This window comes from Vidua macroura, unplaced genomic scaffold (genome assembly GCF_024509145.1).
Source record: "Vidua macroura isolate BioBank_ID:100142 unplaced genomic scaffold, ASM2450914v1 whyUn_scaffold_202, whole genome shotgun sequence".
NCBI classification, from domain to species: domain Eukaryota; kingdom Metazoa; phylum Chordata; class Aves; order Passeriformes; family Viduidae; genus Vidua; species Vidua macroura.
In genome coordinates, this window is record NW_026530580.1 from 944 (window position 1) to 62,456 (window position 61,513).

Below are 61,513 nucleotides of genomic sequence, written 5' to 3' on the forward strand. Positions count from 1 at the left end.
GTGGCACCAGGGGACACTTGGGGACATTGGGGGATTGGGGACATTGGGGACATTTGGGGGACACTTAAGGACATTGGGACGTTTGGGGACATCGGGGGCCGTCAGGGGCCAGGAGAGACTCAAGGTGGCACCAGGGGACATTTGGGGACATTTGGGGACATTTGGGGACACTTGGGGAATTTTGGGAGGATTGGGGACATTGGGAGGATTGGGAACATTTGGGGACATTGAGGACCTTGGGGACATTGAGGCCGTCAGGGGCCAGGAGAGACTCAAGGTGACACCGGGGACATTTGGGGACATTTGGGGACATTTGGGGACACTTGGAGACACTTGGGGACATTGGGGGGACTGGGGACATTTGGGACATTGGGGACATTTGGGGACATTTGGGGACATCGGTGGGATTGGGGACATTGAGGACATCAGGGACATTTGGGGACATCAGTGGGATTGGGGACATTTGGGGACACGTGGGGACATTTGGGGCCGTCAGGGGCCAGGAGAGACTCAAGGTGACACTGGGGGACATTTGGGGACATTGGGGACATTTGGGGGGTTGGGGACATCGGGGGCATTGGGGACATCAGGGGCATCAGGGGGATTGGGGACATTGGGGACATTTGGGGACACTTAGGGACATTGGGACGTTTGGGGACATCGAGGCCGTCAGGGGCCAGGAGAGACTCAAGGTGACACCAGGGGACATTTGGGACATTGGGGACTTTGGGGACATCGGGGATATTTGGGGGGTTGGGGACATTTGGGGACATTGGGGACATTTGAGGATATTGGGGACATTGGGGATATCGGGGACATTGAGGACATTGGGGACACTTGAGGACATTTGGGACATTGGGGACATTGGGGGGATTGGGGGGATTGGGGACATTGGGAGGATTGGGGACATTGAGGACATTTGGGACACTGGGGACATTTGGGGACATTTGGGGACATTGAGGACATTGGGGACACTTGAAGATATTTGGGACATTGGGGACATTTGGGGCCGTCAGGGGCCAGGAGAGACTCAAGGTGGCACTTGGGGACATTGGGGACATTTGGGGCCATTGGGGACATTGGGGGATTGGGGACATTTGGGGGATTGGGGACATTTGGGGGATTGGGGACATTTGGGGACATTTGGGGCCATTGGGGACATTGGGGGATTGGGGACATTTGGGGGATTGGGGACATTTGGGGACACTTGGGGACATCGGGGACATTGTGGGAATTGGGGACATTGAGGCCGTCAGGGGCCAGGAGAGACTCAAGGTGACACCGGGAACATTTGGGGACACTTGGGGACATTGGGGACATTTGGGGATTTTGGGGACATTTGGGGGACACTTGGAGACATTGTGGGGTTGAGGACATTTGGGGACATTTGGGGGATTGGGGACATCGGGGCCATCAGGGGCCAGGAGAGACTCAAGGGGACACTCAGGTATCACTCAGGTGTCACTCAGATCACTCAGGTGTCACTCAGGTGTCACTCAGGTGTCTCAGGTGTCACTCAGGTGTCGCTCAGGTGTCACTCAGGTGACTCAGGTGTCACTCAGGTGTCACTCAGATCACTCAGGTGACTCAGGTGTCGCTCAGGTGTCAGGTGTCACTCAGGTGTCACTCAGGTGACTCAGGTGACTCAGGTGTCTCTCAGGTGTCACTCAGGTGACTCAGGTGTCACTCAGATCACTCAGGTGACTCAGGTGTCTCTCAGGTGTCACTCAGGTGTCCCCCAGGTGTCACTCAGGTGTCACTCAGGTCACTCAGGTGTCACTCAGGTGTCACTCAGGTGTCACTCAGGTGTCACTCAGGTGTCACTCAGGTGTCACTCAGGTGTCACTCAGGTCCCTCAGGTGTCACTCAGGTGTCACTCAGATCACTCAGGTGTCACTCAGGTGTCACTCAGGTGTCACTCAGGTCACTCAGGTGACTCTCAGATGTCGCTCAGATCTCTCAGGTGTCACTCAGGTGTCACTCAGATCACTCAGGTGTCACTCAGGTGTCACTCAGGTGATTCAGGTGTCACTCAGGTGTCACTCAGGTGTCACTCAGATCACTCAGGTGTCGCTCAGGTGTCACTCAGGTGATTCAGCCATCACTCAGGTGTCACTCAGGTGTCACTCAGGTGACACTCAGATCACTCAGGTGTCACTCAGGTGATTCAGCCATCACTCAGGTGTCACTCAGGTGTCACTCAGGTGACACTCAGATCACTCAGGTGTCACTCAGGTGCTGCAGGTGTCACTCAGGTGACTCAGGTGTCACACAGCTGACTCAGGTGTCACTCAGGTGTCACTCAGGTCCCTCAGGTGTCACTCAGGTGTCACTCAGGTCACTCAGGTGACTCTCAGATGTCGCTCAGATCTCTCAGGTGTCACTCAGGTGTCACTCAGATCACTCAGGTGTCACTCAGGTGTCACTCAGGTGTCACTCAGGTGATTCAGGTGTCACTCAGGTGTCACTCAGGTGTCACTCAGATCACTCAGGTGTCGCTCAGGTGTCACTCAGGTGATTCAGCCATCACTCAGGTGTCACTCAGGTGTCACTCAGGTGTCCCCCAGGTGTCACTCAGGTGACACTCAGATCACTCAGGTGTCACTCAGGTGATTCAGCCATCACTCAGGTGTCACTCAGGTGTCACTCAGGTGACACTCAGATCACTCAGGTGTCACTCAGGTGCTGCAGGTGTCACTCAGGTCACTCAGGTGTCACTCAGCTCACTCAGGTGACTCTCAGATGTCGCTCAGATCTCAGGTGTCACTCAGGTGTCACTCAGGTGCCACTCAGGTGTCACTCAGGTGTCACTCAGATCACTCAGGTGTCACTCAGGTGACTCAGGTGTCACTCAGGTGTCACTCAGGTGTCGCTCAGATCTCTCAGGTGTCACTCAGGTGTCACTCATTGGTCAGGTGACTCAGGTGTCAGGTGTCACACAGGTGTCACTCAGGTGACTCAGGTGTCACACAGCTGACTCAGGTGTCACTCAGGTGTCACTCAGGTGTCACACAGGTGACTCTCAGGTGACTCAGGTGTCACTCAGATCACGCAGGTGTCACTCAGATCACTCAGGTGCCACTCAGGTGTCACTCAGGTGTCACTCAGGTGTCACTCAGGTGTTACTCAGATCACTCAGGTGTCAGGTGTCACTCAGGTGTCACTCAGGTGTCACTCAGATCACTCAGGTGTCACTCAGGTGTCACTCAGGTGACTCTCAGGTGTCCCCCAGGTGGCGCTGCGCTCCCTCCCCGAGGAGGCCGTGAAGGAGGCGCTGGAGTACAAGGTGCTGCAGTCGCAGTTCTCGCTGCTCTACCACGAGAGCCTGCAGGTGAAGACGCAGCTGGACGAGGCGCGGGCGCTGCTGCTGGCCACCAAGAACAGCCACCTGCGCCACATCGAGCACATGGAGGTGGGGCCCGCCCGCCCACGTGTGCCCAGGTGTCCCCCCCGGGGGTCACCAAGGGGTCACGCTCGGCTTTGGGGCGATTTGGGGTCGTTTGGGGTCGGTAAAAGCACAAGAATTTCAATCCAAGATGGCCGCCGGCGGCACACTGAGCAGGTGGAGGTGCAGCCTCACCTGCTCAGGTGTTCCGCCGGGGGTCACCGAGGGGTCATGCTCGGGTTTGGGGCGATTCGGGGTCGTTTGGGGTCGGTAAAATCCTGAGATTTTCAATCCAAGATGGCCACCGGCAGCACCCTGAGCAGGTGGAGGTGCAGCCTCACCTGCCCAGGTGTCCCCCCCGGGGGTCACCGAGGGGTCACGCTCGGTTTCGGGGCGATTTGGGGTTGTTAAAATCCCGAGAATTTCAATCCAAGATGGCCGCCGGCACCATAAATCCCATAATGCCTCATCCAAGATGGCCACCGGCAGCACACTGAGCAGGTGGAGGTGCAGCCTCACCTGCCCAGGTGTCCCCCCCGGGGGTCACCGAGGGGTCACGCTCGGGTTTGGGGCGATTCGGGGTCGTTTGGGGTCGTTAAAAGCCCGAGAATTTCAATCCAAGATGGCCGCCGGCGCCATTTTGAACACTTGGAGGTGGCTCCAGATGTCCCCAAAGTGTCCCCGAGGTGTCCCCGGGAGGTCCTGTTGGGTTTCGGGGTCACTTTGGGGGCATTTGGGAACATTTTGGGGTCACTAAAGTCTCAATAATTCCAATTCAAGATGGCCGCCAGCGCCATCCCGTAATTCATCACCCAAGATGGCCGCCGGCGCCATTTTGAACACTTGGAGGTGGCTCCAGATGTCCCCAAGGTGTCCCCAGGAGGTCCTGTGGGGTTTTGGGGTCACTTTGGGGACGTTTGGGGACGGGAAAATCCCAAAAATTTCAATCCAAGATGGCCGCCGGCGCCATCAATCCCATAATGCTTCATCCAAGATGGCCACCGCTGCCATCAATCCCATAATGCAACATTGAAGATGGCCGCCGGCGCCATCAATCCCATAATGCCTTATCCAAGATGGCTGCCAGCACCATCAATCCCATAATGCCTCATCCAAGATGGCCGCCGGCGCCATCAATCCCATAGTGCCTCATCCAAGATGGCCGCCGGCGCCATTTTGGGGACATGGAGGCGGCTCCTGATTAAGATTTAATTTTAATTAAAATTTTAAAAGTTTTTAAATTAAATTTTTTTTAATTAATTTTCTTTTAAAAATTTAAAAAATCGTTTAAAAAATTTAATGAAATTCCTTTAAAAAATTGGTAAAATTAAAAAATGGCAAAAAAAAAAAATCCCCAAAAATCACAAAAAAAAAACCCAAAAAAATTCCCCCAAAAAATCCCCAGAAATTCCTTGAAAAATTCCCAAAAATTTCGGGAAGTTTCTTTAAAATTTTAGGGAGGAAAAAAATCAATTAATGCAGAAAAAAAAAACCCCAAAAAATTATTTAAAAATTGAAGAAAAAAGGGGAAAAAAAATCAGAAAAAAATGGCAAAATATCACCAAAAATCCCAAAAAGTTCCTAAAAAAATCCCAAAAAATTCCTTTAAAAATTCCCAAAAATTTTTGGGGAAGAAAACCAATTAATGGAGAAAAAACTCCCCAAGAAATCGAAGAAAAATGGGAAAAAAATCAGAAAAAAATGGCGGAAAATCGCCAAAAAGTCCCCAGAAATCGCCAAAAAAATTCCCAAAAAATTCCCAAAAAATTCCCAAAAATTTTAAGGAATTTCTTCTAAATTTTTAGCGGAAAAAAAATGAATTAATGGAGAAAAATGGGCAAAAAATGGAAGAAAAATGGGAAAAAATCAGAAAAAAAATCCCCAAAAATCACCAAAAAATCACCAAAAATTCCCCCAAAAATTCCCAAAAATTCCCAAAAATTCCCGGAATTCCCCAAATTCCCGAATTGGGCGTTGCAGAGCGACGAGCTGGGCGTGCAGAAGCGCCTGCGCACCGAGGTGATCCAGCTCGAGGACACGCTGGCCCAGGTGCGCAAGGAGTACGAGATGCTGCGCATCGAGTTCGAGCAGAACCTGGCGGCCAACGAGCAGGCAGGTGAGCACACCTGGGACAGGTGAGAGCACACCTGGGCACACCTGGGACAGGTGAGAGCACACCTGGGCACACCTGGGACAGGTGAGGGCACACCTGGGCACACCTGAGCACACCTGGGATACACCTGGGCACACCTGGGATACACCTGGGACAGGTGAGAGCACCTGGGCACACTTGGGCACACCTGGGCACACCTGGGATACACCTGGGCACACCTGGGATATACCTGGGACAGGTGAGAGCACCTGGGCACACCTGGGCACACCTGGGATACACCTGGGCAGGTGAGGGCACACCTGGGCACACCTGGGATACACCTGGGCAGGTGAGGGCACACCTGGGCACACCTGGGCATACCTGGGATAGGTGAGAGAACACCTGGGACAGGTGAGGCACACCTGGGCACACCTGGGATACACCTGGGACAGGTGAGAGAACACCTGGGTACACCTGGGCACACCTGGGACAGGTGAGGGCACGGCTGGGCAGGTGAGGGCACACCTGGGACAGGTGAGGGCACAGCTGGGATAGGTGAGAGCACACCTGGGCACTCCTGGGCACACCACGGCAGGTGAGGGTACATCTGGCACACCTGGGCACACCTGGGCCGGTGAGGGCACACTTGGGCAGGTGAGGGCACACCTGGCACAGGTGAGGGCACAGCTGTGCACATGCGGGCAGGTGAGAGAACACTTGGGCACAGGTGAGGGTATCTGGGCTCACCTGGGGCACTTGGATTGGGCAGGTGAAGAGCACATCTGGGCACACCTGGGCAGGTGAGAGCACACCTGGGCACAGCTGAGGGCACCTGGGCACACCTGGGCAGGTGAGAACACACCTGGGCACAGCTGAGGGCACCTGGGCACACCTGGGCAGATGAGAGCACACCTGGGGATGTCTGGGGGGCGCTGTCTCACCTGGGCGGTGTTACCTGCGTCAGTCGTGCCACCTGTGCGGTGTCACCTGTTTGTGCTGTCTGATCTCACCTGAGCCTCACCTGTCTGATCTCACCTGAGCCTCACCTGTCTGGTCTCACCTGTCTGATCTCACCTGAGCCTCACCTGTGCCTCAACTCTCTGGTCTCACCTGATTTTCATCTCTCACCTCTGCCTCAGTTGTCTCTCACCCGCGTCTCACCTATCTGATGTCACCTGTGTTTCACTTCTCACCTGTGTGGTCTCACCTGTGTGGTCTCACCTGTCCCTCACCTCTCACCTGTGTCTCACCTGTGCCTCACCTGTGCCTCGCCTGTGTTTCCCCAGTCTCTCACCTGTGTGTCACCTGTGTCCCACCTGTCTCTCATCCGTCTCTCACCTCTCACCTGTGTCTTTCCTGTTTCCCCTCTCACCTGTCTCTCTCACCTGTCTCTCACCTGTGGTGTCTCACCTGTCTCTCACCTGTGGTGTCTCACCTGTCTCTCACCTGTGGTGTCTCACCTGTCTCTCACCTGTCTCTCACCTGTGGTGTCTCACCTGTGGTGTCTCACCTGTCTCTCCCCTGTGTCTCACCTGTGGTGTCTCACCTGTCTCTCACCTGTGGTGTCTCACCTGTGTCTCACCTGTGGTGTCTCACCTGCGGTGTCTCACCTGCAGGCCCCGTTAACCGCGAGATGCGGCACCTGATCAGCTCCCTGCAGAACCACAACCACCAGCCCAGACACCTGTCCTGTCCCACCTGTGCCTCACCTGTGCCCCACCTGTGTCTCACCTGTGTCTCACCTGTGTCTCACCTGTGTCTCGCTTGTGTCTCACTTGTCTGATCTCACCTGTTTCCTCTGTCTCTCCCCTGTTTTTCCCCAGTCTCTCACCTCTCACCTGTGGTGTCTCACCTGTGTCTCACCTGTCACCTGTGTCTCACCTGTGCCTCACCTCTCACCTGTGTTTCCCCAGTCTCTCACCTGTGTCTCGCTTGTGTCTCACTTGTCTGATCTCACCTGTTTCCCCTTTCTCTCCCGTTTTTCCCCAGCCTCTCACCTGTCTCTCACCTGTGTTTCCCCGCTGTCTCACCTGTTTCTCACCTGTCTCTCACCTGTGTTTCCCCGCTGTCTCACCTGTCTCTCACCTGTCTGGTCTCACCTGTGCCTCACCTGTCTCTCACCTCTCATCTGTGTGGTCTCACCTGTGGTGTCTCACCTGTGCCTCACCTCTCACCTGTGGTGTCTCACCTGTGGTGTCTCACCTGTCTCTCACCTGTCTCTCACCTGTGTTTCCCCCCGTCTCACCTGTCTCTCACCTGTCTCTCACCTGTGGTGTCTCACCTGTGGTCTCTCACCTGTCTGGTCTCACCTGTGTCTCACCTGTGGTGTCTCACCTGTCTCTCACCTGTGGTCTCTCACCTGTGGTGTCTCACCTGTCTCTCACCTGTGTCTCACTTGTCTGATCTCACCTGTTTCTCACCTGTGGTGTCTCACGTGTGGTGTCTCACCTGCAGGCCCCATTAACCGCGAGATGCGGCACCTGATCAGCTCCCTGCAGAACCACAACCACCAGCCCAGACACCTGTCCTGTCCCACCTGTGCCTCACCTGTGCCTCACCTGTGTCTCACCTGTGTCTCACTTGTCTGATCTCACCTGTTTCCCCTGTCTCTCCCCTGTTTTTCCCCAGTCTCTCACCTCTCACCTGTGTGGTCTCACCTGTGGTGTCTCACCTGTGCCTCACCTGTGTCTTACCTGTGTCTCACCTATGCCTCACCTCTCACCTGTGTTTCCCCAGTCTCTCACCTGTGTCTCACTTGTCTGATCTCACCTGTTTTCCCAGTCTCTCCCTTGTTTTTCCCCTGTCTCTCACCTGTGTCTCACCTGTCTGATCTCACCAGTCTCTCACCTGTCTCTCACCTGTGTTTCCCCCCTGTCTCACCTGTGATCTCTCACCTGTGATCTCTCACCTGTGGTGTCTCACCAGTCTCTCACCTGTCTCTCACCTGTGTTTCCCCCCGTCTCACCTGTCTCTCACCTGTGGTGTCTCACCTGTCTCTCACCTGTGGTGTCTCACCTGTGGTGTCTCACCTGCGGTGTCTCACCTGCAGGCCCCATTAACCGCGAGATGCGGCACCTGATCAGCTCCCTGCAGAACCACAACCACCAGCTCAAGGGCGACGTGCAGCGCTACAAGCGCAAACTGCGCGAGGTGCAGGCCGAGATCAACAAGGTGGGCGGGGCCACCAAAACCTCGGGGGTGTGGCTTAAAGGGCGGGGTGCGGTCGCTTTGAGTGGGCGTGGTCTCTTTAAGCGCGTTGCTTTTTTAAGAGGGTGTGGTCCCTTTAAGAGGGGGTGTGGTCTCTTTAATGGTGGGTATGGTGCCTTTAAGAAGGGGTGTGGTTCCTTTAAGAAAGGGGCGTGGCCACTTTCAGTGGGTGTGGTCTCTTTAAGAGGGTGTGGTTCCTTTAAAAGTCTTTAAGAGGGGGTGTGGTCCCTTTAAGAAAGGGGGGGTGATAGCGTTAAGAGTGGGTGTGGCCTTTTAAAAGTGGGTGTCGTCTCTTTTAGAGGGTGTGGCCCCTTTAAGGAGCTGTGGCCACTTTAAGAGTGGGTGTGGTTTTTAAAAGAGTGGGTGTGGTCTGTTTAAGAGGGCGTGGTTCCTTTAAAAGTCTTTAAGAGGGGGCGTGGTCTCTTTAAGAAAAGGACATGGACACTTTGAGTGGGTGTGGTCTCTTTAAGAGGGTGTGGTCCCTTTGATTTAAGAGAGGGTGTGGTCCCTTGAAGAAAGGGGTGTGGCCACTTTGGGTGTGGCCTTTTAAAAGTGGGTGTGGTCTCTTTAAGTGGGTGTGGCCCCTTTAAGGAGCTGTGGTCACTTTAAGAGTGGGCGTGGTCACTTTAAGAGTGGGGGCTGTCACTTTAAGACAGTGGTGTGGTCACTTTAAGAGTGGGTGTGGCCTTTTAAAACAGGGTGTGGTCACTTTAACAGTGGGCATGGTCCCTTTAAGAAAGGGGTGTGGTCCCTTTGGTAGTGGGTGTGGTCTCTTTAAGAGGGGGTGGAGTCACTTAGGGGTTTCTGTGAGGGAGGCGTGGCTCCTTTAAGAGGAGGCGTGGTTCTTTTGAGAGGGGCGTGGTCAATCTAAAAGTGCGCGTGGTCGATCTAAAAGTGCGCGTGGTCCCTTTAAAACTGGGTGTGGTCTCCCTAAAAGGGGTGTGGTCCTTGTAAGAGTGGGAGTGGTCCCTTTAAGAGTGGGTGTGGTCCTTTTAAGAGTGGGCGTGGTCCCTCTACGATGGGTGTGGTCTCTTTAAGAGGAGGTGTGGTCTCTTCAAGAGAGGGTGTGGCCCCTTTAAGAAAGGGTGGGGCATTAATGGGGTGTGGCTGAGTGGGCGTGTCCCCCTGACTCCTCCCCCTTTTCTCTTCCAGCTCCGCCTCCAGGCCAGCGGGGCCCCGCCCCCGCCCACCCCGGCCCCGCCCCCACCCCCTCCCCCTTCCTCCTCCAGCTCCTCCTCCTCCTCCTCAGGCCCCGCCCCCTCCTCGAGCTCCGCCCCTCCCCCGGAGGAAACCCCGCCCCCCACCCCTGCCGCTCCCCCCTCTGATGACAAAGAGGGCGTGGCCTCCTCCGGCCCCGCCCCCTCCCAGGACCCTCCCCCCAAACCCGCCCCTCCCCCGCCCAAGGAGGAAGAGGAGGAGCCCCCGGGCCCCTCCCCCACCCCTAACCCCGCCCCCCAGGCTCCCCAAGCCCCGCCCCCTCCCAGGCCGCCGGCCCCGCCCCCTCCCAGGCCCCGCCCCGAGCGGGGGGGTGGGGGGAGGGGCGCGGGGGGAGGGGCGGGAGCGGCCCAAGGGCGGGGCCGAGGAGGGCAAGAAGAAGGACTCGGAGGTGCTGAAGCAGCTGAGGGCGGAGCTCAAGTGAGTGGGGGGGCGGGGCTATGCTAATGGGATGCTAATGAGGGGGCTGGGAGGGGTTCTGGGCGGAGCTGAGGGGGTTTGGGGGGGGTTTGGAGGGGAATTGGGGGCGGAGTCGGGGGATTTTGGGGGAGTTGGGAGGGGTTTGGGGGGGTTAAAATGGGCGGTTATGCAAACTAGATGCAAATGAGATGCTAATGAGTGGGGTGCGAGGGGCTCTGGGCGGAGCTGAGGGGATTTGGGAGGATTTGGAGGGGAATTGTGGGAGGAGTCAGGGGATTTTGGGGGGAGTTGGGAGGACTTTAAAGGGGTGTTTATGCTAATGAGATGTTAATGAGGGGCCTGGAGGGGTTCTGTGCAGAGCTGAGAGGATTTGGGGGGGGGGAATTATGGGAGGAGTCAGGGGATTGTGCGGGAGTTGGGAGGGGTTTTAAGGGGAGCTTATGCAAATGAGATGCTAATGAGGGGTGTGGGAGGGGTTCTGGGCAGAGCTGAGGGGATTTGGGGGGGAATTGGGGGAGGAGTCGGGGGATTTTGGGGGAGTTGGGAGGGGTTTGGGGGGGGTTAAAGGGGTGTCTATGCAAATTAAATGCAAATGAGATCGTAATGAGGGGCCTGGGAGGGGTTCTGGGGGATGTGGAGGCATTTCGGGGGGAAATTGGGGGCGGAGTCAGGGGATTTTGGGGGAGTTGGGAGGGGTTTGGGGGGGGTTTAAGGGGGCATTTATGCAAATTACATGCAAATGAGATGCTAATGAGGGGCCTGGGAGGGGTTCTGGGTGGAGCTGAGGGGGATTTGGGGGGGTTTGGAGGGGAATTGGGGGAGGAGTCGGGGGATTTTGAGGGAATTGGGAGGGGCTTTAAGGGGTGTTTATGCAAATGAGATGCTAATCAGGGGGCTGGGAGGGGTTCTGGGCGGAGCTGAGGGGATTTGGGGGGGTTTGGAGGGGAATTGTGGGAGGAGTCAGGGGATTTTGGGGGGAGGTGGGAGGGGTTTGGGGGATTTTAACGGGGGCATTTATGTAAATTAAATGCAAATGAGATGCTAATGAGGGGCCTGGGAGGGGTTCTGGGTGGAGCTGAGAGGATTTGGAGGGGAATTGGGGGCGGAGTCAGGGGATTTTGGGGGAGGTGGGAGGGGTTTGGGGTTGTTTGATCGGGTGTTTATGTAAATGAGATGCTAATGAGGGGGGAGGGCTTAGGGAGATTGGCCTTCAGGGCCAATTTTGGGGGGTTTTGGGGTGAAATAAAAAGGGGTGGAGCCAAATAAATGGGGTGGCAAATTTTGAATATGCAAATGAGATGCAAATGAGATGTAGATTCTAAGAAGGCGTGGCAGGAAATTCAGTTTGGGGTCGATTTTTGGGGCCTTTTGGGACCAATTTTTTGGGATTTTGGGGTGAAATAAAAAGGGGTGGAGCCAAATAACTGGGTGGGTGTGATCAACATAAATAATGCAAATGACATGCAAATGAGCTGCAGATTCTAAGAGGGAGTCGCAGGAAATGCAATTCAGGGTGGATTTTTGGGGCCCTTCAGGGCCAATTTTTGGGGGTTTTTGTGGTGAAATAAAAAGGGGTGGAGCCGAGTGGATGGGCACGGCAAATTTTGAATATGCAAATGAGATGCAAATGAGATGCAGGTTCTAAGAAGGCATGGCAGGAAATTCAGTTTGGGGTCGATTTTTGGGGCCTTTTGGGACCAATTTTTTGGGATTTTGGGGTGTAATAAAGAGGGGTGGAGCCAAATAAATGGGTGGGTGTGATCAATATGAATATGTAAGTGAGATGCAAATGAGCTGCAGATTCTAAGATGAAATACTCAGGAAATTCAGTTTGGGGTCGATTTTTGGGGCCCTTTTAGGCCAATTTTTGGGGTGAAATAAAAGGGGTGGAGCCAAATAAATGGGTGTGGCAAATTTTGTATATGCAAATGAGATGCAAATGAGCTGCAGATTCTAAGAAGGCGTGGCAGGAAATTCAGTTTGGGGTCGATTTTTGGGGCCTTTCGGTGCCAACTTTTGGGGGTTTTGGGGGTTAAATAAAAAGGGAAGGAGCCGAACGTATGGGTGTGACAATTTCGGATATGCAAATGATGTGCAAATGAGATGCAGATTCTAAGATTAAATACTCAGGAAATTCAGTTTCAGGTCAATTTTTGGGGCTCTTCAGTGCCAATTTTTGGGGGTTTTGGGGTGAAATAAAAAGGGAGGAGCCAAACAGATGGGCACAGCAATTTTGGACATGCAAATGAGATGCAAATGAGATGTAAATGAGATGTAAATGAGGTGCAGATTCTAAGAGGGAGTCACAGGAAATTCAGTTTGGGGTCAATTTTTGGGGCCCTTCAGGACCAGTTTTTGGGGTGAAGTAAAAGGGGAGGAGCCAAATGGATGGGCGTGACAATTTTTGGATATGCAAATGAGATGCAAGTGAGATGCAGATTCTAAGAGGGAGTCGCAGGAAATTCAGTTTGGGGTCGATTTTTGGGGCTTTTCAGTGCCAATTTTTGGGGTTTTTGGGGGTGAAATAAAAAGGGGTGGAGCCGAATGGATGGGCGCAGGAAATTTTAGAATATGCAAATGAGATGTAAATGAGACATTCTACGAGGAAGGCTCAGGAAATTCAGTTTGGGGTCAATTTTTGGGGCCCTTCAGGACCAGTTTTTGGGGTGAAATAAAAGGGGAGGAGCCAAATGGATGGCATGGCAATTTCTTGACTATGCAAATGAGATGCAAATGAGATGCAGATTCTAAGAGGAAGTCCCAGGAAATTCAGTTTGGGGTCGATTTTTGGGACCCTTCAGTGCCAATTTTTGGGGGTTTTGGGGTGAAATAAAAAGGGGTGGAGCCAAATAAATGGGTGGGTGTGATCAATATGAATATGTAAGTGAGATGCAAATGAGCTGCAGATTCTAAGATGAAATACTCAGGAAATTCAGTTTGGGGTCGATTTTTGGGGCCCTTTTAGGCCAATTTTTCGGGTGAAATAAAAGGGGTGGAGCCAAATAAATGGGTGTGGCAAATTTTATATATGTAAATGAGATGCAAATGAACTGCAGATTCTAAGAAGGCGTGGCAGGAAATTCAGTTTTGGGTCGATTTTTGGGGCCTTTCGGTGCCAACTTTTGGGGGTTTTGGGGGTGAAATAAAAAGGGAAGGAGCCGAACGTATGGGTGTAACAATTTCAGATATGCAAATGAGATGCAAATGAGCTGCAGATTCTAAGAGGGAGTCGTAGGAAATTCAATTTAGGGTGGATTTTTGGGGCCCTTCAGTGCCAATTTTTGGGGGTTTTTGGGGTGAAATAAAAAGGGGTGGAGCCGAACGGATGGGCGCAGCAAATTTTAGAATATGCAAATGAGATGTAAATGAGACATTCTACGAGGAAGGCTCAGGAAATTCAGTTTGGGGTCAATTTTTGGGGCCCTTCAGGACCAGTTTTTGGGGTGAAATAAAAGGGGAGGAGCCAAATGGATGGCATGGCAATTTCTTGACTATGCAAATGAGATGCAAATGAGATGCAGGTTCTGCGAGGAAGTCCCAGGAAATTCAGTTTGGGGTCGATTTTTGGGACCCTTCAGTGCCAATTTTTGGGCGTTTTGGGGCGAAATAAAAAGGGGTGGAGCCAAACGGATGGCATGGCAATTTCTTGACTATGCAAGTGAGATGCAAATGAGATGTAAATGAGATGCAAATTAGATGCAGATTCTAAGAGGGAGTCGCAGGAAATTCAGTTTGGGGTCAATTTTTGAGGCCTTTCAGGACCAGTTTTTGGGGTGAAGTAAAAGGGGAGGAGCCAAATGGATGGCATGGCAATTTCTTGACTATGCAAATGAGATGCAAATGAGATGTAGGTTCTGCGAGGAAGTCCCAGGAAATTCAGTTTGGGGTCGATTTTTGGGGCCTTTTCGGTGCCAATTTTTGGGCGTTTTGGTGCAATAAAAAGGGGTGGAGCCGAACGGATGGCACGACAATTTCTTGACTATGCAAATGAGATGCAAATGAGATGCAGGTTCTGCGAGGAAGTCCCAGGAAATTCAGTTTGGGGTCGATTTTTGGGGCCTTTTCGGTGCCAATTTTTGGGCGTTTTGGTGCAATAAAAAGGGGTGGAGCCAAATGGATGGCATGGCAATTTCTTGACTATGCAAGTGAGATGCAAATGAGATGTAAATGAGATGTAAATGAGGTGCAGATTCTAAGAGGGAGTCACAGGAAATTCAGTTTGGGGTCAATTTTTGGGGCCCTTCAGGACCAGTTTTTGGGGTGAAATAAAAGGGGAGGACCCAAATGGATGGGCGTGACAATTTTTGGATATGCAAATGAGATGCAAATGAGCTGCAGATTCTAAGATGAAATACTCAGGAAGTTCCGCTTCAGGTCAATTTTTGGGACCCTTCAGTGCCAATTTTTGGGCGTTTTGGGGCGAAATAAAAAGGGGTGGAGCCGAACGGATGGGCGCGGCAAATTTTAGAGCATGCAAATGAGATGCAAATGAGGCGGGAACGCCCCCCCCCAGGAAGGCGCAGGAGAACCAGAAGGAGATGAAGCTGCTGCTGGACATGTACAAATCGGCGCCCAAAGAGCAGCGCGACAAGGTGACGCTCATGGCCGCCGAGAGGAAGAGCAAGGCCGAGGTAATTAGCGGGGCTCGTTAATCGGCGACTAATTAACGGCTAATAACCCATTGGTCAGTGGTTAATTAACGAGCTGGAGGAGCTGCGGGGGCAGAGACAAAAATTACCGTGGTCGTTAATTGTTCCCGTTAATTGCTGTGGGTTAATTACCTAGATATTGATCAGTTAGTGATTAATTAGCGGTTAATTAACGAGCTGGAGGAGCTGCGGGGGCAGAGACAAAAATTACCTGGGTCGTTAGTTGTTCCCGTTAATTGCTATGGGTTAATTACCTAGATATTGATCAGTTAGTGATTAATTAGCGGTTAATTAACGAGCTGGAGGAGCTGCGGGGGCAGAGACAAAAATTACCGTGGTCGTTAATTGTTCGCATTAATTGCTGAGGGTTAATTAGCTACATATTGATCAGTTAGTGATTAATTAGTGACTAATTAGCGGTTAATTAACGAGCTGGAGGAGCTGTGGGGTCACTGGCAGCGCCAGAGACGAAAATTACCATGGTCGTTAATTGTTCCTGTTAATTGCTGTGGGTTAATTAGCTAGATATCGATCAGTTAGTGATTAATTAGTGACTAATTAACGATTAATTAAAGTTAATTACCGAGCTGGAGGAGCTACGGGGGCGCTGGCGGGAGCTGGAGGAGGGCGAGCGCCGCGAGAGCAAGAAGCTCCCGTTCGTTCCCACTGGTTAAATAACTAAACAATTAGCAATTAAGGGCTAATTAGTGACTAATTAATGGTTAATTAACGTTAATTACGGAGCTGGAGGAGCTGCGGGGGCGCTGGCGGGAGCTGGAGGAGCGCGAGCGCCGCGAGAGCAAGAAGCTCCCGTTTGTTCCCACTGGTTAAATAACTAAACAATTAGCAATTAAGGGCTAATTAGTCACTAATTAATGGTTAACTAACGTTAATTAACGAGCTGGAGGAGTTGCGGGGGCGCTGGCGGGAGCTGGAGGAGCGCGAGCGGCGCCAGAGCACGAAGCTGCCATTGGTTCCTATTGGTCAAATAACCAAACAGTTAGCAATTAATGGCTAATTAATGACTAATTAGTGACTAATTAACGTTAATTAACGAGCTGGAGGAGCTGCGGGGGCGCTGGCGGGAGCTGGAGGAGCGCGAGCGCCGCGAGAGCAAGAAGCTCCCGTTCATTCCTACCAGTTAAACAACCAAACAATTAGCAAGTAATGGCTCATTAGTGACTGATTAGAGACTAATTAATGACTAATTAACGTTAATTAACAAGCTGGAGGAGCTGCGGGGGCGCTGGCGGGAGCTGGAGGAGCGCGAGCGCCGCCAGAGCACGAAGCTGCCGTTGGTTCCTATTGATTAAATAACAAAACAACTAGTAACTAATGGCTAATTAATGACTAATTAGTGACTAATTAATGAGTAATTAATGTTAATTACCGAGCTGGAGGAGCTGCGGGGGCGCTGGCGGGAGCTGGAGGAGCGCGAGCGCCGCGAGAGCAAGAAGCTCCTGTTCATTCCTACCAGTTAAACAACCAAACAATTAGCAATTAATGGCTAATTAGTGACTAATTAGAGACTAATTAATGACTAATTAACGTTAATTACCGAGCTGGAGGAGCTGCGGGGGCGCTGGCGGGAGCTGGAGGAGCGCGAGCGCCGCCAGAGCACGAAGCTGCCGTTGGTTCCTATTGATTAAATAACAAAACAACTAGTAACTGATGGCTAATTAATGACTAATTAGTGACTAATTAATGAGTAATTAACGTTAATTACGGAGCTGGAGGAGCTGCGGGGGCGCTGGCGGGAGCTGGAGGAGCGCGAGCGCCACCAGAGCAAGAAGCTGCCATTGGTTCCTATTGGTCAAATAACCAAACAATTAGCAATTAACGGCTAATTAGGGGCTAATTAAAGATTAATTAACATTAATTAACGAGCTGGAGGAGCTGCGGGGGCGCTGGCGGGAGCTGGAGGAGCGCGAGCGGCGCCAGAGGAAGAAGCTGCTGTTGGTTCCTATTGGTTAAACAACTAAGCAGTTAGTAACTAATGGCTAATTAATGACTAATTAGTGACTAGTGACTAATTAATGGTTAATTACGGAGCTGGAGGAGCTGTGTGGGCACTGGAGGAGCGCGAGCGCCACCATAGCAAGAAGCTCCCGTTCATTCCTACCATTTAAATAACTAAGCAATTAGTAATTAATGCCTAATTAGTGGCTAATTAGCGACTAATTAGTGACTAATTAACATTAATTAACGAGCTGGAGGAGCTGCGGGGGCGCTGGCGGGAGCTGGAGGAGCGCGAGCGCCGCGAGAGCAAGAAGCTCCCGTTCATTCCTACCGGTTAAATAACCAAACAATTAGCAATTAATGGCTAATTAGTGACTAATTAGAGACTAATTAATGACTAATTAACGTTAATTACGGAGCTGGAGGAGCTGCGGGGGCGCTGGCGGGAGCTGGAGGAGCGCGAGCGGCGCGAGAGCAAGAAGCTCCCGTTCATTCCTACCAGTTAAACAACCAAACAATTAGCAATTAATGGCTAATTAGTGACTAATTAGAGACTAATTAATGACTAATTAACGTTAATTAACGAGCTGGAGGAGCTGCGGGGGCGCTGGCGGGAGCTGGAGGAGCGCGAGCGCCGCCAGAGCACGAAGCTGCCGTTGGTTCCTATTGGTTAAACAACCAAACAATTAGCAATTGACGGCTAATTAGGGGCTAATTAAAGATTAATTAACATTAATTAACGAGCTGGAGGAGCTGTGGGGGCGCTGGCGGGAGCTGGAGGAGCGCGAGCGCCGCGAGAGCACGAAGCTGCCATTGGTTCCTATTGATTAAGTAACAAAACAACTAGTAACTAATGGCTAATTAATGACTAATTAGTGACTAATTAGTGACTAATTAACGTTAATTACGGAGCTGGAGGAGCTGCGGGGGCGCTGGCGGGAGCTGGAGGAGCGCGAGCGCCGCGAGAGCAAGAAGCTGGCGGACGAGGAGGCGCTGCGGCGGCTGCGGCTCAGCGAGGAGCAGATCGAGCACCTGCAGAGGCGGCTGGCGGCCACCAAACAGGTGAGGCACACCTGGGGCAGGTGAGGCACACCTGGGGCAGGTGAGGCACAGCTGGGACAGGTGAGGCACACCTGGGGCAGGTGAGGCACACCTGGGGCAGGTGAGGCACAGCTGGGGCAGGTGAGGCACACCTGGGATAGGTGAGGCACAGCTGGGTACACCTGGGACAGGTGAGGCACAGCTGGGGCAGGTGAGGCACACCTGGGGCAGGTGAGGCACACCTGGGGCAGGTGAGGCACAGCCGGGGCAGGTGAGGCACAGCCGGGACGGGTGAGGCACACCTGGGGCAGGTGAGGCACAGCTGGGATGGGTGAGGCACACCTGGGGCAGGTGAGGCACAGCTGGGACAGGTGAGGCACACCTGGGACAGGTGAGGCACAGCTGGGGCAGGTGAGGCACAGCCGGGGCAGGTGAGGCACAGCCGGGACGGGTGAGGCACACCTGGGGCAGGTGAGGCACAGCTGGGATGGGTGAGGCACACCTGGGGCAGGTGAGGCACAGCTGGGGCAGGTGAGGCACACCTGGGACAGGTGAGGCACAGCTGGGACAGGTGAGGCACACCTGGGACAGGTGAGGCACAGCTGGGACAGGTGAGGCACACCTGAGTACACCTGGGTACACCTGGGGCAGGTGAGGCACAGCTGGGGCAGGTGAGGCACAGCTGGGACAGGTGAGGCACAGCTGGGGCAGGTGAGGCACACCTGGGGCAGGTGAGGCACAGCTGGGGCAGATCGAGTACCTGCAGAGGCGGCTGGCGGCCACCAAACAGGTGAGGCACACCTGGGGCAGGTGAGGCACAGCTGGGACAGGTGAGGCACAGCTGGGACAGGTGAGGCACACCTGGGGCAGGTGAGGCACAGCTGGGACAGGTGAGGCACAGCTGGGGCAGGTGAGGCACAGCTGGGGCAGGTGAGGCACAGCTGGGACAGGTGAGGAACAGCTGGGGCAGGTGAGGAACAGCTGGGACAGGTGAGGCACAGCTGGGGCAGGTGAGGCACAGCTGGGACAGGTGAGGCACAGCTGGGGCAGGTGAGGCACACCTGGGATACACCTGGGTACACCTGGGACAAGTGAGGCACACTTGGGTACACCTGGGTACACCTGGGGCAGGTGAGGCACACCTGGGGCAGGTGAGGCACAGCTGGGACAGGTGAGGCACACCTGGGGCAGGTGAGGCACAGCTGGGACAGGTGAGGCACACCTGGGATAGGTGAGGCACACCTCGGTACACCTGGGACACACCTGGGACAGGTGAGGCACACCTGGGGCAGGTGAGGCACAGCTGGGGCAGGTGAGGCACACCTCGGTACACCTGGGACACACCTGGGACAGGTGAGGCACAGCTGGGACAGGTGAGGCACACCTGGGACAGGTGAGGCACAGCTGGGGCAGGTGAGGCACACCTGGGGCAGGTGAGGCACAGCTGGGACAGGTGAGGCACAGCTGGGGCAGGTGAGGCACAGCTGGGGCAGGTGAGGCACACCTGGGGCAGGTGAGGCACAGCTGGGACAGGTGAGGCACACCTGGGGCAGGTGAGGCACAGCTGGGGCAGGTGAGGCACAGCTGGGGCAGGTGAGGCACACCTGGGATAGGTGAGGCACAGCTGGGGCAGGTGAGGCACAGCTGGGGCAGGTGAGGCACAGCTGGGGCAGGTGAGGCACACCTGGGATAGGTGAGGCACAGCTGGGGCAGGTGAGGCACACCTGGAGCAGATCGAGCACCTGCAGAGGCGGCTGGCAGCCACCAAACAGGTGAGGCACACCTGGGGCAGGTGAGGCACACCTGGGACAGGTGAGGCATACGTGGGGCAGGTGAGGCACAGCTGGACACACCTGGGTACACCTGGGACAGGTGAGGGCACACCTGGGCACAGCTGGGGCAGGTGAGGCACAGCTGGGATAGGTGAGGCACACCTGGGTACACCTGGGGCAGGTGAGGCACAGCTGGGATAGGTGAGGCACAGCTGGGTACACCTGGGGCAGGTGAGGCACAGCTGGGGCAGGTGAGGCACAGCTGGGGCAGGTGAGGCACACCTGGGTACACCTGGGTACACCTGGGGCAGGTGAGGCACACCTGGGGCAGGTGAGGCACAGCTGGGACAGGTGAGGCACAGCTGGGGCAGGTGAGGCACAGCTGGGACAGGTTAGGCACAGCTGGGGCAGGTGAGGCACAGCTGGGACAGGTGAGGCACAGCTGGGACAGGTGAGGGCACACCTGGGTACACCTGGGGCAGGTGAGGCACACCTGGGACAGATGAGGCACACCTGGGGCAGGTGAGGCACACCTGGGACAGATGAGGCACACCTGGGACAGATGAGGCACACCTGGGGCAGGTGAGGCACACCTGGGGCAGGTGAGGCACACCTGGGACAGGTGAGGCACACCTGGCACACCTGTTCCGTTGTGTCGGCCATCTTGTCCCATTCCTTGATGTTCGTCACCTGGCCCCGCCCACTGATGGCCGCCATCTTGCCCACCACACTACCGGCGGCCATCTTGCCCTCCGCGCTGACAGCAGCCATCTTGCCCACCCCACTGCCACCATGTTGCCCACCCCACTGCCGGCAGCCATCTTGCCCACCATGCTGCTGGCGGCCATCTTGCCCACGCCACTGCCAACAGCCATGTTGCCCACCCCACTGACAGCGGCCATATTGCTTGCCCCACTGCCGCCATCTTGCCCACCCCACTGCCGGCAGCCATGCTCCCACACCACTGCCGGCAGCCACGTTGCCTGCCCCATTGCCACCATCTTGCCCACCCCGCTGCTGCCGCCATGTTGCCCACCCCACTGCCAGCGGCCATCTTGCCCACCCCACTGCCAGCGGCCATCTTGCCCACCCCACTGCCAGCGGCCATCTTGCCCACCCCACTGCCACCATCTTGCCCACCCCGCTGCCGCTGCCATGTTTCCCGCCACACTGATGGCAGCCATCTTGCCCACCCCACTGCCAGCAGCCATGTTGCCCACCCCACTGACAGCGGCCATCTTGCCCACCCCACTGCTGGCAGCCATGTTGTCTGCCCCACTGCCACCATCTTGCCCACCCCGCTGCTGGCAGCCATGTTGCCCACCATGTTGATGGCGGCCATCTTGCCTGCCCCGCTGCCAGCGGCCATCTTGCCCACCCCACTGCCGGCGGTCATGCTCCCACACCACTGCCACCATCTTGCCCACCCCACTGCCGGCAGCCATGTTGCCCGCCCCGCTGCCACCATCTTGCCCAGCCCGCTGACAGCAGCCATGTTGCTTGCCCCACTGCCACCATGTTGCCCACCTCACTGCTGGCAGCCATCTTGCCCACCCCACTGCCAGCAGCCACCTTGCCCACCCCACTGCCAGCAGCCATCTTGCCCACCCCACTGCTGGCAGCCATCTTGCCCACCCCGCTGCCGCCGCCATGTTCCCCTCCCCGCCGCGCCGCCGCCACGTTTGTTCCCCGCCGCGCTGACGCCGCCGCGTCGGCGCCGCGCAGGAGGAGGAGGCGCTGCTGTCGGAGATGGACGTGACGGGCCAGGCCTTCGAGGACATGCAGGAGCAGAACCTGCGGCTGCTGCAGCAGCTGCGCGAGAAGGACGACGCCAACTTCAAGCTGATGTCGGAGCGCATCAAGGCCAACCAGATCCACAAGCTGCTGCGCGAGGAGAAGGACGAGCTGGCCGAGCAGGTGCTGGCCCTCAAGGCCCAGGTCAGACCCCAAAAAGTCATTAATTAGTCGTTAATTAGTAATTAATTAATTATTAATAGTTGTTAATAATGATTTATTAGTATTAATAGGGTGTATTAGGTGTTTAATAGCCATTAATGATATTAATGAGCTGGCCGAGCAGGTGCTAGTCCTCAAGGCCCAGGTCAGACCACAAAAAAAATCATTAATTAGTCGTTAATTAGTAATTAATTAATTATTAATAGTTGTTAGTAATTATTTATTAGTTATTAATAGGGTTTATTAGGTGTCTAATAGTCATTAATGAGCCGGCCGAGCAGGTGCTGGCCCTCAAGGCCCAGGTCAGGCCCCGGAAAGTCATTAATTAGTCGTTAATTAGTAATTAATTACATATTAATAGGCATTAATAGCTATTTAATAGCTATTATTAGCTACCTAATGGCCATTAATTATATTAATGAGCTGGCCCAGCAGGTGCTGGCCCTCAAGGCCCAGGTCAGGCCCCGAAAAGTCATTAATTAGTCGTTAATTAGTAATTAATTAATTATTAGTAGGCATTAATAGCTATTTATTAGTAATTAATAGGGTGTATTAGGTGTCTAATAGGGATTAATGAGCTGGCCGAGCAGGTGCTGGCCCTCAAGGCCCAGGTCAGACCCCGAAAAAAATCATTAATTAGTCGTTAATTAGTAATTAATTACATATTAATAGGCATTAATAGCTATTTATTAGTTACTAATAGCTATTATTAGCTACCTAATGGCCATTAATTATATTAATGAGCTGGCCGAGCAGGTGCTGGCCCTCAAGGCCCAGGTCAGGCCCCGAAAAGTCATTAATTAGTCGTTAATTAGTAATTAATTACATATTAATAGGCATTAATAGCTATTTATTAGTTACTAATAGCTATTATTAGTTACCTAATGGCCATTAATTATATTAATGAGCTGGCCGAGCAGGTGCTGGCCCTCAAGGCCCAGGTCAGACCCCAAAAAAATCATTAATTAGTCGTTAATTAGTAATTAATTAATTATTAATAGGCATTAATAGCTATTTATTAGTTACTAATTGGGTTTATTAGCTACTAATTGTTATAAATTTATTAATTATTAGCTTATCTTTCTTAGTTGTTATTAATAATTATTAACTGGTAGCTATTAATGAATTATTAATGAATGCTAATTGCTGTTATCTGCGTTCTAATAATCGCAATTAATTATTAATTATCCCTAATTATTAATAACAGCAATTAGTGCCTAATAATGCTCGAAGTCCAACCCTTAACGAGCTGGATTTGCTAATTAGTGATTAATTACTAATTAATTACCTGTGCAGCTGCAGCAGGCTAATTAGTCCTTAATTAATTCCTAATAATTGGCTAATAATCACCTAATTAGGGCTGAAATTGCCTGAATTTTGGCTATTAACGAGGTGATTTCGCTAATTAGCCATTAATTAGTGACTAATTAACTCTCTGCGCAGGTGGAGGCGCAGCTGCAGGTGCTGCAGAAACCCGAAGAGATTAATTAGGACTTAATTACCGCTAATAACTGCCTAATAATCAGCTAATTTTGCCTATAAATGGTGTTATTTTGGCTATTAACGAGCCGATTTTGCTAATTAGCGGTTAATTAGTGACTAATTAAGGCCCTGCGCAGGTGGAGGCGCAGCTGCAGGTGGTGCAGAAGCTGGAGGAGAAGCAGCAGCCGCTAATTACCTCTAATAATGAGCTAATAATGAGCTAATTTTGCCTAGAAGGAGCGGTATTTTGGCTATTAATGAGCCAATTTCGCTAATTAGTCATTAATTAGTGATTAATTAATTACCGGCGCAGGTGGAGGCGCAGCTGCAGGTGGTGCAGAAGCTGGAGGAGAAGCAGCAGGGTGTAATTAGTGCTAATAATGAGCTAATAATGAGCTAATATTGGCTATAAGCGGTGTAATTTTGGCAATTAACGAGCCGATTTCGCTAATTAGCCATTAATTAGTGACTAATTAACGCCCTGCGCAGGTGGAGGCGCAGCTGCAGGTGGTGCAGAAGCTGGAGGAGAAGCAGCAGCCGCTAATTACCTCTAATAATGAGCTAATAATGAGCTAATTTTGCCTAGAAGGAGCGCTATTTTGGCAATTAATGAGCCGATTTCGCTAACTAGCCACTAATTAGTGACTAATTAATTACCGGCGCAGGTGGAGGCGCAGCTGCAGGTGGTGCAGAAGCTGGAGGAGAAGGAGCGGGGTGTAATTAGTGCTAATAATTGCCTAATAATCAGCTAATTTTGGCTATAAGCGGTGTAATTTTGGCAATTAACGAGCCGATTTCGCTAATTAGCGATTAATTAGTGACTAATTAACGCCCTGCGCAGGTGGAGGCGCAGCTGCAGGTGCTGCAGAAGCCCAAAGAGATTAATTAGGACTTAATTATCGCTAATAATTGCCTAATAATCAGCTGATTTTGGCTATAAGCGGTGTAGTTTTGGCTATTAACGAGCCGATTTCACTAATTAGCGGTTAATTAGTGACTAATTACCTGCACAGGTGGAGGCGCAGCTGCAGGTGGTGCAGAAGCTGGAGGAGAAGCAGCAGACACTAATTACCTCTAATAATGAGCTAATAATGAGCTAATTTTGCCTAGAAGGGGCATTATTTCGGCTATTAACGAGCCGATTTCACTAATTAGCGGTTAATTAGTGACTAATTAACACCCTGCACAGGTGGAGGCGCAGCTGCAGGTGGTGCCGAAGCTGGAGGAGAAGCAGCAGCCGCTAATTACCTCTAATAATGAGCTAATAATTGTCTAATTTTGCCTAGAAGGAGCATTATTTTGGCTATTAACGAGCCGATTTCGCTAATTAGCGATTAATTAGTGACTAATTAAGTTCATGCACAGGTGGAGGCACAGCTGCAGGTGCTGCAGAAACCCAAAGAGATTAATTAGCACTTAATTACCGCTAATAATTGCCTAATAATGGGCTAATTTTGCCTATAAATGGTGTTATTTTGGCTATTAACGAGCCGATTTCGCTAATTACCCATTAATTAGTGACTAATTAAGGCCCTGCGCAGGTGGAGGCGCAGCTGCAGGTGGTGCAGAAGCTGGAGGAGAAGGAGCAGGGTGTAATTAGTGCTAATAATTGCCTAATAATCAGCTAATTTTGGCTATAAGCAGTGTAATTTTGGCAATTAACGAGCCGATTTCGCTAATTAGCCACTAATTAGTGACTAATTAATTACTGGCGCAGGTGGAGGCGCAGCTGCAGGTGGTGCAGAAACCCAAAGAGATTAATTAGGACTTAATTACCGCTAATAAATGGCTAATAATCAGTTAATTTTGCCTATAAATGGCATTATTTTGGCTATTAACGAGTCGATTTCACTAATTAGCCGTTAATTAGTGACTATTTAATTACCGGCGCAGGTGGAGGCGCAGCTGCAGGTGGTGCAGAAGCTGGAGGAGAAGGAGCAGGGTGTAATTAGTGCTAATAATGAGCTAATAATGAGCTAATATTGGCTATAAGCGGTGTAATTTTGGCAATTAACGAGCCGATTTCGCTAATTAGCCACTAATTAGTGACTAATTAATTACCGGCGCAGGTGGAGGCGCAGCTGCAGGTGGTGCAGAAGCTGGAGGAGAAGGAGCAGGGTGTAATTAGTGCTAATAATTGCCTAATAATTGTCTAATTTTGCCTATAAATGGTGTTATTTTGGCTATTAACGAGCCGATTTCCCTAATTAGCGGTTAATTAGTGACTAATTAACGCCCTGCACAGGTGGAGGTGCAGCTGCAGGTGGTGCAGAAGCTGGAGGAGAAGGAGCAGGGTGTAATTAGTGCTAATAATTGCCTAATAATCAGCTAATTTTGGCTATAAGCGGTGTAATTTTGGCTATTAACGAGCCGATTTTGCTAATTAGCCACTAATTAGTGACTAATTAACGCCCGGCGCAGGTGGAGGCGCAGCTGCAGGTGGTGCAGAAGCTGGAGGAGAAGGAGCGGGGGCTGCAGAGCGCCCTCGGGGCCGTGGAGAAGGAGCTGAGCCTGCGCTCGCAGGCGCTCGAGCTGCACAAGAGGAAGGTGAGAGCGGGCGGGGCCGGGGCGGGGCAGGGGCGGGGCAGGGGCGGGGCACAGGTGAGAGACAGGTGAGAGACAGGTGAGAGACAGGTGTGACACAGGTGTGATACAGGTGAGAGGTGTGATACAGGTGAGAGGTGTGACGCAGGTGTGGCAAGTGTGACACAGGTGAGACACAGGTGTGACACAGGTGTGACACAGGTGAGACACAGGTGTGACAGGTGTGACAAGTGTGAGACAGGTGTGACACAGGTGAGACACAGGTGTGAGAGGTGAGACAGGTGAGACACAGGTGAGAGGTGAGACACAGGTGAGAGACAGGTGAGACACAGGTGAGGCACAGGTGTGATACAGGTGTGATACAGGTGAGAGACAGGTGAGAGACAGGTGAGAGATGAGAGACAGGTGTGAGACAGGTGAGAGGTGAGGCAGGTGAGACACAGGTGTGACACAGGTGAGACAGGTGAGACAGGTGAGACACAGGTGTGACACAGGTGTGATACAGGTGAGACACAGGTGTGAGACAGGTGAGACACAGGTGAGACAAGTGTGACACAGGTGTGACACAGGTGAGAGACAGGTGTGGCACAGGTGAGAGGTGTGACAGGTGTGACAAGTGTGATACAGGTGTGATACAGGTGAGACACAAGTGAGACAGGTGAGACACAGGTGTGACACGGGACAGGTGTGACAGGTGAGACACAGGTGTGATACAGGTGAGACAGGTATCACAGGTGGGACAGGTGTGATATAGGTGTGATACAGATGTGACACAGGTGAGACAGGTGTGACAGGAGAAACACAGGTGTGATACAGGTGAGACACAGGTGTGACAAGTGTGATACAGGTGAGACAGGTGTGGCACAGGTGAGGTGTGACACAGGTGACAGGTGGGATAGGTGAGACACAGGTGTGGCACAGGTATGACACAGGTGGGGCAGGTGTGTGACACAGTTGAGAGGTGAGACACAGGTGGGACAGGTGTGATATAGGTGTGACACAGGTGAGAGAAGTCTAACAGGTGTGACAGGTGTGACACAGGTGTGACACAGGTGAGACTGGTGTGACAGGTATCACAGGTGAGATGCAGGTGGAACAGGTGTGATACAGGTGAGAGAGGTCTGACAGGTGTGATAAAGGTGTGATACAGGTATGGGACAGGTGAGACACAGGTGTGACACAGGTGAGACAGGTGAGACACAGGTGACAGGTGTGACATAGGTGATACAGGTGTGACACAGGTGAGACACAGGTGAGAGGTGTGACAGGTGTGGCACAGGTGAGAGGTGTGATACAGGTGAGACAGGTGTGATAGGTGTGACACAGGTGATACAGGTGCGACACAGGTGAGACAGGCGTGGCACAGGTGTGAGAAGTCTGACAGGTGAGACAAAGGTGACACAGGTGTGACACAGGTGTGACGTAGGTGATACAGGTGGGACGCGGGTGTGATACAGGTGAGACAGGCGTGGCACAGGTGTGAGAAGTCTGACAGGTGTGACACGTGTGTGACAGGTGTGACACAGGTGTGACAGGTGTGATACAGGTAAGACAGGTGTGACACAGGTGTGACAGGTGAGAGATGTGACACAGGTGCGACACAGGTGTGATACAGGTGAGAGAGGTCTGACAGGTGAGACACAGGTGTGACACAAGTGTGAAACAGGTGCGACAGCTGTTACACAGGTGTGACAGGTGAGATAGGTGTGACACAGGTGAGAGGTGTGACACAGGTGAGACACAGGTGTGACACAGGTGAGAGGTGTGACGCAGGTGTGACACAGGTGTGTCAGGTGTCTCAGGTACCCCCCAGGTGTGCCCAGGTGTATCCCAATGGATCCCAGGTGTGCCCAGCTGTGCCCAGGTGTATTTCAGGTGTCCCCAGGTGCCCCCTGGTGTATCTCAGGTGTGCCCAGGTGCACTCAGGTGTATCTCAGGTGTATCCCAGGTGCACTCAGGTGTATCCCAGGTGCACTCAGGTGTATCTCAGGTGTATCCTAGGTGTATCCCAATGGATCCCAGGTTTATCCAGGTGTATCCCAGGTGCGCTCAGGTGTGCCCAGGTGCACTCAGGTGTATCCCAGGTGCACTCAGGTGTGCCCAGGTGTACCCAGGTGTATCCCAGGTGTATCCCAGGTGCACTCAGGTGTGCCCAGGTGTGCCCAGGTGCACTCAGGTGTATCCCAGGTGCACTCAGGTGTATCCCAGGTGCACTCAGGTGCGTTACCTGCAGGCGGTGGAGGCGGCCCAGCTGGCCGAGGACCTGCGGGCGCAGGGCGAGCACGTGCAGGCGCGGCTGCGGGAGCTGCAGGTGTGACACAGGTGTGACACAGGTGTGACACAGGTGTGTCCCAATGGATCCCAGGTGCACTCAGGTGTATCTCAGGTGTGTGCCAATGGATCCCAGGTGTATCCAGGTGCACTCAGGTGTGCCCAGGTGTATCCCAATGGATCCCAGGTTTATCCAGGTGTGCTCAGGTGTATCCTAGGTTTATCCCAATGGATCCATATCCTAATGGATCCCAGGTGTATCCAGGTGCACTCAGGTGTGCCCAGGTGTATCCTAATGGATCCCAGGTGTGCCCAGGTGTGCTCAGGTGTATCTCACGTGTGCCCAATGGATCCCAGGTGTATCCAGGTGCACTCAGGTGTATCCCAATGGATCCCAGGTGTGCCCAGGTGTATCTCAGGTGTCTCTCAATGGATCCCAGGTTTATTCAGGTGTGCCCAGGTGTGACACAGGTGTGTCCCAATGGATGTCAGGTGTATCTCAGGTGTATCCCAATGGATCCCAGGTTTATCCAGGTGTGCCCAGGTGCACTCAGGTGCGCTCAGGTGTAACTCAGGTGTGCTCAGGTGTATCCCAATGGATCTTAGCTGTGCCCGGGTGTATCCCAATGGATCCCGGTTGCACTCAGGTGTATCCCAATGGATCCCAGGTGTACCCAGGTGCACTCAGGTGTATCCCAGGTGTATCTCAGGTGCACTCAGGTGTGCCCAGGTGCACTCAGGTGCGTTACCTGCAGGCGGTGGAGGCGGCCCAGCTGGCCGAGGACCTGCGGGCGCAGGGCGAGCACGTGCAGGCGCGGCTGCGGGAGCTGCAGGTGTGACACAGGTGTGACACAGGTGTGACACAGGTGTGTCCCAATGGATCTCAGGTGTGCCCAGGTGTGCTCAGGTGTATCCCAGGTGTATCCCAATGCATCCCAGGTTTATCCAGGTGTACCCAGGTGTATCTCAGGTGTACTCAGGTGTAACTCAGGTGTGCTCAGGTGTATCCCAATGGATCTCAGCTGTGCCCGCATGTATCCCAATGGATCCCAGGTGCACTCAGGTGTATCCCAATGGATCCCAGGTGTACCCAGGGGCACTCAGGTGTATCCCAATGGATCCCAGGTGCACTCAGGTGTGCCCAGGTGCACTCAGGTGTATCTCAGGTGCGTTACCTGCAGGCGGTGGAGGCGGCCCAGCTGGCCGAGGACCTGCGGGCGCAGGGCGAGCACGTGCAGGCGCGGCTGCGGGAGCTGCAGGTGTGACACAGGTGTGACACAGGTGTGACACAGGTGTGACACAGGTGTGACACAGGTGTGATACAGGTGTGCCCAGGTGTATCCCAATGGATCCCAGGTGTGCCCAGGTGTATCCCAATGGATCCCAGGTGTGCCCAGGTGCACTCAGGTGTATCCCAGGTGTGCTCAGGTGTATCCCAATGGATCCCAGGTGCCCTCAGGTGCGCTCAGGTTTATCCAGGTGCACTCAGGTGTATCCCAGGTGTACCCAGGTGCACTCAGGTGTGCCCAGGTGTATCTCAGGTGCGCTCAGGTGTAACTCAGGTGTGCTCAGGTGTGTTCCAATGGATCTCAGCTGTGCCCGGGTGTATCCCAATGGATCCCAGGTGCACTCAGGTGTATCCCAATGGATCCCAGGTGCACTCAGGTGTATCCCAATGGATCCCAGGTTTATCCAGGTGTGCCCAGGTGCACTCAGGTGTGCCCAGGTGCACTCAGGTGCGTTACCTGCAGGCGGTGGAGGCGGCCCAGCTGGCCGAGGACCTGCGGGCGCAGGGCGAGCACGTGCAGGCGCGGCTGCGGGAGCTGCAGGTGTGACACAGGTGTGCTCAGGTGTGACACAGGTGTGCCCCAATGGATCCCAGGTGTGCCCAGGTGTGTCCCAATGGATCTCAGGTGTGCCCAGGTGTATCTCAGTTGCACTCAGGTGTATCTCAATGGATCCCAGGTTTATCCAGGTGTAGCCAGGTGTATCTCAGGTGTACTCAGGTGTAACTCAGGTGTGCTCAGGTGTATCCCAATGGATCCCAGGTGCACTCAGGTGTATCCCAGGTGTATCTCAATGGATCCCAGGTTTATCCAGGTGTACCCAGGTGTATCTCAGGTGTACTCAGGTGTAACTCAGGTGTGCTCAGGTGTGTCCCAATGGATCTCAGCTGTGCCCGGGTGTATCCCAATGGATCCCAGGTGTATCTCAGGTGTATCCCAATGGATCCCAGGTGTGCCCAGGTGCACTCAGGTATATCCCAGGTGTATCTCAGGTGTGCCCAGGTGTATCCCAGGTGCACTCAGGTGTGCCCAGGTGCACTCAGGTGCGTTACCTGCAGGCGGTGGAGGCGGCCCAGCTGGCCGAGGACCTGCGGGCGCAGGGCGAGCACGTGCAGGCGCGGCTGCGGGAGCTGCAGGTGTGACACAGGTGTGACACAGGTGTGACACAGGTGTGACACAGGTGTGCTCAGGTGTATCCCAATGGATCCCAGGTGTGCCCAGGTGTATCTCAGTTGCACTCAGGTGTATCTCAATGGATCCCAGGTTTATCCAGGTGTACCCAGGTGTATCTCAGGTGTAACTCAGGTGTGCTCAGGTGTGTTCCAATGGATCTTAGCTGTGCCCGGGTGTATCCCAATGGATCCCAGGTGCACTCAGGTGTATCCCAATGGATCCCAGGTTTATCCAGGTGTGCCCAGGTGCACTCAGGTGTGCCCAGGTGCACTCAGGTGCACCCAGGTGTATCCCAGGTGCACTCAGGTGTATCCCAGGTGTATCCCAGGTGCACCCAGGTGTACCCAGGTGCACTCAGGTGTGCCCAGGCGCACTCAGGTGTATCCCAGGTGCACTCAGGTGCGTTACCTGCAGGCGGTGGAGGCGGCCCAGCTGGCCGAGGACCTGCGGGCGCAGGGCGAGCACGTGCAGGCGCGGCTGCGGGAGCTGCAGGTGTGACACAGGTGTGACACAGGTGTGACACAGGTGTGCTCAGGTGTGACACAGGTGTGCCCAGGTGTGACACAGGTGTGACACAGGTGTGCCCAGGTGTGACACAGGTGTGACACAGGTGTGACACAGGAGTGACACAGGTGTGCCCAGGTGTGACACAGGTGTGACACAGGTGTGACACAGGAGTGACACAGGTGTGCCCAGGTGTGACACAGGTGTGACACAGGTGTGCCCAGGTGTATCCAGGTGTGCCTAGGTGTATGCCAGGTGTATCCCAATGGATCCATATCCCAATGGATCCCAGGTGTATCCAGGTGCACTCAGGTGTGCTCAGGTGTATCCCAATGGATCCCAGGTGTGCCGAGGTGTATCTCAGGTGTATCTCAATGGATCCCAGGTTTATCCAGGTGTGCCCAGGTGTGACACAGGTGTGTCCCAATGGATCTCAGGTATACCCAGGTGTATCCCAATGGATCCCAGGTGCACTCAGGTGCGCTCAGGTGTATCTCAGTTGCACTCAGGTGTATCCCAATGGATCCCAGGTGTGCTCAGGTGTATCCCAATGGATCTCAGGTGTGCCCAGGTGTATCTCAGTTGCACTCAGGTGTATCTCAATGGATCCCAGGTTTATCCAGGTGTACCCAGGTGTATCTCAGGTGTACTCAGGTGTAACTCAGGTGTGCTCAGGTGTGTTCCAATGGATCTCAGCTGTGCCCGGGTGTATCCCAATGGATCCCAGGTGCACTCAGGTGTATCCCAATGGATCCCAGGTTTATCCAGGTGTATCCCAGGTGTATCTCAGGTGCGTTACCTGCAGGCGGTGGAGGCGGCCCAGCTGGCCGAGGACCTGCGGGCGCAGGGCGAGCACGTGCAGGCGCGGCTGCGGGAGCTGCAGGTGTGACACAGGTGTGCCCCAATGGATCCCAGGTGTGCCCAGGTGTATCCCAATGGATCTCAGGTGTGCCCAGGTGTATCTCAGTTGCACTCAGGTGTATCTCAACGGATCCCAGGTTTATCCAGGTGTGCCCAGGTGTATCTCAGGTGTACTCAGGTGTAACTCAGGTGTGCTCAGGTGTATCCCAATGGATCTCAGCTGTGCCCGGGTGTGTCCCAATGGATCCCAGGTGCACTCAGGTGTATCCCAGGTGTATCTCAGGTGTACTCAGGTGTAACTCAGGTGTGCTCAGGTGTGTCCCAATGTATCTTAGCTGTGCCCAGGTGTATCCCAATGGATCCCAGGTGCACTCAGGTCTATCCCAATGGATCCCAGGTGTACCCAGGTGTACCCAGGTGCACTCAGGTGTATCCCAGGTGTATCTCAGGTGCGTTACCTGCAGGCGGTGGAGGCGGCCCAGCTGGCCGAGGACCTGCGGGCGCAGGGCGAGCACGTGCAGGCGCGGCTGCGGGAGCTGCAGGCCTGCGCCGCCGAGAACCGCGCCGCCAAGGACAAGGAGGCGCTGAGCCTCAAGAGAGCCCAGGTGGGAGAGCGGCAATTCCGGGATTTCGGGGGATTTTTAGGGAATTTCGGGGATTTTGGGAGGGGTTTGGGAGGGGATTTTGGGGGGAAATTTGAGGATTTTGGGGATTTTGGGAATTGTGGGGATTTGGGGAGGGGAGTTTGGGGGAGATTTGAGGTTTTTGAGAGGGAATTTTGGGGGTTTTGGGGGAAAATTTGGGGATTTTGGGGGATTTTGGGAATTCGGGGATTTTGGGGAATTTGGGGATTTTGAGGATTTTGGGGATTTTGAAGATTTTGGGGATTTGGGGGATTTTGGGGATTTGGGGATTTTGGGAGGGGTTTTGGGGGGAATTTGAGGATTTTGGGGAGATTTGAGAGGGGATTTTGGGAATTCTGAGGTATTTTGGGGATTTTGGGAAATTTCGGGGATTTGGGGATTTTGCGAATTTTGGGGATTTCGGGAGGGGTTTGGGAGGGGAGTTTGGGGGAGATTTGAGGTTTTTGGGGAGATTTGAGAGGGAATTTTGGGGGTTTTGGGGGAAAATTTGGGGATTTGGGGGGATTTTCGGGGGATTTTTCGGGATTTTGGGGATTCAGGGATTTTGGGGAATTCGGGGATTTTGGGGATTCGGGGATTTTGGGGAATTTGGGGATTTGGGGATTTTGGGAGGGGTTTGGGAGGGGATTTTGGGGAAAATTTGAGGACTTGGGGAGATTTTGGAGGGGATTTCAGGGATTTTGGGAATTCGGGGATTTTGGGGATTTGGGGATTCGGGGATTTTGGGAGGGGAGTTTGGGGGAGATTTGAGGTTTTTGGGGAGATTTGAGGGGGAAATTTGGGGGTTTTGGGGGAAAATTTGGGGATTTTGGGGGATTTTGGGGATTTGGGGCATTTGGGGAATTTTGGGGATTTTGGGGATTCGGGGATTTTGGGGATTTTGGGAATCTGGGGATTTTGGGGAATTTGGGGATTTGGGGATTTTGGGAGGGGAGTTTGGGGGAGATTTGAGGGTTTTGGGGAGATTTGAGGGGGAATTTTGGGGGTTTTGGGGGAAAATTTGGGGATTTGGGGGGATTTTGGGGGGATTATGGAGATTTTGGGAATTTTGGGGATTTTGGGGAATTTGGGGATTTTGGGAATTCGGGGATTTTGGGGAATTTGGGGATTTTGGGAATTTGGGGATTTTGGGGATTCGGGGATTTTGGGGATTCGGGGATTTTGGGGATTTGGGGAATTCGGGGATTTTAGGGATTTGGGCAATTTTGGGGATTTTGGGAGGGGATTTTGGGGGGACATTTGAGGATTTTGGGGAGATTTTGGAGGGAATTTTGGGGATTTCGGGGATTTGGGGAATTTTGGGGATTTTGGGAATCTGGGGATTTTGGGGATTTGGGGATTTTGGGAGGGATTTTGGAGGAGATTTGAGGTTTTTGGGGAGATTTGAGGGGGAAATTTGGGGGTTTTGGGGGAAAATTTGAGGATTTGGGGGGATTTTGGGGGGATTATGGGGATTTTGGGGATTCGGGGATTTTGGGGAATTTGGGGATTTTGAGGACTTTGGGGATTTAGGGGATTTCGGGAGTGGTTTGGGAGGGGATTTTGGAGGGAAATTTGAGGTTTTTGGGGAGATTTTGGATGGAATTTTGGGGGTTTCGGGAATTTTGGGGATTTCGGGAATTTGGGGATATCGGGAGGGGTTTCGGCAGGGATTTTGCGGGAAATTTGAGGATTTTGGGGAGATTTTGGAGAGAATTTTTAGAATTTTGGGGATTTTGGGAGGGGTTTGGGAGGGGATTTTGGGGGAGATTTGAGGTTTTTGGGGAGATTTGATGGGGAATTTTGGGGGTTTTGGGGGAAAATTTGAGGATTTGGGGAGATTTTGGAGGGGATTTCGGGGATTTTGGGAATTCGGCGATTTTGGGGATTCGGGGAATTTGGGGATTTTGGGGATCTTGGGGATTTTGGGAGGGGATTTTGGGGGAAATTTGAGGATTTTGTGGATTTTGGGAATTGTGGGGATTTTGGGGATTCCAGGGATTTTTTGGGATTTCAGGCATTTTGGGGATTTTAGGGATTCTGGGAATTTCTGGAATTTTGGGGATTTGGGGAATTCAGGGATTTTAGGGATTTGGGCAATTTTGGGGATTTTGGGAGGGGATTTTGGGGGGAAATTTGAGGATTTTGGGGAGATTTTGGAGGGAATTTTGGGGATTTCGGGGATTTTGGGAATTTTGGGGATTTTGGGAATCTGGGGATTTTGGGGAATTTGGGAGGGATTTTGGAGGAGATTTGAGGTTTTTGGGGAGATTTGAGGGGGAAATTTGGGGGTTTTGGGGGAAAATTTGGGGATTTTGGGGAGATTATGGGGATTTTGGGAATTTTGGGGATTTTGGGGAGGGGTTTGGGAGGGGATTTTGGAGATTTTGGGTGGAAAAATTGAGGATTTTCGGCAGATTTTGGGGATTTTGGGAGGGGTTTCAGAGGGAATTTTGGGGGAAATTTGAGGTTTTTGAGGAGATTTTGGAGAGAATTATGGGGATTTTGGCAATTTTGGGGATTTGGGGATGGGTTTGGGAGGGGATTTTGGGGGGAGCTTAGAGGATTTTGGAGGGAATTTTGGGGGAAAATTCGAGGATTTTGGAGTGATTTTGGAGAGAATTTTGGGGGGAAATTTGAGGATTTTGGGGAGATTTTGGAGGGAATTTTGGGGATTTCGGAAATTTGGGGATTTTTTCGGAATTTGGGGGATTTTGGGGATTTTGGGAGGGGTTTCAGGGGGGATTTTGGGGGGAAATTTGAGGATTTTGGGGAGATATGACGGGATTTTGGGAATTCTGAGGGATTTTGGGGAATTTGGGGATTTTGGGAGGGGATTTTGGGGGGAATTTGAGGATTTTGGGGAGATTTGAGAGGGGATTTTGGGAATTGTGAGGGATTGTGGGGATTTTGGGGATTTTGGGGCATTTGGGGGATTTGGGGGATTTGGGGGATTTTGGGAGGGGTTTCGGGGGATTTTGGGGGAAATTTGATGATTTGGGGAAGATTTTGGAGAAAATTTTGGGGATTTGGGGGATTTGGGGGATTTTGGGGGTTTTGGGAATTTTGGGAAGTGTTTCAGAGGGGATTTTGGGGGGAGATTTGAGAGGGGATTTTGGGGATTTCGGGAGTGGTTTGGGAGGGGATTTTGGGGGGAAATTTGAGGATTTTGGAGGGAATTTTGGGGGTTTTGGGGTATTTTTTGGTCCCATTTTGGGGTCATTCTGGGAATTTTTTGGGCCCATTTTGGGAATTTTTCGGACTCGTTTTGTGAATTTTTTGGTCCCATTTCGGGAATTTTTTGGGATCATTTGGGATTTTTTTCAGGCCCGTTCTGGGAATTTTTTGGGATCATTTTGGGAATTTTTTGGGCCCGTTCTGGGCCCATTTTGGGAATTTTTCGGGCTCATTTTGGGAATTTTTAGGGTCCATTTTGGGAATTTTTCGGGCCCATTTTGGGAATTTTTTGGGTCCATTTTGGGAATTTTTCGGGCCCATTTTGGGAATTTTTTGGACCCATTTTGGGAATTTTTTGCGCCCGTTCTGGGGCTGTTTTGGGGTTTTTTTGGGCTCATTTTTGGGAATTTTTCGGGCCCATTTTGGGCTCATTTTGGGAATTTTTCGGGCCCATTTTGGGAATTTTTCGGGCCCGTTTTGGGCTCATTTTGGGACTTTTTTGGGCCCGTTCTGGGCGGTTTTTTCGGGTCCGTTCTGGGCGTAATTCCGGCCACCGCCTGCAGGAGGAGCTGTCGCGGCTGCGCCGGAAGCTGGAGAAGCAGCGCAAGGTCGAGGTCTACGCCGACGCCGACCAGATCCTGCAGGAGGAGATCAAGGAGTACCGGGTGAGCTTCCGGAACCTTCCGGGACCTCCCGGGACCTTCCAGAACCTTCCAGGACCTCTTGGGACTTTCCGGCACCTTCCGGGACCTTCTGGATTTTTCTGGGAGCTTCCGGAACCTTCCAGGACCACCTGGAACCTCCTGGAACCTCCTGGGATCTCCTGGGATGTTCTGGGACTTTCTGGAACGTTCCAGAACCTCTTGGGGCCTTCTGGGACCTCCCGGGACCTTCCGGGACCTCCTGGGATTTCCTGGGATTTTCCGGGAGCTTTTGGAACGTTCCGGGACCTTCTGGGACCTCCCGGGACCTCCTGGGATCTCCTGGGACCTTCTGGAACGTTCCCGGATCTCTTGGAACCTTCCGGGACCTCCTGGGATTTCCTGGGATTTTCCAGGAGCTTTTGGAACGTTCCGGGACCTCCCGGGACCGCCTGGGATTTTCCGGGAGCTTCTGGAACATTCCAGGATGTTCTGGGCCCTTTTGGGACCTTCTGGGATCTCCTGGGATTTTTCTGGGAGCTTCCGGAACCTTCCGGGACCTCTTGGGACCTTCTGGGACGTTCTGGGATCTCCTGGGACCTTCCAGAACCTTCCAGGACCTCCTGGAACCTTCCGGGACCTTCTGGGACCTCCTGGGATCTTCTGGGATCTTCTGGAACGTTCCAGAACCTCTTGAGGCCTTCTGGGACCTCCCGGGACCTTCTGGGATCTCCTGGGATTTTCCAGGAGCTTCTGGAACGTTCCGGAACCTCCCGGGATCTCCTGGGATGTTCTGGGACCTTCTGGAACGTTCCCGGACCTCTTGGGACCTTCCGGGACCTCCTGGGATTTCCTGGGATGTTCTGGGACCTTCTGGAATCTTCCGGGAGCTTCTGGAATGTTCCAGGACATTCTGGGAGCTTCCAGGAGCTTCTGGAACATTCCAGGACATTCTGGGAGCTTCCAGGACCTCCCGGGACCTTGAGGAGTCTTGGGTGGAGCTCCAGGACTTTGGTTGACCTTTAACGACTTCAGATTGCCTTGGATGACCCTTGGTTGGCCATTGATGGCTTCGGTTGACCTTGGTTGACCTTTAATGACTTTCCATTATGTTGGATGACCCTTGGTTGGACATTGATGGCTTTGGTTGACCTTGGTTGATCTTTAACAACCTCGATCAATCTTTAATGACCTTGGTTGACCTTTAGCAACTCCAGATTGTCTTGGATGACCCTTGGTTGGCCGTTGATGACTTTGGTTGACCTTGGTTGACCTTTAGCAACTCCGGATTGTCTTGGACGACCCTTGGTTGGCCGTTGATGACTTTAGTTGACCTTTAATGACGTTTAATGACTTTGGTTGACCTTTAATGACCTTGGTTGACCTTTAGTGACTTCAGATTATCTTAGCTGACCCTGGGTTGACCATTGGTGACCTTGGTTGACCTTTAATGACCTTGGTTGATCTTTAATGACTTTAGATTATCTCGGCTGACCCTTGGTTGACCATTGATGGCTTTGGTTGAATTTGGTTGACCTTTAACGACCTCGGTTGACCTTTAATGACCTTGGTTGACCTTTAGGGACTTCAGATTATCATGGCTGACCATTGGTTGACCATTGGTGGCTTTGGTTGTCCTTTAACGATCTTGGTTGATCTTTAACGACCTCGGTTGACCTTTAACGATCTCGGTTGACCATTGGTGACCTTGGTTGACCCTTTAACGACTTTGGTTGACTTTTAATGACCTTGGTTGATCTTCAATGACTTCAGATTATCATGGCTGACTCTTGGTTGACCATTGGTGGCTTCGGTTGACCTTTAATGACCTTGGTTGACCTTTAACGATCCCGGTTGGTCTTTAACGACTTCAAACGCTCTTGGTTGACTTTGGCTGATCTTTAATGACCGTTAACGACCATTAATGACCATTAACGACCTTTAACGACCCCGCGCTGACCCGCTGTCGTCCCCGGCCAGGCCCGGCTGACGTGCCCGTGCTGCAACGCGCGCAAGAAGGACGCGGTGCTGACCAAGTGCTTCCACGTCTTCTGCTTCGAGTGCGTCAAGAGCCGCTACGACACGCGCCAGAGGAAGTGCCCCAAGTGCAACGCGGCCTTCGGCGCGCACGACTTCCATCGCGTCTACATCAGCTGAGCGCCGGCGGTCATCTGTGGTGACCAGTGGTCATCTGTGGTCATCTGCGGTCATCTGTGGTGACCAGTGGTCATCTGTGTCCATCCTTGCTGACCGCAGCCACCAATGACCATCCATGGTCACTCAATGTCCATCTTTTGGCGCGCACGACTTCCACCGCGTCTACATCAGCTGAGCGCCGGCGGTCGTCCTGCGGTGGCCAGCGGTCATCTGTGGTCACCTGTGGTCATCTGCGGTCATCTGCGGTCATCTGTGTCCATCTTTGATGACATCAGCCACCAACGGCTACCCATGGTCATCCATGGTCAACGTCCGTCCTTCGGCACACACAACTTCCACTGCGTCTACGTCGGCTGAGCGCTGGTGGTCATCCTGCAGTGACCAGTGGTCATCTGTGGTCATCTGTGGTCATTTATGGCCATCCTTGGTGACCACGGCAACCAATGACCACCCATGGTCATCCAACGTCCGTCTTTCGGCGCGCACGACTTCCACTGCGTCTACATCAGCTGAGCGCCGGCGGTCACCTGTGGTGGCCAGCGGTCATCTGTGGTCACCTGTGGTCATCTGCGGTCATCTGCGGTCATCTGTGTCCATCTTTGATGACATCGGCCACCAATGGCCACCCATGGTCATCCATGGTCAACGTCCGTCCTTCGGCACGCACAACTTCCACTGCGTCTGCGTCGGCTGAGCGCTGGTGGTCATCCTGCAGTGACCAGTGGTCATCTGTGGTCATCTGTGGTCATTTATGGCCATCCTTGGTGACCACGGCCACCAATGACCACCTGTGGTCACCCCAACGTCCATCCTTCGGTGTGCATGATTTCCACCGCGTCTACATCAGCTGAGCGCCGGCGGTTGTCCCGCGGCGGCCAGCGGTCATCTGCGGTCATCTGTGGTCACCTGTGGTCACCTGTGGTCATCTGCGGTCATCTGCGGTCATCTGTGGTCATCTGCGGTCATCTGTGGTCATCTGTGGTCATCTGTGTCCATCCTTGGTGACCACGGCAACCAATGACCACCCCATGGTCATCCAACGTCCGTGCTTTCGGCGCGCACAACTTCCACCGCGTCCACATCAGCTGAGCGCCGGCAGTTGTCCCGCGGTGGCCAGCGGTCATCTGCGGTCATCTGTGGTTATCTGTGGTCATCTGCGGTCATCTGTGGTCAGCCATGGTCATCTGTGGTCATCTGTGGTCATTTATGGCCATCCTTGGTGACCACGCCAACCAATGGCCACCCAGGGTCATCCAACGTCCATCTTTCAGCGCGCACGACATCCGCCGTGTCTGCGTCAGCTGAGCGCCGGCGTTCGTCCCGTGGTGGCCAGTGGTCATCTGCGGTCATCTGTGGTCATTTATGGCCATCCTTGGTGACCATGGCAACCAATGACCACCCATGGTCATCCAACGTCCGTCTTTCGGCGCGCACGACGTCCACCGCGTCCACATCAGCTGAGCGCTGGCGGTCACCTGTGGTGGCCAGCGGTCATCTGTGGTGACCGCAGTCACCAATGACCACCCATGGTCATCCTGTGTCCATCCTTGGTGACCACGGCCGTGATTTCCACCACGTTTGCATTGGCTGAGCGCCGGCGGTCGTCCCGCAGTGGACATCGGTCATCTGTGGTCATCTGTGGTTATCTGTGGTCATCTGTGGTCATCTGTGTCCATCCTTGGTGACCTATGACCACTGCTGACCACCAGTGATAGCCACTGACCACCAGTGATGACCGCTGACCACCAGTGATGACCGCTGACCATCACTGACCACCACTGACCACCACTGATGACCGCTGACCACCAGTGATGACCACTGACCACCGCTGACCACCACTGACCATCGCTGACCACCGCTGACCACCAGTGATGACCACTGACCACTGCTGACCACCACTGACCATCGCTGACCACCGCTGACCACCAGTGATGACCACTGACCACCGCTGACCACCGCTGACCACCAGTGATGACCACTGACCACCGCTGACCACCGCTGACCACCAGTGATGACCGCTGACCACCGCTGACCACCACTGACCACCACTGACCATTGCTGACCACCCCGTGCTGACCCGTGGTCACCTCCGCCCACGGCGTGGCCACCCCGCGGTCACTCCTGACCACGCCTTGCTGACCAATGACCGCTCCGTGGTCACTCCGTGCTGACCACTGACCACCTGTGGTCACCGCTGGCCACCCCGTGGTGACCAGTGGTCACTTACGGCCACCCCTGGTCACTCCTGACCACCCCAGGCCACCCTTGACCACCCCCAAAGTGACCCCTGTCCACCCCTGGTCACTCCTAACCACCCCAGGCCACCCTTGACCACCCCGAAGTGACCACTGGTCACTCCTGGTCACCCCATGGTCACTCTGCCCACCCCAAAGTGACCACTGGTCACTCCTGGTCACCCCATGGTCACTCTGCCCACCCCAAAGTGACCACTGGTCACTCCTGGTCACCCCATGGTCACTCTGCCCACCCCCAAAGTGACCGCTGGTCACTCTGCCCACCCCAAAGTGACCACTGGTCACTTTGCCCACCCCAAAGTGACCACTGGTCACTCTGCTCACCCCAAAGTGACCACTGGTCACTCCTGGTCACCCCATGGTCACTCTGCCCACCCCAAAGTGACCACTGGTCACTCCTGGTCACCCCATGGTCACTCTGCCCACCCCAGAGTGACCACTGGTCACTCTGCCCAGCCCAAAGTGACCACTGGTCACTCTGCCCAGCCCAAAGTGACCACTGGTCACTCTGCCCACCCCAGAGTGACCACTGGTCACTCTGCTCACCCCAAAGTGACCACTGGTCACTCTGCTCACCCCAAAGTGACCACTGGTCACTCTGCCCACCCCAGAGTGACCACTGGTCACTCTGCTTGCCCCAAAGTGACCACTGGTCACTCTGCCCCACCCCCAAAGTGACCACTGGTCACTCTAAGGGCCACTCCAGAGTGACCACTGACCACCCCCCGTGTCCACCTGGCCCCTCCCCCCCCCTCCCAGTGGTCCACTTCCCCTTGACCCCTCCCCCAGCCCCTGACCTTTGACCCCTGTCCGGCCCCCGCCCCCTTTTCCCTCCCAGCCAAATAAAATCGCTCGGAGCCGATCCCGCGCTGGGGGCGGAGTCTGTGCGGGGCGGTCACTCATTGGTCACTCAGGGGTCACTCAGGGTCACTCATTGGTCACTCAGGGTCACTCAGGGGTCATTGGGGTCACTCAGTGGTCACTCAAGGTCACTCACTGGTCACTCATTGGTCACTCAGGGTCACTCAGGGGTCACTCATTGGTCACTCAGGAGTCATTGGGGGACTGGGGGGTCACTCATTGGTCACTCACTGGTCACTCGGGGTCACTCAGGGGTCATTTGGGGGCTACTCAGGGTCACTCATTGGTCACTCAGGGGTCACTCAGGGGTCACTCATTGGTCACTCAGGGTCACTCTGGGCAGTCGGGGGGGGTCCTGGGGTCACTCTGTGGTCACTCATTGGTCACTCAGGGGTCATTGGGGTCACTCAGGGGTCACTCAGGGGTCCACTCAGGGGTCACTTGGGTCACTCAGGGTCACTCAGGGGTCACTTGGGTCACTCAGGGTCACTTGGGTCACTCAGGGTCACTCAGGGGTCACTCAGGTCACTCGGGTCACTCAGGGGTCACTCATTGGTCACTCGGGTCGCTCATTGGTCACTCAGGGGTCATTGGTCACTCAGGGGTCACTCATTGGTCACTCAGGGGTCACTCAGGGGTCACTCATTGGTCACTCAGGGGTCACTTGGGGTCTGGGCACTCGAGGGGGTCCTGGGGTCACTCTGTGGTCACTCAGGGTCACTGGGGTCACTCAGGGTCACTCAGGGTCACTCATTGGTCACTCGGGTCGCTCATTGGTCACTCAGGGGTCATTGGTCACTCAGGGGTCACTCATTGGTCACTCAGGGGTCACTCAGGGGTCACTCATTGGTCACTCAGGGGTCACTTGGGGTCTGGGCACTCGAGGGGGTCCTGGGGTCACTCTGTGGTCACTCAGGGTCACTGGGGTCACTCAGGGTCACTCAGGGTCACTCATTGGTCACTCAGGGTCACTCATTGGTCACTCAGGGGTCACTCATTTGTCATTCAGGGTCACTCGGGTCACTCATTGGTCACTCGGGTCACTCATTGGTCACTCAGGGGTCACTCATTGGTCACTCATTGGTCACTCACTGGTCACTCAGGGGTCACTCAGGGGGTCACTCATTGGTCACTCACTGGTCACTCATTGGTCACTCATTGGTCACTCGGGGGTCACTCACTGGTCACTCAGGGGTCACTCAGGGTCACTCACTGGTCACTCAGGGGTCACTCACTGGTCACTCAGGGGTCACTCATTGGTCACTCAGGGGTCACTCAGGGGTCACTCATTGGTCACTCACTGGTCACTCAGGGGTCACTCATTGGTCACTCAGGGGTCCACTCATTGGTCACTCACTGGTTCACTCATTGGTCACTCAGGGGTCACTCATTGGTCACTCATTGGTCACCTCATTGGTCACTCTGGGGTCACTCATTGGTCACTCATTGGTCACTCGGGGCAGTTTTGGGGGATTTGGGGATCATTGGTCACTCGGGCAGTTTTGGGGGATTTGGGGACATTCTCGGGAATTTTTGGGGGGAGAAATTTGGGAATTTTGGAGGACTTGAAAGGGAATTTGGGGCATTGGGAACCCCAAAAATCCCAGCAGGGGGCGGGATCTGGGTGGGGGGGAGGGAAATTCGGGATTTTGGGAATTTTGGGAATTTTGGGCGGGATTTGAAGGAATTTTTGGGGTGAATTTTGGGGGATTTTGGGGTCATTTCGCGGCGGCACCATCGAGTTCCGGAGGCCTCGCGGCCGGAGCGGCTCCGCCGTGACCATAGAGAGGGGAACGGGGCGTGGCTAGAGCGGCTCCGTCGTTCCCATGGCAACAGCGGAAGCCGGAAGTGCCGACAGCCGGAAGTGCCAATGGAGCGGCCGGAGGGTAACGGGGAAGGGGGGGAGACGCCAAAAATGCCCCAAAATCGCCCAAAAATGCCCCAAAAATCGGCCAAAAATGCCCCAAAATCACCCTCGGGACCCCAAAAAATCGGATCCGGCAACCCAAAATTATCAAAAATCGACCCCGAGAGCTCCAAAATCGCCTCAAATTCACCCAAAATCGGCCCCGGAAAACCGAAAATCCCAAAATTGCCCCAAAATCGCCCCAAAATTGCCCAAAATTGCCCCAAATTCCCGAATTTCCCGAATTTTCCTCGAGCCCCCCGAAAGCCCTGAAGAGTCAAAAAAAATCCCCCAAAATTCCAAAAAAATCCCCCAAAAAAATCGCGAAAATCCTGAAAAAATCCTGAAAAAAATCCCCAAACTCCCCCCAAAAAAATAAAAAAAATCCCAAAAAAATTCCCTAAAACGCCCAAAAGTCCCGAAATTCCCCCAAATTCCCCTAAAAGCCAAAAAAAACCCCAAAAATCGGACAAAATCCGTCAGAACACCCTAAAAAAACCTAAAAATCCCCAAAAATCCCCCAAAATTCCCCAAAAAATGTCCCAAAATTATCCCCCAAAATTTCCAAAAAAATCCCTAAAAATAATTTTAAAAAATCCTCAAAAGTCCCCCAAAAATCCCCTCTAAAAATCCCGAAAAAAATCCCTAAAAATCCCCAAAAATCCTGAAAAAAAATCCCAAAATTTCCCCAAATTTTCCAAAAATTATTCCCCAAGAGTTCAAAAAAATCCCCCCAAAAAATCCCCCAAAAAAATCCTCCAAAATCCCCAAAATAATCCCCAAAAAATCCCAAAGAATTCCCAAAAAATCCCCAAAAATCCCAAAAAAATCACAAAAAAATCCTCAAAAAATCCCCAAATTTTCCCCAAAATTATCCCCAAAATTTAAAAAACATCCCCAAAAAAATTCCCAAAAACTCCTGAAAAATCCCCCAAAAAAATCCCGAAAAGTTCCCCAAGACTTTCCAAATTATCCCCCCAAAAATCCCAAAAAAATCCCCAAAAACTCCCGAAAAAATCACAAAAAATCCCAAAAAAGTTCCCAAAAAAATCCCCAAATTATCCCCAAAATTTCCAAAAAATCCCCAAAAAAATCCTCAAAACATCCCCAAAAAAGTTCCCAAAAAATTCCCAAAAAAACCACAAAAAATTCCCCAAAATTTCCCCAAAAGTATCCCCAAAAATGGCAAAAAAATCCCCAAAAAATCCCCCAAAAAATCCCAAAATAATCACAAAAAATCCTAAAAGAATTCCCCAAAAAATTCCCGAAAATTTCCCCAAAATCATCCCCAAAATTTCCAAAAAATTTTCCAGAAAAATCCTCAAAAGTTCCCGAAAAAACCCCCAAAAATTCCCCAAACTTTTCCCAAAATTATCCCCCAAAACTCCCAAAAAATTCCAAAAAATCCCGGAAAAAATCCCAAAATTTCCCCCAAAAATCCCCAAAAAATTCCAAAATTTCCCCAAAAAATCCCCAAAATTTCCCCAAAAAATCCCCCAAAATCCCCAAAATCTTCCCAAAATTTTCCCCCAAAATGTCCAAAAAATCCCGAAAAAAATCCCAAAATAATGACAAAAAAATCCCAAAATTTCCCCAAAAAATCCCCCAAAAACATTCCAAAAAATTAAAAAAAAATCCCCAAAATTTCCCCAAAATTATCCCCCAAAATCTCCCAAAAATTGCAAAAATCCTCCAAAAAATCCCGAAAAAATCCCAAAAAAATTCCCAAAAAACCACAAAAAAATCCCCAAAATCCCAAAAATTTTCCCAAAATTTTCCCCCAAAATGTCAAAAAAATTCCCAAAAAATCCCGGAAAAAATCCCAAAATTTTCCCAAATTTCCCCAAAAAATCCCCAAAAAATTCCCCAAAAACCACAAAAAATTCCCCAAAATTTCCCCAAAAAATCCCCAAAATCCCCAAAATTTTCCCCCAAAATTTCAAAAAAATCCCGAAAGAAATCCCAAAATAATCCCAAAAAATCCCAAAATTTTCCCAAAATTATCCCCCAAAATCCCCAAAAATTCCAAAAATCCTCTCCAAAAATCCCGAAAAAATCCAAAAAATTCCCAAAAACCACAAAAAAATAAAAAAAAACCACTAAAAATTCCCAAAAATTTCCCAAAAAATTCTACAAAAAATTCCCAAAAAACCACAAAAAAATTCCCCAAAATCCCCCAAAAAATCCCCAAAAAATTCCAAAAATCCTCCAAAAATTAATTTAAAAAAAATCCTCAAAAAGTCTCAGAAAATCCAAAAAAATCCCCAAAAAAATCCCGAAAATAATCACAAAAATCCCAAAATTCCCCCCAAAAAATCCCCAAAAAATTCCCAAAAAACCACAAAAATTCCCCAAAAAATTCCCAAAAAATCCCCCAAAATCCCCAAAATTTTCCCCCAATATGTCAAAAAAATCCCGAAAAAAAATCCCAAAATAATCACAAAAAATTCCAAAATTTCCCCAAAAAATCCCCCAAAAAATTCCGAAAAATCAAAAAAAAAATCCCCAAAATTTCCCCAAAATTATCCCCCAAAATCTCCCAAAAAATTGCAAAAATCCTCCAAAAAATCCCGAAAAAATCCAAAAAAAATTCCCAAAAAACTACAAAAAAATCCCCAAAATCCCAAAAATTTTCCCAAAATTTTCCCCCAAAATGTCAAAAAAATTCCCAAAAAATCCCGGAAAAAATCCCAAAATTTCCCCAAAAAATCCCAAAAAAAATTCCCCAAAAACCACAAAAAATTCCCAAAATTTCCCCAAAAAATCCCCCAAAATCCCCAAAATTTTCCCAAAATTTTCCCCCAAAAAAATCCCCAAAAATTCCAAAAATCCTCCAAAAAATCCCAAAAAATCCCAAAAAAAATTCCCAAAAAATCCTCCAAAATTTCCCCAAAATTATCCCCCAAAACTCCCAAAAAATTCCAAGAAAATCCCCCAAAAATCCCAAAAAAAACCCACAAAAAATTCCCCAAAATCCCCCAAAAAATCCCCAAAAATTCCAAAAATCCTCCAAAAAATCCCCCAAAAATCCCCAAAATGTCCCCAAAAACCTCCTTAAACCCCCCAAAATCCCCCAAATTCCCCCAAAATTCTCCTAAAACCAAAAAAAATCCCAAAAATCCCCCAAAAATTCCCCAAAAAATCCCCAAAAAATTCCCATTTCCCCCCGCTCCGCTTCCAGCCGCGATCCAGTGCCGCGTTTTCTGGGGCTCCCGGGAAATCTCGCGGTCTCGCGGCGCCGCCAAATCTCGCGAGACTCTGCGCAGGGCGGCCCGCGGTGAGCGCGAAATCCCGGAGCGCGGAACGCGGGAATGGAGGGGGGGGAGGAGTTGGGAATTTTGGGGATTTTTTGGGGAAAATTTTGGGGATTTTGGGGGAAATTTGGGAAATTTGGGGGAGGAATTTTTTGGGAATTTGTTGGAAAATTTTGGGAATTTTTGGGGGGAATTGGGGAAATTTTGGGGGGAAATTTTGGGGGAAATTTTGGGAATATTTCGGAATTTTGGGGGAATTTTGGGGATTTTTTGGGGGAATTTTTGGGAGTTTGGGGGGAATTTTTTAGGAATTTTTTTGGGGATTTTGGGGGGGGGATTTTTGGAGGGAATTTTCAGGAATTGTTTTTGGGAATTTTTGGGGGAATTTTTGGGGAAAATTTTGGGGAATTTGGGGGGGAATTCTTGGGAATTTGGGGGAAAATTTTTAGGAATTTTTGGGGGAATTTTTGGGGGGAATTTTGGGGAATTGTTTTTGGGACTTTTTGGGGAAATGTTTGGAATTTTGGGGAATTTTTTGAAAATTTTGGGGGGAATTTTCGGGAATTTTGGGAAATTTTTGGGAATTTCGGGAATTTTTGGGGGAAATGTTTGGAATTTTTGGGAATTTTTGGGGGAATTTTTGGGAATTTTTTGGGGAATTTTTGGGAGAAATTTTTGGGAATTTTGGGAGGAATTTTGGTGAATTTTGGAAATTTTCGGGAATTTTTGGGGAATTTTGGGAAATTTTTGGGGAAAATTTTAAGCATTTTTGGGGAGAATTTTTGGGAATATTTTGGGAATTTTTGGGAATTTTGGGGGGAATTTGGGGGATTATTCGGGAATTCCGTTCCCTTTCCCCTCCCCCACTGACATTTTCCCCTTTTCCCCCCAAATTTTCCAGGAATTTGGGGAAATTTTTGCAATTTTTTTGGAATTTTGGGGAAATTTTGGGGAATTTTGGGGGCATTTTTTTTTTTAATTTTTGGGAATTTTGGGGAAATATGGGGGAATTTTTTTGGAATTTTGGGGGAATTTTTTGGGATTTTTTGGGAATTTTTGGGAATTTTTGGGAAATCTTTGTAATTTTCAGGGAATTTTTGGGAATTTTTTGGGGGGAATTTTTCGGGAATTTTTGGGAAATTTTGGGGGGGAATTTTTCGGGAATTTTGTGGGGGAATTTCGGGAATTTTTGGGGAAATGTTTGGAATTTTGGGGAATTTTTGGGGAAAATTTTTGGGAGAAAATTTTTGGGAATTTTTGGGGGAATTTTTGCAGAATTTTTGGGAATTTTTGGGAATTTTGGGGGGAATTTGGGGGATTTTTTGGGAATTCTGTTCCCTTTCCCCTCCCCCGCTGACCTTTCCCCCTTTTCCCCCCGAATTTTCCGGGAATTTTGGGGAATTTTGGGAATTCCCAGCGGCTGCTGCTCCCCCAGGGCTTCCCCGAGAGCGTCAGCCCCGACTACGGCGCCTACCAGGCCTGGGACAGCCTGCAGGTACTGGGCTGGACTGGTTTGGACTGGGTTATACTGGTTTATACTGGGTTATACTGGGTTATACTGGGAGGGACTGGGTTATACTGGTTTGGAATGGGTTATACTGGTTTATACTGGGTTATACTGGGTTATACTGGGAGGGACTGGGTTATACTGGTTTGGAATGGGTTATACTGGGAGGGACTGGGTTATACTGGTTTATACTGGGTTATACTGGTTTGGACTGGTTTGGACTGGTTTGGACTGGGTTATACTGGGAGGGACTGGGAGGGACTGGTTTGGACTGGTTTGTACTGGGAGGGACTGGTTATACTGGAGGGACTGGTTTATACTGGGATAAACGGGGTTATACTGGGGGGGACTGGTTTGGACTGGTTTATACTGGTTTGGACTGGGAGGGACTGGGAGGGACTGGTTTATACTGGATAAACTGGGTTATACTGGTTTGGACTGGTTTATACTGGGACGGACTGGTTTATACTGGTTTATACTGGTTTGGACTGTGAGGGACTGGTTTGGACTGGGAGGGACTGGGAGGGACTGGTTTATACTGGGAGGGACTTGTTTGGAGTGGGTTATACTGGTTTGGACTGGTTTGGACTGGGATAAACCGGTTTATAGTGGTTTGGACTGGGTTATACTGGGAGGGACTGGGTTATACTGGTTTGGACTGGGAGGGACTGGGAGGGACTGGTTTATACTGGGAGGGACTGGTTTGGAGTGGTTTGGACTGGTTTACACTGGGAGGGACTGGTTTGGAGTGGTTTGGACTGGTTTGGACTGGGTTATACTGGTTTATACTGGTTTGGACTGTGAGGGACTGGTTTGGACTGGGAATGAACTGGGAGGGACTGGGAGGGGATGAAAGGGTTAAAAGTGGGGAAAAAATCGTTGGAGGCGGTTTTTTATACTGGTTTATACTGGTCCGAACTGGTTTGAACTGGTTTTTTCAGGCACTCTGCTCCTCTCTGTGCTCGTCTTTCTCTGTCCATACTGGTCTATACTGGTTTATACTGGTTTATACTGGTTTATACTGGTTTATAGCAAGTTTAAGGGACTTATCCAATACAGCCAACAAAATGGCCACCCAAAATGGCCGCCCCCTTTGGCGTTTACAAGATGGCCACCCAAAATGGCCGCCAGACACTAAATCTAAGATGGCCGCCCCATTATGGCCAGCCATTGGTCCATCCTGACTTATACTGGTTTATACTGGTCCATACTGGTTTATACTGGTTTATACTGGTTTCTATGGATTTTAACAGGGTTCTTTGTGTCCATACTGGTTTATACTGGTTTATACTGGTCCATACTGGTTTATACTGGTCTGAACTGGTTTGAACTGGTTTTTTCAGGCCCTCTGCTCCTCTCTGTGCTCGTCTCTCTCTGTCCATACTGGTCTATACTGATTTATACTGGTTTATACTGGTTTATACTGGTTTATACTGGTTTATAGCAAGTTTAAGGGACTTATCCAATACAGCCAACAAAATGGCCGCCCAAAATGGCCGCCCCCATTGGCGTTTACAAGATGGCCACCCAAAATGGCCGCCAGACACTAAATCTAAGATGGCCGCCCCATTATGGCCAGCCATTGGTCCATCCTGACTTATACTGGTTTATACTGGTTTTTACTGGTTTCTATGGATTTTAACAGGGTTCTTTGTGTCCATACTGGTTTATACTGGTTTATACTGGTCCATACTGGTTTATTACTGGCCTGAACTGGTTTGAACTGGTTTTTTCAGGCCCTCTGCTCCTCTCTGTGCTCATCTCTCTCAGCCCATACTGGTTTATACTGGTTTATACTGGTTTATATGGATTTATATGGATTTCGATGGGGTTTTTTGTGTCCATACTGGTTTATACTGGTCTATACTGGTCTATACTGGTTTATACTGGTTTCTATGGATTTTAACGGGGTTTTTTGTGTCCATACTGGTCCGAACTGGTCCATACTGGTTTATACTGGTTTGAACTGGTTTGAACTGTTTTTTTCAGGCCCTCTGCTCCTCTCTGTGCTCGTCTCTCTCCGCCCATACTGGTTTATACTGGTCTATACTGGTTTATACTGGTTTCTATGGATTTTAACGGGGTTTTTTGGGTCCATACTGGTCTGTACTGGTTTATACTGGTCTGAACTGGTTTGAACTGGTTTTTGCAGGCGCTCTGCTCCTCTCTGTGCTCGTCTGTCTCTGTCCATACTGGTTTATACTGGTTTATACTGGTCTATACTGGTTTATACTGGTTCCTATGGATTTTAACGGGGTTTTTTGGGTCCATACTGGTTTATACTGGTCTATACTGGTTTATACTGGTTTCTATGGATTTTAACGGGGTTTTTTGTGTCCATACTGGTCCATACTGGTCCGAACTGGTTTGAAACTGGTTTGAACTGGTTTTTTCAGGCCCTCTGCTCCTCTCTGTGCTCGTCTCTCTCCGCCCGGGCCGTGCTCGAGGCCGTCGGGGTCGGCGACGGCGCCGCCTCCGTCACCGGGGCCGCGCTGACCTGGCTGCTGCGAGGTGGGGCCGCAATTCCCCAAAAATCCTGGAATTGCCAAAAAAAATCCTGGAATTCCCCAAAACAAATCCTGGAATTGCCAAAAAAAAGAATCCTGGAATTGCCAACAAAAAAATCCCGGAATTCCCCAAAAAAATGTCTTGGAATTCCCAAAAATTCCTGGAATTCCCAAAAAAATGCAGAATTCCCAACAAAAAAAAATCCTGGAATTCCCTCCCAAAAAAATCTCAGAATTCCCAAAAAAATCCTGGAATTCCCAACCAAAAATTCCTGGAATTCCCAAAAAATCCTGGAATTGCCAAGCAAAAATTCCTGCAATTCCCCAAAAAAAAGTCCTGGAATTCCCAAAAAAAATCCTGGAATTGCCAAGCAAAAATTCCTGCAATTCCCCCAAAAAAAATCCTGGAATTCCCAAAAAAAATCCTGGAATTGCCAACAAAAAATCCTGCAATTCCCCCCCCAAAAAAACCCGGAATTCCTAAAAAAAAAATTCCTGGAATTCCCAACAAAATTCCGGGATTCCCAACAAAAAAATCCCAGAATTCCCAAAAAAATCCTGGAATTCCCCCAAAAAAAAAAATCCTGGAATTCCTAAAAAAAAATCCTGGAATTCCCAGTAAAAATATTCTTGAATTCCCAAGAAAAAAATCCTGGAATTCCCTCCCAAAAAAGTCCCAGAATTCCCCAAAAAACCCCCAGAATTCCCAAAAAACCCCAGAATTCACCAAAAAAAAAAATCCCTGAATTATCCCAAAAAATGTCTTGGAATTCCCAAAAAAAAAATCCTGGAATTCCTAAAAAAAATACCTGGAATTCCCAAAGAAATCCTGGAATTCCCAACAAAAAAAAGCCAGAATTTCCCAAAAAAAAAAAAAGCCAGAATTCTCAACCAAAAATTCCTGGAATTCCCCAAAAAAAATTCCTGGAATTCCTAAAAAAATGTCTTGGAATTCCCAAAAAAATCCCGGGATTCCCAAAAAAAAAAATCCAGGAATTCCCAACCAAAAATTCCCAGAATTCCCAAAAAAATCAGGAATTTCCAACAAAGATCCCGAGATTCTCATGAAAATCCCAAAATTCCATCCCAGAATTCCCAAAATTCCCAGAATTCCAAAATTCCACCCCCGAATTCCCAGAGTTCTCAGAATTCCCAGAATTCCCAAAATTCCATCCCAAATTCCCGGAATTCCCGGAATTCCCAGAAATCCCAGAATTCCCACAATTCCCAAAATTCCATCCCAGAATTCCCAAAATTCCATCTCAAAATCCCAAAATTCCATCCCAGAATTCCCAAATTCCATCTCAAAATCCCCAAATTCCATCCCCAAATTCCCAGAATTCCCAAAATTCCCAAAATTCCTCCCAGAATTCCCAGAATTCCCACCCATAATCCCAAAATTCCTCCCAGAATTCCCAAAATTCCCAAAATTCCATCCCAGAATTCCCACAATTCCCAAAAATCCAGGAATTCCCACCCAAAATTCCCAAAATTCCTCCCAGAATTCCACCCATAATCCCAAAATTCCTCCCAGAATTCCCAAAATTCCCAAAATTCCATCCCAGAATTCCCACAATTCCCAAAAATCCAGGAATTCCCACCCAAAATTCCAAAATTCCATCCGAGAATTCCAGAATTCCCAAAATTCCCACCCACAATTCCCAGAATTCCACCCCAGAATTCCCAGAATTCCATCCCAAATTCCCACACTTCCCAGAATTCCCAAAATTCCCAGAATTCCGGAATTCCCGGAATTCCCCAATTCCCCGCATTCCCAGCCCCGTTCCCGATTTTCCCTCAGACGGGGTCGGGATCCTCACCAGGATCAGCTTCGTGTGCCTGCAGGGGTGAGCTGGGTGAACTGGGATGGACTGGGATATACTGGGATATACTGGGAGGGACTGGGATATACTGGGAATGGACTGGGATATACTGGGATATACTGGGATGGACTGGGATAAACTGGGATGGACTGGAAGGGGACTGGGATGGACTGGGTTATACTGGGATGGACTGGGAGGGATTGGGAGGGACTGGGAGGGAACTGGGATATACTGGGATAGACTGGGAATGGACTGGGGTGGACTGGGATATACTGGGATTTACTGGGATAAACTGGGATAAACTGGGAATGGACTGGGTTATACTGGGATATACTGGGATGGACTGGGAGAGATTGGGAGGGACTGGGAGGGAACTGGGATATACTGGGATAAACTGGGAGGGATCTGGGATGGAACTGGAAGGGACTGGGATGGACTGGGAGGGAACTGGTTTGTACTGGGATAAACTGGGAGGGACTGGGAGGGACTGGGAATAGACTGGGAGGGAACTGGGATAAACTGGGATGGACTGGGTTATACTGGGATATACTGGTTTATACTGGGAATGGACTGGGAATGGACTGGGAGGGACTGGGATCAACTGGCAGGGAACTGGGATAAACTGGGAATGGACTGGGAGGGACTGGGATGGACTGGGATGGACTGGGATGGACTGGACTGGGATATACTGGGATAAACTGGGATGGACTGGGATATACTGGGAGGGAAGCGGGAGGGAACTGGTCATACTGGGATAAACTGGGAGGGATTGGGATCAACTGGGAGTGCACTGGGATGGACTGGGATGTACTGGAATATACTGGGAATGGACTGGGAATGGACTGGGAGGCCTTTGCTGGTTTATACTGGTCCATACTGGTTTATACTGGTCTGTACTGGTTTGTACTGGTCCATACTGGTTTGTACTGGTCTGTACTGGTCCATACTGGTCCATACTGGTTTGTACTGGTCCGTACTGGTTTGTACTGGTCCATACTGGTCCATACTGGTTTGTACTGGTTTCCCTCCCCCAGGAGCCACCTGGACTGCGAGGCCAAGCAATGGCGGTGAGGCCCCGCCCCTTTTCCCTTATATGGCAGTGGGTCCTGTTCCCGCCCCTAAGCCCCGCCCCTTCCCTGCCATGTATGGCAGCAGCGTTTAAGCCCTGCCCTCTTTGCCAATATGGCAGCAGACATTAAGCCCCACCCCCTTCGCCATATATGGCACTGGGCCTCAGCCACGCCTCTTTTCCATATATGGTTATAGGGTGCCATACTTAAGCCCCACCCCTTTTTACCGTATATGGCGGTGATCCTTAGGCTCCACCCCTTTGCCGTATATGGCATCGTACATTAAGCTCCACCCCCTTTGTCATAGATGGGCTGGTCACGCCCCCCACCCTTCCCTCAAGCCCCGCCCTTTTTCCCATATCAGGCCACGCCCACCTAAGCCCCGCCCCTTCATTATCATAAATTGCCCCAAATCCCAAAGCTCCGCCCTTCCCTTGCCATATATGGCCATGCCACGCCCACAACTCCAAATTAGGGCAAGCCCCGCCCCCAGGTTCATGGCGGACGTGCTCAATGACGTCGCGCTGGTGCTGGAGATCCTCGCACCCCATTGGCTGAGCCTCGGCCCCGCCCTCCTGGTCATGGCGGCCGCCGCCAGGGTGAGGCTGGGGGGAACTGGGAGGGAACTGGGAGGGAACTGGTTTATACTGGTTTTATACTGGGACGGACTGGGAATGAATTGGGACGGACTGGGATGAACTGGGAGGGAACTGGTTTATACTGGTTTATACTGGGACAGACTGGGAATGAATTGGGATGGACTGGGAGGGAACTGGGATGAACTGGGAGGGAACTGGTTTATACTGGGATGGACTGGGAATGAACTGGGAGGGAACTGGGAGGGAACTGGTTTATACTGGGACAAACTGGGAATGAATTGGGACGGACTGGGATGAACTGGGATGAACTGGGAGGGAACTGGGATGAACTGGGATGTTACTGGTCCATACTGGGAGGGAACTGGGAGGGACTGGGACGATACTGGGAGGCAATGGGAGCTTACTGGTTTATACTGGTTTATCCTGTTTTTTTCACATTTATACTGGTTTAAACCGGTTCATACCGGTCCATACTGGTCCATACTGGTTCATACTGGTTCGTACTGGTCGCAGTGCGTGGTGGGCGTGGCCGGCGGCGCCACCAGGGCGGCCCTGGCCGTGCACCAGGCCCGAGGGACCAACGTGGCCGACGTGGCCGCCAAGGACAGCAGCCAGGTGGGACTGGGAGCACTGGTTTGGACTGGGAGGGGACTGGGAGGGGATTGGGACAGTCCAGACTGGGTTTATACTGGTTTATACTGGTTTATAGTGCTAACTGAGCTCCCAATCCAAGATGGCAGCCAAATAATGTAATCTAAGATGGACCGCCAAGGACAGCAGCCAGGTGGGACTGGGAGAACTGGTTTGGACTGGGAGGGGATTGGGAGGGGATTGGGACAGGTCGGACTGGTTTATACTGGTTTATACTGGTTTATACTGGTTTATAGTGCTAAGTGAGCTCCCCAATCCAAGATGGCGGCCAAATAATGTAATCTAAGATGGCCGCCAAGGACAGCAGCCAGGTGGGACTGGGAGGCACTGGTTTGGACTGGGAGGGGATTGGGGAGGGGATTGGGGACAGTCCAAACTGGTTTATACTGGTTTATACTGGTTTATAGTGGTGCTGAGTTACTTAACCAATATGGCTGCCAAGTCATGTAATCCAAGATGGCTGCCAAGGACAGCAGCCAGGTGGGACTGGGAGCACTGGTTTGGACTGGGAGGGGACTGGGAGGGGATTGGAGGGGATTGTGACAGTCCAGACTGGTTTATACTGTTTTATACTGGTCCATACTGGTCTGTATTGGTCCATATTGGTTTATACTGGTCCATACTGGTCCATACTGGTTTATACTGGTCCATAGTGGTTTATACTGGTATATACTGGTCCACAATGCTTTATACTGGTCCATATTGGTTTATACTGGTCTGTACTGGTTTATACCGGTCCATACTGGTTTATACCAGTCCATACTGGAACACAATGGTTTATACCAGTCTGTACTGGTTTGTACTGGTCCATACTGGTTTATACTGGCTATACTGGTTTATACTGGTCTGTACTGGTTTATACTGGTCCATACTGGTTTATACTGGTCCATACTGGTTTATATTGGTCCATACTGGTCTATACTGGTCTGTACTGGTTTATACTGGTCCTTACTGGTCCATACTGGTTTATACCAATCCATACTGGTCCATACTGTTCCGTACTGGTCCGTACTGGTTTATACTGGTCTATACTGGTTTATACTGGTCCGTACTGGTTTATACTGGTCTGTACTGGTTTATACTGGTCTGTACTGGTTTATACCAGTCCATACTGGTCTGTACTGGTCTGTACTGGTTTATACTGGTCTGTACTGGTCCATACTGGTCCGTACTGGTTTATACTGGTCCATATTGGTCCATACTGGTTTATACTGGTTTATACTGGTCCCTGTTGGTTTATACCAGTTCATACTGGTCCGTACTGGTCTGTACTGGTTTATACTGGTCTGTACTGGTTTATACCAGTCCATACTGGTTTATACTGGTCCATGTTGGTTTATACTGGTCCTTACTGGTTTATACTGGTCCATACTGGTTTATACTGGTCCTTACTGGTCCGTACTGGTCTGTGCTGGGCAGGAGACGCTGGTGAACGGGGCGGGGCTGTTGCTGTCGCTGCTCCTGCTCCCCCTGCTGGACGGCGCGGGCCATGGTGAGGGGCGGGGCCAAGGGGGTGGGCGGGGCCAAGGGGCGGGGGCTAAGACAAAAATAGCAAAGGGGTGAGCCTAAATAGAGGTGAGTGTGGAAAGGGGTGTGGCCTAAAGGGGAGGAGCTTTGGGGGTGTGGTTTAATTTGGGTGTGGTCTCTAGTGCGTGTGGCTTCAAAAAGGGGTGCGGTTAAAATTAGGAGGGGCTTAAAGGGGTGGGGTTAAAATGGGGTGGGGCTTCTTTAGTGGGTGGGGCTTGGGGAGGGGCGTGGCTTGCTTACAGTGGGGAAGTGGGAGTGGCTTAAAGGGGAGGGGCTTGAGAATGGGAGGGGCCTAAAAGGGAGGTGCTTAAAGGGGAGGGGCTTCAAGGGGTGGGGCTTGAATGGGGCGGGGTTTGGGGAAAGGGGGAGGGGGCCAAACGGTGTTCAGGTGTTTCAGGTGAGGTGGGCGTGGCCTCAGGTCCCACCCAGATGAGATCTGGGCTCTCCCAGGTGAGGTGGGCGTGGCCTGTCGGCAAAGGGGCGTGTCCCAGTGTCACGTGGCCACGCCCCATCACCTGTCCAGGCTCACCTGGGCGTGGTCCAGGCGATGTGGGCGTGGCCAAAATGAGGTGGGCGTGGCCTATATGAGGTTTAGGCTCTGCTAGGTGGGGTGGGTGTGGCCTATTGGAAACTGGGCGTGGCCTATCAGAAGTGGGTGTGCCCCATCTCACCTGTCCAGCCTCGCCTGAGCGTGGTCCAGGCGATGTGGGCGTGGCCCAGGTGAGCTGGGCGTGGCCCAGGTGCGCTTTAGGCTCTGCTAGATGAGGTGGGTGTGGCCTATTGGGGAATGGGGCGTGTCCTAACAAAAGTGGGCGTCTCCCAGCCTCACTTAGCCCCACCCCTCACCTGTCCAGGCTCACCTGGGCGTGGTCCAGGCAATGTGGGCGTGGCCCAGGTGTGGTCTGGGTGCTCTCAGGTGAGGTGGGCGTGGCCTTTCTGAAACTGGGCGTGGCTTTTCTGAAAGTGGGCGTGGCCTATCCGGAATGGGGGCGTGTCCCATCTCACCTGGCCACGCCCCTCACCTGTCCAGCCTCACCTGGGCCGTGCTGGGGCTGCTCCTGGCCGCTCACCTGGGCTCCAACCTGGCCGCCCTGGGCTCCCCTCACCTTGACCTCCCTGAACCGGCCCCGCCTCCGCCTCGCCATTGGCTGGGCCCTGCGAGGGGGCGGGGCCGGCGGAGAGAGGGGCGTGGCCTGGCGAGGAAAGGGCGGGGTGGAGCTGGAGCTGCCCCGCCCCCAGCAGGTGAACCCCAGGGAGCCGCTGCTGCCAGGTGAGGGCACCTGGGGGCACCTGGGCACACCAGGGCACACCTGGGATACACCTGGGCACACCTGGGCACACCTTGGGGAGGTTTTGGTCACACCTGGGGGCACCTGGGGGCACCTGGGCATACCTGGGGGGATTTGGGCACACCTGGGCACACCTGGGCACACCTGGGATACACCTGGGCACACTTGGGCACACCTGGGGGCTCCTGAGCACTCCTGAGCACACCTGGGGGCACCTGGGGGCACCTGGGCACACCTGGGGGCACCTGGGGGCACCTGGGCACACCTGGGCACACCTGGGGGCTCCTGAGCACACCTGGGGGCACCTGGGCACACCTGGGGGCACCTGGGATATACCTGGGGGGATTTGGGCACACCTGGGCACACCTGGGCACACCTGGGATACACCTGGGCACACCTGGGCACACCTGGGGGCTCCTGGGCACACCTGGGATACACCTGGGCACACCTGGGGACTCTTGGGGGCAGCTGGGGGCAGCTGGGCACACCTGGGATACACCTGGGCACACCTGGGGCGGGGTTGGGCACACCTGGGGGCACCTGGGGGGATTTGGGCACACCTGGGCACACCTGGGCACACCTGGGATACACCTGGGCACACCTGGGGGCACCTGGGGGCACCCGGGCACACCTGGGGGATTTGGGCACACCTGGGCACACCTGGGCACACCTGGGGACACCTGGGCACACCTGGGGACACCTGGGCACACCTGGGCACACCTGGGGGCTCCTGGGCACACCTGGGGGGGGGGTTGGGCACACCTGGGGGCACCTGGGGGCACCTGGGGGCTCCTGGGCACACCTGGGGGCACCTGGGGAGTCCTGGGATACACCTGGGCACACCTGGAGGGGATTTGGGTTCACCTGGGCACACCTGGGGGGGATTTGGAGTTACCTGGGCACACCTGGGCACACCTGGGGGGGATTTGGAGTTACCTGGGCACACCTGGGCACACCTGGGCAGGTTTTTGGCACACCTGGGCACACCTGAGGGGGGCTTTGGGCACACCTGGGGGGCACCTGGGGGGGTTTGAAGTTACCTGGGGGCACCTGGGCACACCTGGGCACACCTGGGCACACCTGGGCAGGATTTGGGGGGGATTTTGGGGGAATTTGGGGTTTCCCAGTCACACCTGGAGGGGTTTGGGGCTCACCTGGGCACACCTGGGGGGGGATAGACGTACCTGGGCACACCTGGGCACACCTGGAGGAGATTTGGGCACACCTGGGCACACCTGGGAAGGATTTTGGGGGAATTTGGGGTTTCCCAGTCACACCTGGAGGGGTTTTGGGGCTCACCAGGGCACACCTGGGCGGGATTTGGAGTTACCTGGGCACACCTGGGTGGGATTTTGGGCACACCTGGGCACACCTGAGGGGCTTTTGGAGTTACCTGGGCACACCTGGGGGGGATTTGGAGTTACCTGGGCACACCTGGGAAGGTTTTGGGCTCACCTGGGCACACCTGGGCACACCTGGATGACGTCACCTGCCCCTCCCCCCAGGGTTCGGTTCCCGCCTCCGGCTCCACCTGGGGGCGCCCCTGGAGCACCTGGTGAGCAGGTGAGGGCGGGGCCGGAAGTTGGGGAGTTTTGGGGATTTTTTGGGAATTTTTGGGAATTTTTTGGGATTTTTTTTTTGTAATTTTTTGGGGGAATTTTTGAGGGATTTTTTTGGGAATTTTTTTTTGGAATTTTTTGGGGATTTTGGGGGGATTTTGGGGGGAAATTTTTGGGAATTTTCCGGGGATTTTTGGGGAATTTTTGGGAAATTTTTGGGGAATTTTGGGGGGATTTTTTTTAATTTTTGGGGGGAATTTTTGGGGAATTTTTTGGGGATTTTTTGGGCATTTTTGAGGGATTTTTTGGGAATTTTTTTTTGAATTTTTGGGGGATTTTGGGATTTTTTGGGGAATTTTTGGAAATTTTTGGAGGATTTTTTTGGGGAATTTTTGGGAATTTTTGGAGGATTTTTTGGGGAATTTTTGGGAATTTTTTTTGGCATTTTGGGGAATTTTTGGGATTTTTTGGGAATTTTTGGGGAAATTTTTGGGAATTTTTGGGGAATTTTTTTGGATTTTTTGGGGATTTTTTGGGGAAATTTTTTGGGAATTTTTGGGGTTTTTTTGGGGAAATTTTTGGGAATTTTGGGGGATTTTTTTGGGTATTTTTTGAATTTTTGGGATTTTTTTGGGAATTTTTGGGGAAATTTTTGGGAATTTTTTTGGAATTTTTGGGAATTTTTGGGGCTTTTTTGGGGGATTTTGGGAATTTTTGGGGGAAGTTTTGGGAATTTTTTGGGTAATTTTGGGGGGATTTTTTTGGGATTTTTTTTGGGGGGGGAATTTTAGTAATTTTGGGGGATTTTTGGGGAAAGTTTGGGGAATTTTTGGGGGAATTTTGGGGGATTTTTTGGGGAATTTTTGGGGAATTTTTGGAGGATTTTGGGGGAATTTTGGGGGGATTTTTTGGGATTTTTTTTTAATTTTGGGGGGATTTCTTGGGTGATTTTTTGGGGAATTTTTGGGGGGATTTTGGGGGATTTGGGTGCATTTTTTGGGGATTTTTTGGGGATTTTTTCGTAATTTTTGGGGGGATTTTTTGGGAATTTTGGGAGATTTTTTGGATTTTTTGGGGAATTTTGAGGGATTTTTTAAGGATTTTTTTGCGATTTTGGGGTGGGTTTTTTGGGAATTTTTTGGAATTTTTGGGGGTATTTTTTGGGGATTTTTTTTAATTTTGGGGAGATTTCTCGGCAATTTTGGGTTTGGTTTTTTTAATATATATTTTTGGGGGATATTTTGGGAGTTTTTTTGAGAATTTTTGGGAATTTTGAGAGAATTTGGAGAATTTGGGGTTTTTTTTTTAATTTTGGGGGATTTTTTGCGATTTTTTGGGGAATTTTGGGGGACATTTTTGGGATTTTTTGAGAATTTTTGGGAATTCCGAGAGAATTTGGATAAATTGGGGTTTTTTTTAAATTTGGGGAATTTGGGGGAATTTTGGGACAATTTTTTTTTGGAATTTTGGGGAATTTTTTGAGATTTTTTTTTTTAATTTTGGGGAATTTTGGGGCTTTTTTTTTTTATAATTTTTGGAGAATTTTTGGGATTTTTTTTAATTTTGGGGAAATTTAGGGATTTTTTGTTTTTAATTAGGCAGAATTTTGAGGAATTTCACAGAAATTTTGGGAATTTTGTGGAATTTTGTGGAATTTTGGCTGAATTTTCTGCCAATCTCGGCCGATTTTAATGGGAATATTTTGAAATTTTGGGATTTTTTTTTTTAATTTTGAGGGGAATTTGGGGGGATTTTTTTTTTATTTTTTGGGAATTTTGGGGGGATTTTTGGAGTTTTTTTTTTATTATTTGGGGGAATTTTGGGGGGATTTTTGAGGATTTTTTTATTTTTTTGGTGATTTCTTGGAATTTTTTGGGATCATTTTTCAGTTCTTGGGGATATTTAGGGGTTTTTTTTTTGAGAATTTTTGGGAATTTTGAGAGAATTTGGAGAATTTGGGGTTTTTTTTTTAATTTGGGGGATTTTTTGGGGAATTTTGGGACAATTTTTTTTGGAATTTTGGGGAATTTTTGAGATTTTTTTGATTTTTTTTTTAATTTTGGGGAATTTTTGGGGATTTTTTGTTTTTAATTAGGCAGAATTTTGAGGAATTTCACAGAAATTTTGGGAATTTTGTGGAATTTTGTGGAATTTTGGCTGAATTTTCTGCCGACCTCGGCCGATTTTAATGGGAATATTTTGGAATTTTGGGATTTTTTTGAATTTTTTGCAATTTTTGAGGAAATTTTAGTTCAAAATTTGTGAATTTTTTGGAATTTTACCAATTTTG

At 51.4% G+C, this 61,513-nt stretch overlaps 2 protein-coding genes across 2 annotated transcripts; both read left to right on the forward strand.

The window, feature by feature from the left end:
• Positions 1–981: 981 nt before the first annotated feature.
• On the forward strand, positions 982–39,690 carry LOC128802843 (E3 ubiquitin-protein ligase BRE1B-like; the record flags this gene model as incomplete). The annotated part of the gene is given in 14 exon segments (XM_053969421.1): positions 982–1,035; positions 3,233–3,412; positions 5,366–5,501; positions 8,527–8,648; positions 9,837–10,236; positions 10,238–10,319; positions 14,833–14,950; positions 17,840–17,989; positions 21,466–21,678; positions 25,600–25,725; positions 32,282–32,422; positions 36,181–36,282; positions 38,239–38,610; positions 38,794–39,690. Coding segments are annotated over 13 exon segments (2,001 nt in total), but the record flags the coding sequence as incomplete, so codon positions are not given.
• Positions 39,691–43,303: 3,613 nt separating this feature from the next.
• RUSF1 (RUS family member 1) lies at positions 43,304–59,227 on the forward strand (the record flags this gene model as incomplete). The annotated part of the gene is given in 11 exon segments (XM_053969423.1): positions 43,304–43,417; positions 48,109–48,186; positions 50,595–50,709; positions 52,507–52,552; positions 53,563–53,595; positions 54,092–54,197; positions 54,711–54,812; positions 56,268–56,340; positions 57,297–57,475; positions 57,477–57,645; positions 59,170–59,227. Coding segments are annotated over 11 exon segments (1,019 nt in total), but the record flags the coding sequence as incomplete, so codon positions are not given.
• Positions 59,228–61,513: the final 2,286 nt, after the last annotated feature.